We start from the raw sequence: 72089 nt of genomic DNA on the forward strand, positions 1-72089 counted from the left end.
TAAATTAACCTTTATGTGGAATATATTGGTATATTTTTCACATACAGTTTTGCCACCACACTTCATTTCTGATCTACAAGATCACTTCCATTCAGCACTTGTGTCTCAGCCAATTAATGAGTGGTAACTGTGTCAAATTTGTGAACAGATTCAAATAGTTACTTCAGGTATTAAGAAAATATTCTCTAGCTTTAAATTATTTAAAGTCTTGACCCAGGAATTCTGAGGTAATCACAGTGTTCTTGGGGCTTCTGTCTCTCTTTTTGTCAGCAAAAAACTGGAGCTAGTCTAATGCTGTTTGTTATATTTTTCTGGTGTCTGGACGATTTATACAAATGCATTCCTGTATTTTCCTTATCATCCTTTCTGCCAACTAATTTGAATATTTCTCTTTAATTTTTCATTATATAAATCTTAGTGAAGAAATATGGGTGCTTTAAGGCTTTTATGCACCTCATAAAAATCCTTCAATTATTTTTCACAGTATAACATCCAGAAATCTCCAGCACACCCTGTGGCTGGATCTGCATTTCAGTACATCCTGCTCCAGGCAGATTGGACTTGTTGGCCTCATTTCATTTGCAAGGAAAATATGCTTCAATTATCTCCATGAAGAGACCTGCTAGAACATATTTTTTTATTTTCCCCCTGTGGAAGGAAATTTGCATGTGCAGTGGAGTGGTGAGCCAGCACAGTTCCCCACAACATGGAGCTGAGACTGAAGCAAAATACACTTTGTGCCAGAAATGAAGGATGCAGTGCAGGGCATCCTCACCTCAGAGGCATAGCCTTTTACTCCATAATGTATAATGGGCAGTTACATGTCAGCATCCTGCCATATTTCTTCATGTCTCGTCCTCATGGATTACAACACCACTAAGAAATTGAGTTTGAGTCATGAGGTAAACAGACACAAAATGATAAAACTCACAAAACCCCCAAAAGAGAGAAGAAAAGTGTTCCAAAAATTGAATTATCTTATTTTTCAAAGCATGTAAATATCTAGAATTATTTACCTCTGGCCAGTGTTAATGCTCAAATAATAGTTTGGAATTTTCTGAGAGAAAAACAGGTATTACAGGCAAAATTGTTCAAAATATCATTGCAGCAATTTAACAGTATAGTTGATTGAATTCCAGTGCCAAGGTAGTTTCCCTGTTTATGTATTACTTTGCAATAGAAGTGCAGCCACTACATATTTTTTATGTAGCATGATATAGGATGCTGAGCTCAGAAATGGATGGAAAATAACCAACATAACAAGATTTCTCACACTTCAGTTTATGAGGCAGATTTTTAACTTACCATTCAGGCCCACCAATACATCTGTCCAGCACAGTCAGGTGGAAAGGACACAGAGAAGGGACAGAGCACAACCAGGCAAATACAAGTCAGGAGGACTTGTCTCCTGGCCAGAACCTCTTCCTGAGCAATTCACAATCTATATATACCAGTTTAATTTTGTAATTTTTTAAAGCACAGAAAATAAATGGGCTATTTTTGGTGTATTCCCCTCCCCCCCCCCCTTTTTAGGTGATTTAGGTGAATAAAGATAATTTCCCCAAATTAATATATCTAATAGGTCACACAAGTACAAATAGAATTATCCATATATTAGTATAATTCAAGTAATTTGCAATTCAGATGAGTCATTGTAAACCTTCAGCAATTAACTGTTGAAATTATTAATCCATGAGGAATTTATAAACATTTTCACCTTATATGGTCACAGAGAGTTTAGAGCACATTTACAGCTCGTGGACAGCTGCCTTTTTTAGTAATGCTTATTAATTGCTGTGATAGGATAAGTTAAGTCTAGTTAACATAACTGCTGCCATAAGCCCATGAAATTTACCAGCTGTCTCTATAGGTAGTCAGTACATGACCATCCTCTAGTTAGGAATGACAGAATGAAACTTGAATGTAGGAAATGGACAGCCAAACTATTCAAACTGATCATCAAAAATGGCAGCAGGTCCTCAACGATTTTCTTTTGACAGCCAAAACAGCAACACCAAGTCAGACACCACTGCCTTCTGTTCTTTTGTTCACTATAACAATGTAACTCCATTTTCTGTATTGCCATGTATTGGAGCCCTGAAGGAAGAAAGTAGGTTTCTCCTTAGATTTCCCACTCCTTAACTACTCTCCTCCAGGACAAATTAACCTCTACTTCTCCATGTTTTCTCTTCTGTATTTATTCAGTTCAGCCTCTAGTCAAACTTCTACAAATACAGAAAACAAATAAATGAGAAATTCAGTTGGGGATTCCTGCCTCAGAAGGGAGAACTAGGGATCATCTGGTTTTGTCGAGGATAATTTTCTTAATTGCTGATACAGGGCTGTGGTTTTGGATGTAGTATGAGAATAATGTTGATAATACATTTTTTTAGTTATTACTGAGCAGTGCTTGCCCTAAATCAAGGACTTTTCTGTTTCCCAACCTCGGGCAGTGAGGAGTTGTGCAAGAAGATGGGAAAGAGCACAGCCTGGACAGCTGACCCAAAGGGATATTCCATGCTACAGAAAGTCATGCCCAGTATATAAACTGGGGAGAGCTGGTTATGAGACAGGAGACGGAATAAATTTCTACAACCTTTCAAAATATATGTAAAACTGTCTCATGATATTGCCTGAAAACTCCTATGTGGATGATTAGCAATGACAAACTCCCCACTCAATAACTTTTTCAACAATTTATACTTAAAACACTTGAAATGTAGGCCCACAAAAATTCTTTCTTGCCAACTATGCAATTAAATAAATTTTCAGGCAGTTAATTTTGTGAAGGAACTTATTCTTGGATCCTATTTTTAGTGAATTGTCACTCTAGTGCATCTAGCTTGTTTAGTCTAATGATCTGTTGTTCTCCACTTAGTCTATATAAGAATCATTCCAAAGTTTTCTAAAATTTGCAGTCAAAAAGTTTAAAGCTTTTTCAACCTAACCCAACCACTCTGATTTTTTAAGTTAAATTTTGCATCTTAATCTCTTATACAGACTGCTTACTAACTTATGGGAGAATTTCAAGTTGACTTCTCAAAGATTTTTTTCTTTTGGAGAGAAAAGAAAGAAAGAGAAAGAGTGATCTTGTAAAGCATGGATTTAGGGATTAAATCCCTTTTAATATTTTAAAAGCCTTATATAAAAAATGCATGTTGCCGCATTATTCTGAAAGACAGATAATTAGAAATAATATTAAAAATGTAGTTTGAAATAATACAAATAAACTGCCTCTAGATGCAAGAATTTCCTCCTTTACTGCAGTCACTGAAACTACTAATTATCTGGGGGGGGAAAAAGAGTCTGTGTAATCCTATTACTATTCAGCAAAGTTTTCACTGAGGGAAAGATAATGGTATACACTACTGTGAGAAATTATATCTGATCCAATGAGCCTGAACTTCTATGGTATAGAAACCTAATTCAGTTGCACAGTCTTCTGCAGAAATAAGGGAATATGGAGGAAATCAGGTGTTTCATCCCACAGAGATCCTTCCACTATGGGGAGATGAAACTGCATGTGAATATCAGACGCTGTGACCATATTAAAATACTTTAATTGCAGTAGAGGACTTTCCTTGCTCTACTTTGGATTTCAAAATGTACTAGGTCCCTAATGTCCAAATACTATCTCCTGCTGGTATTTTTGCTAAGGTTTTCACCCTTTAACAAATATTTTGCCTCTTAGTAGATAACAGAGAAAATAGTCAATATTAATGCATATAATCAACATATACATATATCTATACATAGTCAGTACTGTACGACTTCAGTGACATACGAAGCAGTAGCACCAAGCGTTTTTTCTTGTTTAAAATCCTCCATGTTCATGATTCTCATAAATATAGACCAAATTTTTAAGAGTGTAATAATTGTTACCAATCCATAAGTCACTTTTAATAGTTCAAGTTATGTACCATACAGCAACTTCTACACAATCATTTGTGTGAAAGTAAGAAAGAGTTTTATTGCATAGACTTGTAACTATTTAGAGTATGAACATTGTAGAGTACTGGATTTTTAACTTCTTACTTTCTATTCTAAAAGAAGATACTAGCTCTAAATGCCAGACTGTCTTTGTAGACGGGATAAGAAAAAATAATTGCACTCATGATTTACTTCTTTTAAAACTTTCTTAAGCTAAAAGGAAGACAGAGTATATACTGTGTTTTCTAGGATTGCTTTTATCAGACAGCTACTTGTCTACAGATAGGTCTTCAAACCTGTGCATTGAATGGTAGAAATTCTCTAATTTTCTCATTATATTCCTAAAAAGTCTATGAAACTACTTGGCTTCTTTTATTTTTTTTTAATTTCCTTCAATACTCGAAGTTTAACAATTTTTTAAACTGTGTTTATGTTTTGCAGTTTTCAAAATAGTTATTTTTGTTATGCTTTTAATGACTTTAAGGAAGCAAATTAATTTGTTTCTTCACAAGAATGTATGTTACAGGAAATATTGGCAAGTCTTAAATGCAGTTCTATTCACATAGCTTCTAACAAAAGCAACTGATTTAAGAAAAGGGTGTATTGTCCAAAGACACTAAAAAAATTCTTGATCATAGTAAGGAATTTTTTTTTTTTTCTATTCCTAAAATATATAGATTATAGGTTGTTGCAAGTACCCACTCATGGGCACTTGAAACAGAAAGACATATAGATTTTAATCAAGCTTCCTGACTTTTGAGAAACACTTAAACCCTTTTTTCTTTCCATGTAATCAGTGTTCATCTTCAAAATTAAATTCATTATACTCTTTCATTGCTAATCTTGGCAGCAGTATTTAATTCCTGATATTCATTAATTCTTCAGTCAATATGTTTTATTCACACAGACATTTAATTATTGGGTATCTGATATCTTGGACGTGTTTGTGCCTGTGAGTCTATGAGTACATGCTAGTGTGTATGAAGTGCATACATTAGGATTGTGTAATATAAAAGTAACAATGAGAGCAATTTTTAAAAATATCAGCCAGAAGGTTAAACTTCAGAAATAATTTCCAGAGGACATTAAAGTATAGTAGGCTTTGGCTACCTCTGGGAAACACTGAAACCTTCCTACTTTGAAGAAGTTGTTTCACTCTAATCAGAGTGACAGTCACAGCCTACTGACTACTGATTTCCCCCAAATGTTCAAAACTGCAGATAAATCTATTTATAAGCTTTCAAAAAAAGAAAAAAAAAAGGCAAGAATCCAAACCCACAGCATGACCATGACTCTAACATACATAAATTTTCTGAAAACAGAGTACACCCTTGTCTTGAAAATCCACTAAGGAGCTGGAAGTCATCAGTATTTATTTCACAGGAGGAGCAAGAATTGAGTAGCAGAAAAAGCAAAATAAACAAAAAACCAAGCAGATAGCCTTGCCTTTGGAGTTGCATTACTCATGTGTAAATTAAGCACATACATTAATGAGAATTTTCAGGTCTAGAGCCTTAGGCTACCATTTGTGATGTCCGATTTACAAGAAAATTATTTTCTTCATTGTGCCAATTACTTTTTCCTCAATTTACAATAGCTTCAAAATAGATCATTAGCCAAATAGCAATTACCTTGGGCAAAGAACACCTCTTAACAATGCCCAAATTATTTGGCTCATGGAAGCAGTGCTACTTGTGAAATTAAACTGCAGCTGAAAAGGAGAGTTTTAACAAGAGGCATACAATTTTAAATAATTTCAAATGCAATTTTTTTCAAGAGTAATATTTATGTCCAGGCATGTTATAATTTCAGTATTAGCAAAATGAGATTTAAATTAGTACTGAATCATTTGTTTTGGAAAAAATCTGCTATCCTGTAAACTGAATGTACCAGCTGCTGGGTACCTGCAGTTTTGTTTTAATAAGATTATTTATTATAAAACAAGGCAAGTGCTAAAAATTCATAATCTTAAACTAAAAATGGAATAATCAATAAAACTGCTGCATATACACCTGCCATCTTCATTTAAATTTATGAATGCTTTACCATTCAAGTTTGGGCATTTATTACATAAAATAATGCTACAAGTCCAAATAACCAAATTCTACTAAAGAATGAGAAGCAAAATTTAAAGTTTAAGCTTATAAATTAATGTATAACTTGCAGAAGAATAGAATTTTTTCTGTAGTCCTTATTAAGACCAGGGCAAATTCTTTCTGCATTAAAGCTACAGATACTTTACTGCTGAATATAGTGAAGACTAAAATGAAAATAAACTTTTCATAAACAGAGCCAGGAGTAAAATGTGACAACATTTCTGTTCCTTTATTTTATTGTGCAATCAAACCACAGAATGTGGATTCGTTTTTAAGGAGCCACTGTCAGTAGACCTCCCAAAGCACTGACCTTAGTGCCCATAGGAGCAATGAAAACACAATTCCCTTTGATCTAGGAAAAAGAACTCAAAAACTGGTCACCTGTTAATTAAAATTTAAGAGGAAAAGTCAGACTCTAACTTGTACCTTGGATTTTTCAGGAGAGATTGTGGAAAATAAATTCCTAAACTTCATTTATCTTTATATATTCTGGAAGCCAGGAATATTTTCTTTCTAAAATCATTATCAGCCTGTCTCTCTAGGTATTTCCTGACCCTTTTGCCCTCGTATATTATGTGAGGAAATTATGAAGTGGCACCCTCAAGCAGGGGGAAAGAGAATATGCATTCTCCTGAGGACTTGTCTGCCTGCAATCCTTTAAGCACGAGGCAGTAACAGAAGCCTCTGCCCACCCCAACCCTTCAGGCCTGAGGAGGGAATGTTTGTCTCAGAGAGGGAAGGAGGGAGGTTGTGAATCATGGGAAGAGAGGCTTGGCTACCTGACAGTGGTACACTGGGACTCAGATTTCATTTATTCATATCTGAGGTAACTTATCAGTCCTATCTGAGGCACTTAGGACTCATTGTAATGATGTTTTGAATATATTTCTTCAATGTTGTGTAATTATTACACATAATATTTAAAATCTGAGTAGAATCTGGGTCATAAAATAGTGTCAGAGTAGGGTTTCATATTTCTTTTTTCTTTTTTTTTTTTTTTGCCATTCTATTGATTTCCAAAAGGTCAAACATTCAAACTTGTTGATTAAAATACCAGTCAATATTTTATTTTATGTCTTATCTTGCTTTTATTAGTTCACACAAAGGAAAACAGCTCCTGCTTGATTTTGGTCATTCTGATGGTTCTGATCTCAGCAGATCTTTATTAAAAAAGTCTTTACTTTTTTTTTTTATGTGGACAAACAAATTACCAGCAAAAGCTGAATGAAATTGCAGGCATGTTCTGAAGTGGTCTTTATTTGGAGTATTTATATCTGCCAAGTTGAACTGACTGAAAACATGTCACAGCTGTAAATATACCTAATCCCTATTGAATGATAGATTTATTAAAGAAAGATTAGAATGATAATTTTCAAATGAATATTTTTGTCCCTACAGATCTTTTTTTAAGAACTATTACTAACCGAATCTTTTGGCATAAAGCTATAAAGCTTATGGTAATCTTAATAGGTCATTGAAAAGATTAGTAGGGTGAATAGATTAATGGTGTGAATTCTCTTGTCAAGACTAAAATTTGGAAAGTAAAATTTAGATACTGTACTGCACATACATCTTTGTGCTCAGTTCAGTTCAGTACAGTAAGTATAGAATTCATGGGGAATATCACTACTGAATTAACCTGTCCTTTCATTTAAAAAATTGGCTATATATGAATAATCATCTTTTAAGCAGTGCAGTTTGATACTTCCTCAGTGCTTTTCACAAGTTTTTTTCACTACTGTCTACCTATAATCCCAGAATTAACATATGGCAAACTAAAAAAAAGAAAAAAAAAACTAAAATCAATAAGACACACAGTTACATTCCCTTTAATTTTTTTGGTGTAATCAGTTGAAATTAAGTATCAAAATAGTGCAGCAGACTTTGTACCTAGTAAAGAAACCATATGACAAAAAAAAGTGAGACAAAAATTCTAAATTGATATTTTGATAAAAATAACACTTGTCACATTGAAGTCTGCTGACTCACTTTATCATTTTGAACAGTATCATAGTGTAGTATTTTCATTAAAAATGGTTTTCTAAACAACATGGGGTTTTTGAACTTGCTTGAGAGTTATTGTCAGAGATCTTTATGACCCCAGCTGCACGAACCATCTGCCAATATTATGATCAGGAATAGCTTGCTGCAGTACAAGCATGGGAATTCCGTATTGCTTGGAGAAAACCAGCAAGAGCAGGGGGTGGGGGTTTGCCAGGTCATCTAGAGCAGATGACTGGTGGCACCCTGCCTAGGGGTGGTAGTTTGTGTTCTGCTGAGATTGAACATCCTGTTATTTCTTCCTTTTTTCTCCTTCTACTCATCATGTTTTTTATCTTATCTATCCTCACCTGCTCCTTTAAAATATATTCTTCGTATTTTCACTTTTGTTTTTTAAATCCTATGCTTCAGGTAACAGACCGCAAAGTTATAAATCTTCCTTTTAGATCCATGCAAGTCTGATGGAGCACTATACTCTTGCTGTTTTCTTTTGTTCTCTGAGAACTTTTGTAACAAATTCACCACAAAATAAATAGGAGGAAAGGATTTGAAGCATGATTATAAGGGCAATAATGGTATAATAATATTTTGTTTCTGCTTGATGCCATGAAAATAATTTGGGGAGTTTCCACATGTTCTGAAGATTTTTACCTCTCTCATGCATAAATAAATGTCTGCCATAAACTAGCTCATGCTGTGAGCCCAGATCCATTTATAATGCCTGCCTGTATTATCTGCCTGCCTCCTTCTGGCCTGGACATTTGCTTTTTCTGACTCCTCTCCCCGAACTGCAAATTCATAAAGCTGTCTTTAGGTTTGTCTCATTTCATGAAGCTCATGGTTTGGGCCATCGTCTGACCACTTGTCATGTTCTTGAAGGCTGTCAGGACCAATGTGTGGGATTCCATGCCGGTAGGGACCCAGTTTCTGGAGCACCGGTGAGGAATATGCCTTGCAGCACGTGGCTCCTGACTGCAGGAAGCTTCCATGACTGCACTGTTTCTTCTTAGCAATTTTTTTTGTAGTAATTGATGGGTGGATACCCAACCCACTGGAAAACTGCAACCTAGAATGGAAAGGGGGCAGTGATTTAATGCTGTAAGGAAGATAAAGGTGATACCTGGCTGGCAGGCAATGAATGTCAAACTGGGCATTTGAACTGTGATCAAATTCAGGAACATAACAGGCCAGTCTATTCAACTCTCTGTGTCTGGGTCTGGTATAAAGGCACAAAGCATACTTAATAGACAGACATGTAGGTCTTTTCCCAAAAAATCTTCTGCTTACCTTCTCTCTGGAGCAGCTATATAATAGGACTTATTCATGCTGTATTTACCATTGAGACCACGATATCTTTAAAAAAAAAGTATATAAGCTGAGCAGGGGGATCTTACGGGTGCAGGGAAGGAAGTAGCTGATTTACTATACTAGGTGCTATCTTAACACAGTTAATTATTTCCTGAATAGTTTTCAAGTTTTTTTTGTAGCCAATTTCTATCTCTTGAAAAAGGATATTTTGATTCCCAGCTGTTTGGGTTACTGCAGATAAGAAATATATGCTGAAATATGTCTGCAGGCTTCTAACACAAGGGCTCATTCAATATGTGTCAACAAGCAAAACTTTCAGAGCAATAATTAATTCAGTCAATACAACTATTTCCGGCTTTTAAATCCACATTTGCTATTCACTTACATTCCTAAGGAGATTTGACATTAATTAACAACTGTTGGACTATGTACCTCAGACTGGTAAATTCTGCATAATCTGAAGTGTTTGCTACATATAAATACAGGTTTTGTTGTCAACTATTTCAAGAATTTTATAGCCAGTAGCAAGGTAGTATGAAGAGTATGCTGAAATTAGAAATAGTACGAAGAAACATTCTATCACAAAAATACGACTTCATATGGATTGCACTTTGTTCTTTCTTCAGGTTTCAGGATTTATTTGCTGCTTAAAAAGGTAGAAATTATAGGATACACAGCTATCTTGCTTTCAAAAGCATGAGAATAAAATACAAAATTAGTAGTCATGGAGCTGAGGTCTTTATGGCTCCACTATTCCCCCCACACCAAAAAATAAAATAATATTGGTAGATAATTATTAAACAATTTCACAAGCTATGTTGGTTTTTAGACTGCTTTCTTTACATTACAAATTATTTACAAAAAGAGAAGGTACTTAAACACATTAATATGTACCTTCAATATATTTGTAATATTTGCAAAGTTTGTGATTCCTTTGTTAGTTACATGTGCACACTGTAGCCTTTGTTAATTTTTTAAAGTAAGCAAGTAACTTTATAGCTGAAAAAATAAATAACACCTAAATTTAAATATTCATTTCATATGCAATGAAGTTATCAAATCTGTTAGCAATTTAGATAGCTGTGTATGTTGCTAGGGCAAGACTAGCAGCACTGAGACAACTTTGAAATAATGCACCAGGAATTTTTCTGAGCATTATAAACTTTAACATACTATGTTCAATGTATCAAGGCATGAGTTTTTTGTTTGTTTGTTTGTTTTCTTCCTAGAAGGTTTGACTAGGAGGCAAAAAGAAATTTGCATAATGAATAGATATATTCTGTCTACTGTGAGGAACAATCATCTGTTATGTTCAGTAATACATGCTTCATACAAATATATTGGATTGCATAGACATTTGTCTAATAATATGTTTGAGTTCTTACTACTTTTCAAAATAAATTTTCAGTTTCCACTGTTAATGTCATATGATAATTCTTCTTTTTTTGAGACAGTTTATTATTTTATTCTTGCCTGTTCTTTTTACTGGTGTCTGAAATCAGGGCTGTTAATTAAATTTTTTTAGGAAATAAAAAACAAAACAAAAACTCCCTAAGGAATAAAACAAAGTTCTGAAAGAAATATAAAGAAATATGCTATAACTTAAGGTTGTTAAAATTTCAACTGACCCTGGTGTACTTCACTAAGATGATGTGTGCCTACTTTTCCTGCTCTGATATTGTTTAACAAAAAATAAAAATTTTAAAAAGTCTAAAAGTACATGATAAGTAAATATGTTGTCATCATTAGTAAAAGGAATAAAAAGTAAAAATGTAACTAATAAATATATTTAAATCAGCAATCAAGTACGTGTGAAAACCATGCTTAAATGTAAATGGTCTAAGCACAAGCACTTGCCTAAACTTCAGTGAGAAAATTATAGCTGTGAAAATTAAAGTGAATCACACCATTACTTTTCAGGTTCATCTTTTTAATTAAACAAAATCAACATAGGAGTCTTGCACGTAATGACTATGAAGTGAGGCAGGGCTAAATTCCTTAAATTACTTGAAAGATCCCCACAAGTATGTGATAAATTCTGTGACTTTTGGGGGGAGTTGATTGTTTGTTTGTTTTCTTGTTGCTGTGTCTCATGCTAGTTTGTGACAAAATTTAAATCCGTGTTCAGTGCTAGTGGCTTTTTTCCATTTTTTTTCTTAGGGAGAAAATTTTCTTTTCTTCATTTGATGAATTTAATTTAAGCATTCATACAAATAACAAATCAATATATTAAATTACAATATATGTAAATGTCTAGCAAAAGCTGAAGACAGGAGAAGTTTATCTAATATGTTACATATTTTCTTTAAAAAATACTTGAACAAAAAATAGTATGTTTTAAAATAATTTTTTTGGAATTCACAATTTGAAATGAACCTTGGAATTTAAATAAAATATTCCCAGTGCTCTGGATGCTTAATAAACATAGAATAAGAGATTATACGTAATTTCCTGTTTTTTAACAAAAAGGTAATTTCTCTCTGATATTTTGAGCAATGTTTTTCAGGTTAGATACACTAAAAAACATCTCAAAAAGTACAAAATTAAAATCCTTTTCTTGTTAATATTGAAGAAAATAAGTTGCAATAGATTGGAGTTTTATATTCCTGAACAGTTTTGAATGAACTCTGCCTGGTATTGGAATGTGGTCTGCTAAAGAATGATACAGCAAGGAAGTTCCCATCAACTTCTACAGTATTTTATCAACAGTCTTGAGTTTTTCTGACTACTAAAACTGGAGGAAATTTGCTAAAGTAGATCTGTTAAAAACTTGAACACAGCATAAACACTTACTAGTATATTGGCATCAGGGTTTAGTAAGAATGTAAAGGTTGTATTTTACAGTTCCTATGAAAAGACATGCTTGTGATTTCTCATATCAAATATGGGTGTGAAACATTACAGAACTACTATAAGTTTTTATTCTAATCAGTCTAATGGAAATGTCTGTAGATCTGGAAACTTGATTCATGGCAAAAACGTTCAAATCAGTGTGCACTTTTTTTTTTTAGTCTAAGATGTGATATATTATATAAAGAGTAATATGACAACTGTCCTTGGAAATTTAGACATAATGACTTCAGCTCTGTGGAACAAATCCAAAGATTTGAGAGGTTTTAATGATTAGTTTGTAGGGGCATTTTGAAAAAAAAATATGTTCTTTTTTAAAAACATTAAAAAATTAACAAATTAAGAAGAGGAAACTATTTGAATTATTTGCATTCTCTACTTATACAAGTATACTCTGACAGACATCAATAAGACAGTAGTTTCAGTCTCTGGGCTTTATTTTGTGCACAGGGACATAGGTATAAAAGGCTGTAAAACCACAAATTATTAAATAATTTCATAGGACTTGTGAAAGTTCTGTATTTAAATATTTGTCTCAACAGCTTTAGGAATGCTGTATTTTAATATCATGACCAAGTCAATGGGGTATAGAAAACTGCCCATCTTAACAGCCAATTGTCCTTTATTGTTTGTAAAGGGAATTTCAGTGTGTAAGGCATTGTGGAGACTGGCGTAGAGAGTCCTGGATCTGCTTGTTTTAGTCTGAATTCCCAGATGAAGCCAAAACCACTAGCATAAGTCTTTCATGACAGACTCTAGACAGATATATATATATATATACACAAAATGTCCCAGCTTTGTACTTCACTTCCAGCAACTGATAAAAAATTATTTTAGAAGTGTCTGTTGCCTTTTTGCTAAAAAATCAATGTGGCTATGGGAAGAAATTCAACCATTAATGAAACAACAGTTTATGTAATTGAATCAAAAATATCTCATCTATAATTATTTTTATGACCTTCTTCCCCAAATATAGAAATTATATAATTATCTGAGGATGATACATTATATGGAAATTTCAAGTTATCCAATTTTTTTCTCCCTTCGTAGATTTTGGACTATTGCTAGCCTTAGGTTTCCATACATAAAAAAGTGTAATAACTTTTACACTATGTTAGTGTTATTTTTCTTTCACAGATCTGGTTTGATTGCTGTCTTAGGACATTGGTTGATCAAGAATTCTGTGCTACATTTCTGGGCTTTTATATATATATATATATATTTTTTTTTTCTGCTTCTGAGGCATTTAACGAGGTTTTCTTAGCCTTTCAGGTTCACTGAGCTTGCAAAAGTTGTGGCAATGTCAGCTTCCAATCTTATGGCTTGGGAAGCAGGGGGAATTGGAGAGGTCAGGGGCTGCTGGGCAGCAGTCAGCTATTAGAGTATAAAAAGTAATAATAGTCATGGCTCACTAAAGAAGGCAGCAAGAGAACCCAGAACTGAGCTCACAGCAGAGCAAAGAAATGCTGACGTTGAAAAAGTAAACAATATATATAAAATACAGAATCTTTCTCAAACTAGTATAGAGATTAGGTCAGACCTCAATTTATTTACTACAAAACAGCCAAATTAACGACATGAAATTATTTCTTTCCTGTACTATTTCAGGATATTAGACTGCAGATGGCTTTTTCTTTGACTCCCTTTCACTAAGTTACCTTCACAGTGTTATTTAAAAAGCTGAATCATATTCTGTCTAACAACTGGCACATTAGTTGAGAGAATGCATTTACTTGGTTTGGGATGAAACTAAACATGTAATCACAGGGAGAAGGCCTCAAGATGAAAAAATATTTTTAAAATGTTTAATGCTTTTAGAATGTGTCGTGGTTTTAATCAAAGATGATCTAGAATTGATTACTCTCTTATCAACTGTTAGAAATGGCGAGCGCATCAAAATGAGGACAGACCACTTACTATAAATGCCTACAAAAACATTGGGCAGAGTAGTAGCTTCTCCATGTAATAATCTGACACAGCCCTTAGTGTGACACCCAGTGTTGCTTTTTTGCTAGCAGAAATAATTATGCCCTTATAAAGAACAATGTCAGTCAAGAACTTTAAATGATGCATATTTCCTAATTATTTTCCTTTTTATATTATTTTTGAAAAATAAAAACCCAAAAACAAAACCAAAAAACCTCCTAACATTTTCAATTCTACTTATAGAAATTATCCTATAAGTGATACATAGGAGGTAAATGGAGCACAGAAAGCTATAGAACCATAGTGCGGTGTGTGAAGAAATGGAAATCCTTGACTTGAGGAATGCAACCTGATGAAGATTCTAAGGAATAGAACCTGAAAGCCAGTTTCTATTCCATGGCTTTACTTGCTCTAGAGAAGTATACAAATTTTGACTGAAAGCTAAAAAAAATAATTAAATGTTAAATAAATTTAAATATTTAAAATGGGATTCATAAGGCAAGAAGCCCATCCCTACATAAGTGAAATATTTCAGTATAAGCATGTGTTAGTAGTTATAAGGAATTAATTACTTAATTCGTTGCAATGCTTCCTATACAGAATTCTATAGCTGACTTGGCATCTTAGCAGGATAATTTTGATTCAGTGGATGATTTGGGTAAATTTTGCCAGGGCAGCTTTTATTGTTCAGTGCTTTCAGCTGCTCAGAATCAGCATTCCAGACATGCTGCTCGCATATGTTTCACAAGTGAAAAAGAGGGAATTTTGAGCTGTAAATTGCAATCTAAATAGTGACCTGCTGAGTAAATCACTATTCCTCTGTTGTCAGCACCTCTTCTTCCCAACTTTGGGGGCAGTGTTGCCGTAGCCACTCTGCTGAATGCTTGTGTAACATGGCTTTCCTAGTGATAATGCTGCACAAGGTGTCAGGATGTGACTTTGATATGAATCTGGAGGTAAAGATGATCTTGCTGTCCCCTGATTTCCCTTTATCTCTGTCTCTTGATTGCTGCAATCTTTTCTTTGATAAAGTCTTTTTGTATTTGTCACAGAGTAACAGCTGGCTATGACAGGCTGGGCAAGAAGGGAGAAAAATATTGCTACAATTACTACTGAAAGGCCAGGTGAGAAAATCTCATTTTAGGTAAATGAGAATGGCAGGTGTATCATGGTACTACAGACTCTGGGTGTGAGAGTGGTAATTTTGAAACCAATGATTTACCTGCTTATGTTGACAGATTGTTTTAAACTTCCAAATTTTAATAAGGGATTTTGTAGACCTTGAAAAAAAGACAATTTACTCAGTCAGACCTTCCACACAGATACACTCAAGACATATGTTCTGAGAGATTAACTGGTTTTTTTTAAACAGTAAGAGACAGTCTTTTCTTCTGAAATAATTTAAACATTTATTATATCTTAATCCAAACCTATTATTTTGGGTTATCAAAGATTAAATCTCTGTTTAACAAATGTAACTACTAACACACATACTGGCAATTTTTTCCATATGAATATCTATTCTATGTGACTTCCCATTTCTTATTTATATTCACTCATACCTTTAATTGTCTTTGAGTTAGTCAACCTGAAAAAAAACTATATGAAACAGAAAAATCTCAAACATAAAACGAGCTGTACTGTACACAGCATACCACCATTACTTTGAATGTTTCCTTTTATTGCAATTTACGTCAATGATAAGTGTGAATGAACACTTGTCTAACAACCTAACAGTCATCATAATAAATCTTTTGCTCAAAGTAAAGTCAGCAGACAAAAAAAAAAAACTTTGCCCTCTGATTAAAAGGGTGGATTTTGAGATGAGGGGATGGTTTTCTTTTGGGTTTTTTTGGTGTTGTTTGTTGGTTTAGTTGGTTGGTTTTGTTTGTTTGTTTGTATTGTTTTGTTTTTTATTGTGGTATTTTGGTTAAAATTAAGATTAAAGATTGCAAAATATTATCTCAGAATCAGTGGGATTTATGAAAATTGTCCCTTTTCAAAAAGACGCTTATTTACAACATCGTGTCTATGTAAGGTTTTTTCTGATCAACATATTGCCTTTTCTTTCATTAACTTCTCCTCAACTACTTTCTGAATTCTCCTAAATATGCTAATATGAGAACTTTTCCCCTGAAGGAAGGTGTGCTCTCACTCTGTTGTAACACCTACAATACCTTGGTTTCAACATCTCACTTTAATATTCAGTTCCTCTGGATCTTCCTGGTTTCATGCTTAAAGCTGGAAAAGGAATAATTTCTTGTCCCCAACAGTCTATAGTTTTTGTGTGGTGGTTTGCTTTTTTGGGTTAGTTTTGTTGTTTTAAGCTTTTTTTTTCCATGAATAGGTGATTAGGTCTTCCTTGCAGCGATGTCAATGCCAAAAGTTATTTCTTGTTATATTTATCTCATTTCTAATTCAGAAATCAATGAGAAAAAGTCTATTTCAAAATGTTTATTTTTTAAGTTTTCCTACCTAATGCTGGCCAAATGCGTATTGCAGTACTACAATTAAAACCCAAGTCTTTATATTTCTACCACTCTGGAGGAAAATAAGCTTCAGTACAATTCTGATCAATGTGCAGATGTGTTTTCTTAACTATAAAGCATCTAACTCTCTTTGAAGGGATGAGACACACAGAGACTTATTTTTTCTCTTGAGTCCTCATACTGCCTTTTGTCTGAATTATTTTGAGTTTATCCTGCTCATCTAACAAGTTCAGATATTTAATCAAACTTTGGATGCTTGGTCACAGCTTATCTGAACCTCTTGCTTTGGAAGTCTGACATAAATTGTATGCCACTTGATATTCTCGCTACACTTGTGATTTTGGGCAAGTCAGATATGCTTTGCAACATTGCAGAAAGTGCATCAAACGCATAGTACAAAAAACCTCAACAGAGCTCTTGCAAAGCACAAAGTCTTTCCTATCTCCTTTAGGATTTGGGGAAAAAAATAAGGATTTTCAATCAGAGGACCCAGAGTAATGATGTCATAAAGATGCTTATGACATGGATACAGCGTAGGATCTTACATACAGCCCTCGTTTCCACGGATGTTTTGTTACATTTTACTGTTATTTCAGAACATCTACTTATTTTCTATATTATGTATTGCTCTGATGAGGTCCGATGTTTCTTTCCACGCATACAGACTGGAGTGTGCGAGAAGTTATGGTAAACCTAGATACCACCCAAAAGAGATTTAGGCTTGAATATATAATAGAACACTGGAACCAGTGTTGCCTAGATAAGAGCCAGAGGGATGGCAGTCTTCCAGGTTTGACTTGATTCTCCTTCCTCTAAGAGCAGGCTAATTAATTCCATGCATTTATTTTGTCCCTTCTCAGGAAATACGCACTTGCGTTGATTGCTCCCTCCCTGTCTCTTATCGATGCAGGATGGCTCCTCAGGTGGGGAACAATGTGCAGTGATTCCATGATTTCAGAAGGCTGAACAAATGCTTTATTAAGCTATTCTACACTATACTCTACTATACTAATACTATACTAAACGCTACTAAAGAAAAACCTGTGACCCTTATGGACAGTCACGACAGAGCTTTGGCCTAATTGGTCAATCAAACCAAACAGCCATCACCAGTGTTCAATCAGGAAATCCCTTTTGGGTAAACAGTCTCCATAACACATTCCACATGTGCCAAGCAACAGATGCAGCAAGTAGAGATGAGAATTGTTTTTCTTCTCTGAGCTTTCTCATTGCCTTCCCCAGGAAAAATCCTGGGGAAGTGGTGCCTGCTGCTCTCTGAGAAGAGAGCTGCAGCCAGAGTCTCCCATATGGATTTCAAGCTCAGAATTGAGAAACAATCCCAACATATGAGAAATGAATCTGTCTCTGCTTCCTTATTCGATTACGTTTAAATACATTTTATCCTTTGTTATTTTGTTCAGTGTTCTTCTATAAAACATCTAAAAGGTTTGGAAATTCCTCATTTTACTACTACAGACATTACAATTAGTAAATCACTGGGACATCATATTAATTGAACAACAAAAGAGCATTTAGTCCATTCTTTGTACATATGCATTGTTTCTTCTGGCAACAAATCTCTGTGAAATTAAAAAGGATAGCACAGCAAAGGTGACATCTTTAACATTTGATGTTTAATTTTAAATTTTTTAAGTCATTAAGGTAATTCCACAAGGTCATTTTGAGTACTCCAAACTTCATTTCTGTTTCAAAAATGAATTCACTAGGCCACAGGTACAAAACCAGACAGGATTGCACAGTAGTGCTCTTTTGTGTCATTAAGACAATGCATAGTCAGGTTTTTTAAACATCTATAAACAAAAAGCTATCAGAAAAAAACCAGAGCAGAAATGGATAAAAATTGTAAACTATTTTATTAAACAATCAAACGTGAAAAAGAACAATAAATAAATAACAATTTAATTATATTTTTATTTATAATTCACTCTATCTCATCTTTCTTAAACAGAAGGGTTAACTTTATATGACAGGATTATTTTATTCCACAAATCAAAACTAACAGGTACATGCTTTGTATGATTTTTTGCCTTGAAAATATTTTTCACATAATCTTGAAAGTGTTTACTCTTTTCTTTTTACTACTTCTCTTTTTGACACCATAATTCTGTATAACAATGCATGAACAACATAAATTTTAAACACTTTCATGCCTGTATGACAGTATGAATATTGATTCACTCTATGCAGTGAAACAAAAACAAATATTGTGTGTTTAATTAGAAAATACACAATATTTTATAAAACATATTCATCCTTAAAAGAAGCGTCACGGTTTTCCTTTTTATGAAATAGCACATTTGAGCTGATTTTAGCACCTACCTAATAAGTTTCTACACAAGATTCTCCTGAATAATCTTTTTTTTCCTCTATACTAAGCAGTATGCTTTTAGTCCTTTTTCCTCTCTTCTTTTCTGGTTTTTGATTTTTTTGGGGTTTTTTTGCTGGATGCGATATATTCCTTTCTGTTATCATCCTAAACATGTTTGGGGTTTTTTTATTTTATTTTATTTATGTTTAACTTATTCCCTCCTCTCTTATCATCTTTTCTTCTAACATTATACAATATGGTTTGACTGCTGCTCTCCTACCCTATTATCCTTCTCCTGTCACATCAGGTATTTGTTTTATCGTTTCTTTCCTACCCTTTATATTTCCACTTTCATCTTCTCTTTTCCCTTTTTAAAGGAATGTTCCACTACTTTGAACTCTTGCCTGCAACTTTCCCTTTTTTCCCCAAATAAAAGGTGTGCACTTTGTCTCTACATTCATGACAGCCTTCCGTCATTTACCTTCTTCTTATATTTTCACTTTATTTTTTTATATTTATGAGTATTCTTACAAATAATATTTGTAAGCATATGTTGATACATGTGTTTTGTTTTTGACAAGAACATCTATGGATGTCATTTACCTGACCACTTTCAGATGCAACAATGTAAATCCTTACAACTGGTTTTGGTCAGTTTACAGATAAAAGCTAATTTTAGGACGGAATTTTATGATAGAGAAGTCAGATACAAACACTCATAGCTGTTCTTCCTTTTCTGTAGGAGAAAATCTTTGCATTCAGCCTCTTCTGCTTCCAGAAAAGGGTATCAGAGATTATAAGAAATTCCCAACACATGCGTACTGCATGAATACACATTTGGGTGAGTGGACAGTCCTGCATAAATCTATTTACAATTGAAATCATATCTGTGAAACATTTTACATGAAATTAGATGCTATTAGCATGAGAATATCCATTCAGTGTGGTAGATATTTACTCTCCTGATTTATATCTGGCTTTTCATGCCAGATTGCACAGAGTAGTCTTGAGCCACTGACCTTGCTGATTGATGAGGCAACTACATTTCTCTAGATTGCTTCTATTTCCTTCCTTCCTTCCTTCCTTCCTTCCTTCCTTCCTTCCTTCCTTCCTTCCTTCCTTCCTTCCTTCCTTCCTTCCTTCCTCCCTTCCTCCCTTCCTCCCTTCCTCCCTTCCTCCCTGCCTTCCTGCCTTCCTGCCTTCCTGCCTTCCTTCCTCCCTCCCTCGTTGGGTGCTAGTTCTCTCTCAAAAAAGAGATCTCTCTTTTGATGCATAGTCAAAAGAACATGTCTACTGGCTTATACCTACACTCTCAGAAAACTCCATGTGCTTCTCAGTAGGAAGAAAAACTGTTTTCTATTTGCTTAAGACAATTAGAAGCGTATGCATTTAAATTTATGCATGTATCGTATATGTGTAAATATTTAAGCATGATTAATAGCAGACAATCTTTGTTTCTAGCTTACAAAGCAGAGGGGCTGATTTATCCTGGACTACTGAGCATCAAGACATAGGTAAATAAATGTCTACACTATCATTCGATTGTAGTAAGATTCTAGGATTCCTCATTGACTAGTGTCTGCCCTTGAGTGGATTGCAGTAAGTCATTACTTGAATACTCCTGATCCATTTTGATAAATAAAAAGAAATAATTTAGTTTTGTCATAGTCATTAACCTCTTTATAAAATGTTGTAAAACATAAGAGATGACAAATGAAGCTGATGTGAAAATAAGCAAGTATTGACTCAAGTCAGAAAGAAGAGTGCTCACTAGCTTGTGAGCACCAAGTCCACAATCCATGTTGGTTTGTCATACTGCATCCGAGCTACAGCCACCAGGTAAAGAGATTAGAAGCTTTTTTTTTACAGTGTCTTAATGTATCCAGAGTTGAAATGAGTGTCAGTGCTTGTAATGAAATGTAGAAGAGCATTAGATGTATTTTGATTTAATATTGGCCAAAAGGCTTTTTTTATAATTTATAATGATGAAGTTGCTAGAGTTTGGATCAGTACTGAAACACAGAGTAACTACAAGCTTCCAATCACATCAGGGGAAAAAAAAAACCCTAAAAATTAGGAGCTGTCAATATTCTAAGGTCACATAAAGATTTAAAGTCTTCTAGGCCCTGTCTCCTTTTGGAAACAGAGTGGTTGGAGTCAATTAGTAATGCAAAACACATTTTGCTTAGCATCTACAAAACTTTTGCTTTGCAGCTGGCAAATCAGTTGTAAAATAAAACTGGCAAGCACTGTCCATACTGTATGATACCTTCTGACAGTTTTTCAAGATTATTTAACTTCTCTTGCCATTTATGTGTAAGTTTAGGGAGCAGCTATTGGAAAATCTGCCAGTCTGTTCCTTGCCACAAGAAACCTGCATTTACTTTTCTGAAAGGGAGAAATTCAAGTAGCGCTGAAGGCTAAAATTAATGGTTGCACAGTTTTTGCAGGGAATATACAAGAAAGACAAAACTGTGTTATGTGTTGTGATAAACAAAAATAATTTTTTAAAAAACCCATTTAAAAAATGTATTGCCTTGTCACACTGAGGTGCTGCAAATTTTTACAGAATGAAAAGGAGCTTCTTTTGACAAGTATATAATAATTCTTCACTCTAAATTATTTTGAAATGAATTTTTTAATAGGAAAATGAAAAAAAAACATATTTAACAAGATTGCAGATGCTGAGAATTTTCTTTTGAAAAAATCTACCATTTTTCCTCCACCAGCTTGTGCTGAACCTGTCTTTATTAATATAATTCAACTATATTTATAAAATATAGCTTGAAGGAAGATTTGAATACAGAAACTACAATATAAAAGCAGTATCATTGAAAGAAAAGGTGATATATTATCATAGCATAACTTACAATTATAATAGTTCAAAAAGCATTGAGATTACAGTTTAAATATCTTAAATAATTTCTAATGAGTCCATAATATTTTAAAACAGAAGTCCCCCACTAACAAGTTTTAACAGTTTTTTACCTCCGAACAAGCCTAAGTGGTAAAGCCAGGCTCATCATCAATTTCCATAAACTAGTCCGATTATGTCATGGCTTCATTTTCAAAAATATTTACATGCATTTTCACACATATGCAAGAAATAAATACATATTCTATGAAAATTAGTTCCATTGTAATGACAAAGTTTATTTACTCTGATAAAGATTAGCACCATACTATGAAACACAGTACAAAATAGTATCCATGTGAAAACAAGTTTTCTGGAAAATCCATGATCCTGATTAAATACTGTAATGCCTTTTTCTTTCTTTGCTTAACAAAGTGCAGAATTATTTTCTATTATTTTCTTCAAAATAAAAAGAGAAAGTGATATTTGCCAAACCCCCTTCCAATTATTTATAAAATAACATTTTAACTTTATCACACAGCATAAAATTCTTTAAAACTCATAAACTCTGTAGTAATTGGCATTTCCAAATATCAAGTCTGGTTTTTGTTCTGTATGAATAGGGGTTGGAATCTTTAAAGAATGTATGGTATATATGGTGATGACATCAAAGAAATACGGTTTTGATAAATAGAATAATATCAAAACACATGTTAATTAGGGTAGAAGAGTAAGAAGGAAACAGTGCCAAGGAAAGAGGTTGTTTTTTGTTTTTTTGGTTTTTTTTCTTCAAAATGACATAAAGTAGAAAAAATGAGAAAGAGAGAAAGCTGACATATTCTTACCTACCAGATTGGCAGGTGGGCTGCTTTAGAACATTTTTACGGCTCACCACTGTGCAAATACTACTGCCAAAGGCAGATGGAGGAAAATGCCAAGCATATGTGAAGAAGGTCAACAACAAAGATACTAAGAGAAAGGAAATACAACACTCCTTTAAACATTTTTATGGCACCCTGTGTTACAGCTACAAAATGCTGGCTTCTTAAGATGGCCAGGAAGAAAAAACTGGGAGTAAGAAGATGCTTTTGGCATGAAGTTAATTAATTGGCTAGTCTACTATAAATTATGATTTCCAACACCAGCAGGTGGATGTGCTCCTTAGCATGTAGTATAACCCATTGTACATATAGAATGTTTTTGGGTCCAGAGAGCCCTAAAGTTCCTGTTCAGCTCTAGTACTTGGTTTTCTATGGTATAAGCCAATATGTGGAGCTGCTCTATGGGGGCACACATGCTCCTGGCTTTTGGGTGATTCTGGTTACAACATTGAGCTCCCCTACCTATGCCAGGGACACCAGGTGTGTTTCAAAGTATATTGGTTTAGACATATCTCTGGGGCCAGTGCTGCTAAACACTTAATTTCTTATTCCTTGGCATGGGCTTGAGAAATTCTTCAATGAGGTACGAAGTTCTTTTATGACCATAAAGCATTTCCTTTTAGTAGGTGGTTGTAGTTTATTGGGTAGTTCAGCTAGGATAAGACCAGGGGAAGTCTGCCACTGCATTGGGTGATGAGTTGTTTATATTACAAGGCTGCATTAATTGCTATATTTTCCATTGAGGAGACAAATTCTGCCAACAGCAGGCTGGAGTTTCTCTGTGGCATGAAACAATGAGGCTTGGCAGAGATCGTGCTACACTGCCCTAACCTGCAAGATTATCAGAATTGCTAAATTTAAGCTGGGAGGAGAGGGAAATCTCAAAGGGTTTTCCTTGTATCACTTTCTAATGTATTGTAGTGAAACTTCAACATCACAGTTAAGAGTAAAGTGGAGGAGGCTCAGTAAGACATCTTTGTACTGTTCTCAACTCCATGTGTCAATATGCATAAGCATTTGTTGGCTGCAAAACCAACATATTTCTCCAGAATAGATTTAAGGCATCTATCATGTGTCTCCATTTGTGCAAGGACTTTATGCAAAACAAGAATGTTGTAAAAGACTGAGAAAGGGCATTTTTTAAGGATGAAATTGCTGTGTACTTCAGGACATGCTAGGAGAGACAATCACAAATACCACTATCTACTTTGTTTTCCATTATAAACGGAATAAATGTCAGAGTGATGCATTCTAATTCAAAGGATCCTGCATTCACAAGATTTTGCACTGATGTTGCAGTTTTCTATATGATTTTGGGGCAGAAGAAGGTGATGGATGTTCCCTAATAATTTTTAGTTCAATAATATAGTTTTATTATTCATTACAGTATTTCATAATAAATTTATACAGTGCCCCAAAGGAGACATTGTCACTTCAAGAAAAGTAGTAGCTCTTACCAAGCCTTCCTAAAACACCTTACAAAATGAAATTCCTTGAGGCAACAATTTATAAAAGGGGTTTCTATTGCTAAAACTCTAAAGCAGAACATAATCAGTAACACGAAGAAGTAGATGTCTTTCCTTAATCAAGAAGAGTTCTCCCTATAAAGTATGTGTTGTCAATAATAATTTGCTCTTAATAAAAACATTTCTATAAAATCATTCTTTTGAAACTTTATGGTTTTAGACTCCAAACTCATTAATTTTCATATCTACAATATAGAGGTTTTGGTGTGAGGTCACTAAACCAGCAAGCTCAAGGTTGCAATACTGATCATTCAGTGGATAACGATATTTATTTGAAGTCAGTAAGAGCGTTTATTTCAGGAAGTACACCTACCTCTTTTTTCTTATTGTTTTTTTTTTATTTCTCAATTTTTCTTTAAATTTGAATATAAATATTTAATTAGTGCTTGTGTGTTTGGTTTTTTAATAACTTGGCCATGTTACTTTTGACTGACTGTTTATATTTTCTTTCTTTCCCTTCCGTTTCCCACAAGATGTGTAGGATTAGTTCTCAGAAAGTGGTAACTGTGTGAGTAAATTTGTGTGTGCATTGGGATGGAGGACATCTGAGACAGAAAATTACACCAAAAGGTGGATTAAAAGCTGACCTTTATTGCCTTTTATCTGCTATTTGCTGGAGTCTCTGTAAGGCTCTGAATGAGCAGTGCGTGTCAAAAGGAGTTCATGCTCACTGAGATGGGCTGTCACTCCTTTGACATTCTCTCAGAAATTTTTCAAAAACAGCTAGAATATTTCAAGAGATGAGCAAGAGCCTAATAATAGGGTGGTGATGAAACTAGGTCTCAAAACTCTGTGTTAAGACTGGAATTAATAACTGAGCGCTTTTGATTGACAGATATATGAACTCATTAAGATTTAAGGTATAAGGTTTAAGTTACAAGGGTTATCTTTAGAACTGAGGAAACTAATAGCACACCAAAGATAAGGACTTTAAGAGAATCCTACAATAGCAAAAATTGCCATAAAACCATATTCTTATTTTATATATATAAAACAAAAATTTGTCAGAATTTTTGGAGATAAAGAAAAGTAATAGAGGCTCTAAGCTGAGAATCAGATAAGGAAATATTCAGGAATATTAAAGAGTAGGAAAATAGTAAGGAAGAATATTACTCTGTAAGAAAACATGTTTATGTATGTGTCTACAAATTCTGTAAGACAATGATTCTGACTACCAAAGAGCTTGAAAATCTTTCTATGGATCAAATTATTTTTTAGACAGTTTGTTTCCTGAAGTGTAACACTGTGTTACACTGTGTTAATAAAGTAATACAAATTCTTTACCCAGCCTTGCTCACACCTGTTAAATGGACAACATGAGTTTGCAAATGCTTTCAAAAAATGCAGTGTTTCAAGCTAAATTAAGAATCTAAAACTATAACATCTTTAAAAAAAAAATGTAGTTCAGCTTGAGTTTGTTGCATCTGATAGATCTCTAGTTTTGTTTATTTAAATCAATAGTGCCATGAGGGAGCTCCTTTTGAACAAACGTAAAAATCTGTTTATCTTGGAGCGGCTGAATATTGTGACACACACATCATATTTGCTCATTCAGAAGTAAACATTTTTGTAAGTATTTTGACTGAAGGGATTCAGTGTGGTAGACTTCCATCCCTGCCCCAGAAAGCGAAAAAGTACCTATTTCCACCTATTTCCTTTCAACTATGCAGATACTGCCATGAATAGAATTATTCTCAAAGCCTATCTACTTCCAGTTCTCATCATTAAGCACAAATGCACTTAATGCAGGTCTGTTTCCAAGTGTAAAACTTAATTCAGCATACAGAAAATGATAAAATATCCAATCAGGCCTCCAGCTTTGGATACTTCAAAGAATGAATGTTAAAGCATCCAAAGGGGTAGAAAGAGGCATTTGAAATCTCTCCAAAAGTCCAATGGTTTATTTATGGTCAGATTTCAGGGGCTGGAACTTCTTCCGGGAAGTACCTAAGCCATATAAGATAGGGATAACTTCTCTTTATTTTTTCCATCTTCAGGACTTACTGAAAGGAAGAATGGCTTGCTCTCTTACATTCTAGAGAAGTATTTAATCTATTAAAAAGAAAACTAAACTTGAGAACAAGAAGATAATTTGCAGAGGGAAGAAGGGCCCTCTACTCTTGCTTGATTTAGGGCTAGTAGCTGTTTCTCAGGGCACTGTATCTTAAGTGGAGCATCTCCAAGTAAATATCGTGTGGAGACTTGAAGGGAAAATTTCTCCACTCTTCTCCAGTTTCTATCTTTGAATGGACCCTCAACAAGAATGCTGGCTATTGACAGCTGCTGCTAATTATCCTGTTCCTCCTGGTTGCCATTTTGAAGCCTGTGTCCCCATGTGTTTTGTAACAGAAGTCTACGTTCTAATATTGGATTCTGAATTCTAGCCTGGGGAAAACAATACTGCAGAATTCCTCCTTACTTGCATATTTATACATAGATTAAGATCTATATTATTCTAACATCACCTTGGGAACTAAATTTGTACAGAGTTGAAAATCTCACCCAATTTTTGCATTCAATGAAGTAATGCTTGTGGTTGATGTTTAAAGCTTATGATTGTTCTCCACTACAGTTCAGTGGTCCTGTCCCACCAGGACACATAAAAATATAAATATATATATTTGTGTGTGTGTATCCACATATATATTACACATCATATTTTATTGTCTAGTTTAACAATATGTATAATAAAGTGGTAAACTGCTATTCCTACTTTGGAAAAAAATTTTCTCCATTCTGAAATGCATGATTTACTAAAAATAGGTGGGTGTCAGTCAGCATTTGCATTGCTTTTTAAAAGTAAAAAACTTTTATAGAATCTCAGATTTGACCTGGACAAAAAACAAAATAGTTGTAAAAAATGTAAATGTTGAGACTCCCAGAGCCATTAAATTTCCTTCCCAAAAAGGAGATTTTCTTTTAGACGAAGTGTTCTGATAGGGTTTGGTGTCAGAAGAGGGAGCTCTTGAACTATGTCATGTTTCTAATAGATTCTAAAGAGTACACCTTTATTCCTAAGAGCACACCTTTGTTCCTTGCATTATTAAAATTGAATTTCTCAGTACTTAAAACATTTTCAAGTAACCCACTTAGTCAGAATGGTATATCCAAGATGCACAAGTGCCTTTTAAACACATATAACTGTGCGAAAAAAAGGGGTTAGAATGGCAAAAGCTGAAACCAAAAATTAAATCAGAAATGGTTTGCATTAAATAAAAACCACATAAATGTGCACAAGGTGCATATAATGTGATGCATATGAACCTCATAAATCATGCAATAAGAGCAAGTATTCACATATTTTATTAAAAGTTGTATGACATATCTAAGGAAGGTTATTTTTTGTATATAATAATAATTAAAACACCAAAACTTGTCAGAGAGTGCTGGTCTGTTATCTTCATCAATCAGCCAATAAATAAATCTTGCTCACTTTTTTAGATTAAGGCAAAAATTGTCAATATAAACACATCCATAACACAAATTGAATGATATTCTAGTGTCATTTCTCAGGAAGATTTTTCAAAGTCAAAGTGTAGGAGTTAAGCTAATGCTCCTGACATATGTAGGTCATACGAGATGGAATTTAGTTTACCTGTTCCAGCCACCTGGGACTTAGGCAGTATAATGAGACCACTCCTACTAATGAAGGAATAATTTACACATCCTGAAACAGGTATTCAAGAAAAGAAAGAACCCTTTTTTGTGAATTTAATGTTTTAATTCCTTTGACATCTAGCTCTAAGTACTTAGAGCTAAGTCCTAAACTGGTAAATTAGGCTGAATACAATGACTTCGTGACACTGACTAGACTGGAACTCACCCCTGTGCTGCTCAGGCCATCCATGCAGGGCTGTAGTACATTATGAGACCTGTGAGAGCCCCGCGTCCTTCTGGCGGGTGGAGACAGGTCTCATGTCTAGGTCATATCAAATGGCATCAGATGTCCCTATTACTGAATTGTACACCTGAATTTGTCTATCTGAATCAGGAATAAGGTGTCAATATAAAGAAATAGTGAGCTTTAAAGGAGGTGGTGATACATACAATGTACAAGATACCCAAATCTTAACTGAGAAGGATTCTAGGCCATCTGATCTACTTCTGAAGTTTGCTCTTTCTTTGAGCAAAGAATGGTAGAATGGGGCCTCCAGAGATGCCTTCCAACCTAAATTATTTTACATTTTTATGATCTTATAAAGACCTTGAGGGTTTATTCTGAACCTGTCAGGATACTCGCAGTGTATCTAAATGTCTGGATGTCTTCTCTGAGTTTTGTTTGCAGAAACAGGGGAAATCAGGGTTGGAAGAATACCTGCCCTGTATTTCTAAGTATTCTCGGCTGACAGCATGCCAGATGGATGTGTTTACTCATTTGTAAGTGTGTGAGCACGGCAGGGATGGAGAGGGCTTACTATAACAACTGATTTCCCAGGTAGTTCAAGTCACTGTGTACTTCTGCAAGGATCTATTTACATCACAGCTCCTCTTGTGCCAGTGTCAGGCTCAGGACCAGGCCCACTAACCTCTTCTCAAAGACATCAGTAAGTATTTGTTACCAGATGTGAAGCAGACATTACTTCTTGGGAAAAAAATTATTATGAGGACAACTCCCTAAAGGAAGAAAATACCATAGTTTGAAGGATTATAAATAATGAAGGATAATGAAGGATTCTTCTAAGTTTAACAAAAATACTCTTGAGCACCTGAGGGAAAAAATAAGTCAGGTAGATCCAGAATGTAAGGCCAGTCTCCTGAACTGTTATGTCTTTTGTGTTACACATGATGTTTTGAAATGTAGCAATATATTTATTATTCTAATAATGGGTGATAAATGAACTAAATCCTTCAGAAGAAAATCATTTAATGTAGTTAAATAATGTATTTAAAGAAATAACCTGTACATTTATAAAATATTAATAGAACTATATTGAAAATATACCTTCTGTTATCAGAAAAACTTCCTCAGTGAGATTTATCTTGTAGCAGGCTATCTTGTAGTGACTTGTAAAAAAAAAGGTAATTTCTCATAAAAGGAACATGCCTACCTAATCAGTTTTCTACTAGACTTCATGGAAATAAAATAAAAAAATTCTGACAGCTTTTCCTGGAGCTACCAGACTTTACAGCTGGTGTCCCTCAACCAAAATCCTCATTATGTGCCACAGATGTGGAATCTAAGAGATTAACTAGAAATATGCTTTGTTAAAGTGAATTCCTATATGGCACTATCAGTTTTTTGCTGCTTGTATTAAGGGATTGTAACACCAGTGAGTCATTGTGAACAATCATGAAGGAAGAGAAGCACTTCAAAAAATACTTCTGCTTTTCATAATTAACCTCTACTGCTGCACAGTAGAGTTGATTGGTAAAACTCACCCACCAAGCTAGATAAAGCAAGCTCTGTAAAATTGTGAGGTGGACATCTGGCAAACTACTAGTGCATATTAAAGACAAGTTTATGGCAATTAAAGCTTCACATTTGTTTTTTATTAGTTTAGGATTCTTAAGTAAGCTGAAACAATTAAGAAGCTTATTCATATTTTCATTTTGATTTGGAAGATTTAATAGAAACCACAATCCACGCAACAGAATTTTGAATAAGTGTCAACTAGAAATCAAAATTCCTTTCTGGAGCAATTGAAAGAAATGCAATGATTATTCAGATCTTGTGTTTGTCTGTGTGTTGTGCCTTATATGACCTAGCAAAATACATGGTTTAGTAGAAACCTTTTTCTTAAAGTCTTTACCAGGGTAAAGATTTTCCTAAATATCGTTATTTCTCCAGAAGGATTTATCCATAGAAGATAATGATAAATTCTTCTTAGGCAAGATTGAATGTTCAAATTCATTTTATACTTTGAAAATTATAATAAAGTTTAAAATTATAGAATAAGTACATGTAGTATTATAGTCTAAAAAAATCTACAGAAGGCTTGTCGTAAGAATTCTATACATCAATTACACAATATTTTCTTACAACAAAAATTAGCACATATAGCAGAAACATTTAAATTATTTTGCTCTAGCAGGGTATTCGTATTGTAAAGGAGAGAAAATAACTATATAGAGAAATTGTATGTAAATAAAAGAAAGACCATTAAAAAAAATTAAACTGCTTTACACATTCCAAATATAGTTGAAAAGAAGAAGCTATTAGTGTTTCAACATTTTGACATGTAAGCTCTTCATAATCAAGAGAGCACTACAATAAACTCCATTTATAGTAATTTCCAAAGAGAAATAGTATAATCACTCATATTCAGATAAGGTGGTATTCTCAGACACTTCCTTATTTCCTTCTACTCATCAGGGAAGTTTCCTTTCTTTGTGTAAAATTGAAACGACAAAGAGCCATTAGACTAATCATACTCACAGAAGAAGAGCTCTTGGCATGTTTAGTTAATCACAATTTCATAGCAAGTGTAATAAAAAATATAGACTGAGAGATCAAAGGGAAAATTATCATTCTTTTTGACAAAGTCATTGAACTTGTTTCAAGAACCCTGGTCATTTTCTGTGGGTGGGAACCTCCTGGCAGATTTACCCCACCCCTTACCAACTGAGGAATTGCTCCATGACATCCATGCTGTTTTAACAGTTGGACTATACATTTGTACAACAGATGTCTGAAAGAAAAATGTGATTTCCTATCAGAATCTGAGCAGTTTTATACCTAACAGTGATTACTGGAGAATATTTGTCCCAGCAAATATAAGATTTAGCATGGTCATCTCTGATTTTAAAGAGCTACCTCTGACTTTCCTTTGCTTATTGAAAACTTTGTGTTACAAATGTAATTATATTTTAAGCTAGAGGAAAAGAAAATGCATAAAAATTAAGTTTAATAGTTACTACATACAGTATTCTAGTGCATCCCAAAACATCTCAATCTTATTATTCAATCACTTGTTTTTATTTGGTATGCAATCCTTCTCATATAGCAAGGTTTGGATGGTAGAATGGTACAATGGCCCTTGAATGAAAAATAAGACAGATTTGTATACCAGCTCTGCTCAAAGGAAACTGCTTCATACCTCTGGTTTGGTTTTTTATTCCTTATACAATGAGATCAATTATACTAGAACAAACTCATATTTATATGGGACTTCTTTCAAACCAGACAGACAGTCATAGGCTTGTAAAAGAGTAGAGGTTTAAATAATTTGTTCTTTTTTCAGTAATGTATACATTCACTAGTTCAAGTAGGTTTCATTACAGTAGAAATTCACCAAAATAATACATGTTCAAGGCGTATTTCATGACTATCTTTATATGCTACTAAGTAGAGATTTGTGTATGAAACAATTGAAATTTAATAACGAGCACCAATTGTGTTATTTAAATAATTGTTTTCAGCGCTCTCTTTAATAATATTAAGTGTCCGTTTTTCTGTATAGTATGATATTTCTACAAGCTGTTCTTCGTTTGTCACATACCTTAAGCAAGATTAAGTCTTGTCTGGGAAATTGTACAAGCACTGTACAAAAAACTAGACTACAGTAGGAAATGACATAAATTCATTTTAGTCAAATAAACTGACCTCTTCACCAAAACCAATGCTTTCCTTGAAATATTGTGGGAAATTCCAATTGCATAATTATAATTTCTTCATGCAATATGCAACTTAGTACTGAGTCTTTAGGACATTTCAATATTTTTACTGTAATAATATGTACTTTATACTTATTTTAATCATGAAGTAGTCTGAAATGTTTCAAGTAACTCTACAAAAGAATCGGTACAATCCCATACTTTAACTCCTCCCCTGCTGCCAAATCCTAGCTCATTTTTATCTCATTTTGCCTGCCTGCCTTCTCATCCTCAAGAGAAGCATAATTTTTTGTGCTATAATTCACTACAATTATTGCTTTAGGGGAATGGAAGAATTTAGAAAAAGAAATCATTGCCACAAGTGAAAGAAAAATCAAACTTTTGGATCCCAATTTAATTTGATTTATTTTTGGATTAAATTTTATTAGGTGCCAGCTAAACCTCTAACTGCTCAATTTTTATGATGTTTGTAAGGTATGTTCAGAAGCAGGGATTCATTCTTTTGAGGAATGATTTTGATAGAATTTTAGATGTAGAATAAGTATTGAGTTTTATTATTTACAATAAATATGTGCTTCTAAATGTAGTTCTCTGGCGATACATTATCTTAACTCATGACTGATATTTTAATACTGCATTTTTGTTTTAATTATAGCATTATACTTGTTAAAATATTTTGATGCAGAATTGTACCAAATATAGACTAAGACCACAGAAGTAAAAACTAGGCACAAGACAGAGTTAAATGAAAGGTTCAAATTCATTAATTCATAAACACAGAGAATTTTTAGGCTTGCACCCACCTTTCAATAAAAAATTAAATCCTTGCAAAATGAAATGCCTCTTGTCACGTGATAAATAATCATTCTAAACTCTAGAACTCACCTTGGGGATAGATGTGAAGACATTAAAGACACAAGGCAATAGGAGCTAATGTATGCAAATATCTAAACTTCAAAGGTTGTCAACAGCAGCAAAGAACCTTCTTGGTAGTGTACATTCATATGTGACCTAGGAGAGAGCAAGCTAAAACCATAACTCTTTATGACAACATTAAAAATTTTAAAAAACCCTGGCAAGTGGTAGGAAGGTCTCTTTGCTAGGGTTATGTTCTGTTTTTCTGCTGAGGACAGAAGTTGTGGTGCAGGTAGAATGTTCTAGCACTTGTTACAGGTGTGTCTCACTGTTGGCTTGAATTGGCTCATTTAGAGCTGTGACAACAACAACAAAAACCCATAACATAAAAAACAGAAACCAAATGAAAGAAAACAACCTGAAAACTCCAGAAGATACGTCTAAAGAGAATTCCTCATCTCATCTTGTAAGTGGAAAAGTTGGGGGTTTTTTTATATTTTTGGTCCAATAAAACTTGGATTTGTGGTAGCTAGTTACCTTAAAGCTGCCTGTTTGAAAAGATAGGAAAATCTTTGGAGTAGCAATTAAGTAGTTCCCTGGACAAGGGCTACTAAGAAAATGGTAATCATAACAAAATGTTTTGAGTAAAAAGATGCAATGTAAGTTTTATTGAACAAAAAGGAAAAACTTTTATTTGTCTATAATGTCAAGGAGTAGATATTTACTGAGTCAGTCTATTAATTAACTATGTTTACCAAGAAATCATTTATGCAGCTGAAGAAATGGCCAGCTGTAATTGGTCCCCTACCTCAGGGGAGCCAAGGACAACTCTTGTTAGGCTGGAATGACACAAATCTGGATCCTGACCAGCTGGAGCAGACTTTCTTCTTCCAATATGCCCATATTTCCCTGCTGAGAAACCTTCTGCCAGAACAGGCCCCTGTCAAAGTTTTCAGTGTGTCTTGTCTGTCACTATCATGAATCAACATTTTACTCCATAACAGGTTTGTAAGGAAAAATTGTTATTTATCTGCTTTCACCTTTAATGGAGAAAGTTATGCAGAATCATTTAAAATGAAATTTAATTCAAATTGTTTGTTTAGAGATCTTCAAAACAAAACTCTCTGTGTCTTATAATGTTTTCTCTGTTGCATGTTTTAGATATACACCTTTAGGAGAAATATGAAGCCACTTTCTTAAAGGGAAAAACTGCACTTTTTACACATAAAATATGTTTATGTCAATAGAAAATTTGTAGTACAATATCAGGAGAGAAAAATCATGCATCAGCCAGTAATAACACATAGTGAATGCAGTTTTTCACTAAAAAATCCAAACAGTAGTTATTTTAAGATGAGTATCTTTCAAACTACCATTTTCTATTTAGAAATTTATTTGCTCTAAGTTCCTCCCATTTCCAGATGTTCCCATATCTGTGGCTAGATTAATGTTATTAATGTTATTTGTCATCAGTTTCTCTTATCATGAATTAAAAAATGAAAGTTGTAACACAATCTCTTACTTTCTTTCACTTTAGAGAAAACCATGTAGAAATGAAAACTTCCCGTACATAGAGCTAATGAACAGTCAGACATCCTTTATTAAGCACCAGGAAGTGTTAATTAAACTTTGTGATTTTTTTTGTCAGAACCTAATTTCTCTTTCCAAATTAAAAACTATTTTATTATCATTGCTTTCCTTCCTTTAAATTTTGTTATAATGTGACTGATTTGCAGTTCCTGGTGTTGTAGGCGATGGTATTTTGGCTTCATCAGACAATTTTCCTGTATTTGTTTGTTTATTCTTTCCATCAGGTTCTACCTATTCCTTCAAACACCAAGGATGTTGGTTGATTTCATGGGTTATTTCACCTCAGAATGTCTCATTTAATTCTGCAGGTGGTTGAAATTGCCTGATCAATAGGTTCTGTACCTGTAATATTTATTACAGGTAAAGGATAAAGGGAGAGAATTTAATTGGATATTAGACTCTTGGGAGTTTATCCCATATTAATGGGATTATTTACTCTATTATGTACTACATGTCACCTTAAAACTCCATATTTAACCATCCTCCAAATGCATTCCTGATGTCACAAGGAATTTGTGGGAGGCCTGCAAGAACTGTGGTATTTAACATAACATTTAGTAAATAAGCAGGGTGAGTGGAAGAGAATGATTTTTGTTTTAAGATTTCAATTTAACACATAAACACAGATGTTGTCATCTTGTTGCAGGGGTGCCATACTATTATCTCCTTATCATAAAAGTTTCATACCTTCTCAGTGTTTCTTGTGGACACCTCCTCGGAGCACTGACTCTTTCTTCTTCACAAAGCAGCCACTGACTCCTGTTCCCTTCTCAACAAGCCAACCCTCTCTTTTATAGCACTCTGCTTCTCATTGGTTACAGCTGTGGCCTGTTAAAGTTCCGGCCTGTTCCTAATCTTTGATAATTGACCCAGCTGCAACTCATTAGGGGTAAGATTACTTTCTACACTATCTTTATTTTCTTATATTCTATCCCACTACACACAAGTCTCTCTCTTTGAAAAACAGTCCCTGCCTCATGTCCTGTACTTCTTCAAACGCTCTGGTCCAAGCTGGACCTGCACCATGGATCCAGGGGAGCAGACACTTGTGACCACTGAAGGCAATTGAGTCCCAGTCTCAAGATTTAACTTTCCTACCTTGGGCTTCATCCTCAGGGTACAGCTGAAAGCCCATGTGTGTCATTTACGTGACAAAGTATGATTGTCTTCACTGTATATTGGCTTCTGAACTAGGCTATTAGTGCAAGTTTTTCCTTATTCTGACTACCATATCTTTCTAAATTTCCCAGCTATCCTTCATTGAAACCTACTGGTCCCTATTAAACAATGGAAAAATTATGTACACATCATAGATAGCCAAAGCCTGTTCCTGTTCTAAAGCATTTCCCATCTTTAGGTTTTAAGAACTCCACACAGAGACCTATCTTCCACTAGACTATGACTTTTCCAGACCTCAATACAATTACATTTATTATATTTTCATTTTGACTATCTTTGCAGCCTCTTCTGATTTTTGTTAGAAATATATTTGAAAGAGAATATTTTTTTCATCTGAGTGTTCAGGCAAATGTCAAATGTATAACTGGGATAATTTAATTGCATACATGCATTTCAGGTGGGAAAAAAATTGTTACACAGATAGAAATTCAGATCTTGAATATAGAACACCCAAAAGGAATAGTTAAGTAGAAGGTATTTGCCTTTTGGTTTTTTTTTTTGTTGTTTGTTTTTCATGCCAATCGCCTGCCAAGTAGAGGCAAACATACTAGAAAACAAGAACTTCATAACAGATTCTGTCAACAGAAACAGGAAAAAATTAAATAATCAAATTGCATGGAATTGTATGTGAAAAGTTTTCTTCAACTGTACCTAATCCATAATGATACTGACTTAGTGAATAATAAACAAAGACTCAAATTGGAGTTTTAAATAAATAAATATTTAGGATGCCATTTTACCTCATATAGAAAATCTATCTTTTAAATTATAATGTATATATACATGTGTGTCCATTTCAAAATAAGTTCAGTGCACAAATAAAACCTACAGATGTAAACTTATACCTGCAAGTAAGATTTCACAAGTTTCAGGACAGCCTGAAAAACACCTGTAATAGGAACAAATTGATAATTGCAACCCCTTCTATACTTTACTTTCTTTAGACAAAAAACAAACCAGCCCATCTATTTTAAAGAAAGGTTTGTTAACCTTAAAAATGTCACTGACGTGATAAATTAATTAATCTAGATAATGGATCAATCAAATTTGAAGGGAATATAGGAGCTGTCTGGAATTGAAGCTCCTGCTCAAAGCACGGTTAACACAATTCAGGTAGTACTTCAGGGCTTGTGCTACACTTATACCTCACTGAAGAACCAAAAGTCTAGGGAAGACAGCTTCAAAAGCTGAAGAAATTCCTCAAAACATGTCTATTTTTCCTTAGTATATGATTTTCCTAAGAGTTCTGCTTGAATAGCATCTCAAATACATTTAATTTCAAATAAAAATGCCTCTGATTTTCCAAACTGAATACAGAATGGGTCAGATTGGAAGGGATCACAGTGAATCATCTGATCCAACCTCCCTGCTCAAGCAGGGTCATCCTAGAGCACACTGAACAGGTTTGCATCCAGATGGTTCTTGAATCTCACCAGTGAGGGAGACTCCACAACCCCTCTGGGCAATGTTTTCCAGGGCATGGTCACCTGCCAAGTAGTTCTTCCTCAGATTCAGGTGGAACTTCCTGGGCAGCAGTTTCTGCCTGTTGCCTCCTTGTCCTATTGCTCAGCACCACTGAGCAATAGGATAAGAGAAGATCCTGGGTCCATCTTCTTGAGACCCTCCTTTCAGACACAAATTATTTTATATATATATATATTTTTGATGAGGTGTCCTCTCAGTTTCACTCAAGGCTGAACAGGCCCAGCTCTCTCAGCCTTTGCTTGCGAGAGGGATGCTCAAATCCCTTAATTATCTATGTTGCCCTCTGCTGGACCTGGTCCAAGAGAAGCTCACATTTAACAGAGTTTAAAGATTCATGAGTAACTTCTGTAAAACTCTAGAAAGTAAAACAGAGAAGTTATAAAGCATTACCTTATTTGTGAAATGTAGATGTAATGAAGAATATCTACTATCCAAGATGGCAAAAATAAAGAAAAGATAACATAAATACTTAAATGTAAATTATGTGTAGTAATATAACCAGGGAAATAACTATCCTGTACTCATCTTTATGGCTGTCATATAGTTTACTGCTCTTGTGCACATAGTTTCTTTTTTCTCACTGATATCTGTCACTGGTTGCTGTCTTCTCTTTAGTGAGAGGTGCCTTTTAGTATATCACTCATTATTATCATGGTGTGACAAGTGACTTACTGTGCTTTCTGGAAGGTGAAGAAATCAAAGTATAATGTTTTTCTTGAAGGAAATATTTAATGGTACTGTTAAGATTTTGCTTGTTTGTTTTTTATCTTAAATTGTACATTAAATCTTACAACAAATAATATAACTTAATATTTGTGCCAGGTAAGGTAAATACCTTCTGCTCTGCATTGTAAGAGCCAGCATCCCACTGTTCTCATCTGTATCTGTTAAAAGAACAGGTGCAAGGCATTTATATACCAATGAGTCTCCCATGATACCCTCAGTTTGAATATATGAATTGATGGAAGCTTTCCTAAGCTGAAAAAAGCTTTTTGTCAAATGTGTTTTGGCAGGGAACTGGCATCTTGTCATGTAGCTGTGCCATCATATTATTCTGTACAATGCAATATTCCAGCAAAGAAATGTGTTTACATCCAATTTTACCTTCTTTCTTAAACTAGACAATGCTAAGAGCAAAATCCCAGTTTTGGCCATTGAAAACACCATGTTCCCCAAGTGCTTGTTAGTCTCTGCTCAAGGCTGGATGCAGTGCAGCTGCACAACCATTATCAGGTGATTGAGAAGAGCGGGGATGAGATGGAGATGAAGCAAACCTATTGGGCTCCTTCCCTTCTTCATGTGGGAGCAGAATTTCTATGCAGGCTCTTTGAGCCATAGCTGGAGTGAGGTTGCCATCTTGGCCCTGATCCTGGCCTTGGCCCGTGGGCACAGACTTCCCGCCTAGGCTTGGGTTCATCGTGTCTGTGAAGCCTTGTCTGACCATTAGACACCTCTTTCACAATGCCTGTCCCAGACCTTCTGTCGTGATTAGATATTGTGGGACTCGACCAGTTTCTCCTCTGCTGGCCTCTCTCACTCTTAGCACCCAGCTTCCTGCTTGATCTCATCATCCCCTGACATTAAGATCATGCAAAACACTATCTTCAAAACTGGACAAAAAGTAATGTTTCAAAATGTTTGGTCTGTGATCTAATATCAAAGTTGAAGATTAGAACTGATAAATAACATAATGATTTTATACTTCCACAACACAACACTGTAGAAGTAATTTAATTTTTAACTTCTGAGAGAAGTAGTTTTATAATTCTTCCAAAGGATCCTTCCAAAAGTGAAGAAGGACATGTTGATCTCAACTTCTTGGTATCCAGTGATAGGATGGGAATGGTTCAAAGCTGCATCAGCAGAGGTTCAGAGTTGGCATTAGGAAGCATTTCTTTACCAAGAAACCAAAACTGGATTTTTGGATATGTATTCAATACTCCAAGCCTGTCAATGTTTAGGAGACATTTGGTCAATGCCCTTAACAACTTCTTTAGCAGGTCAGCCTGCCCTGTTCAGGCAGTTAGCAGAGGAATTAAAGAGAACATTATGGCTGAATAAAAATAATAATAAGAATAATATGCTGGTAAATAAATGTATTAATGTTTCAGCTGCAGAATATGGGTCTAAATTCATTATTATATCATAATAATTTTTTTATCATGGTAAGTGTAAGACTGTTAACTAAGAATTTTTGGTTGCTAGAAAATTTTCAACATACATATGTACTGTTATTTCATAGAAAACTTAGATAATCTAGAAAATACTAAGTTCTGAAAGATAGAGCAAAAACTAGATTAATAGAAGTCAAAGAGAATTGATTGATATATCTTTCTTTTCTACTCCAGAATGGATGATCTTTGAATGAAATGGCTGCATCTCCGATATTATACATCACTCTTGCAGGTTTCAGATCTTCCACAATTCAGAAAACACTTAAAATCTCTCCAGGATTTTTTTCTTTGGGGAAAGTAAAGTGTTGCAAGCATCTTATCTAAGCCATTTATTGTAGCTCTGATATATTAAAGGAGACACGACATACAAAACAGATGCTCTGAATAACTTTCTCCTTGGATAAATCTTGAAGGGATATATCCCAGTTGTTCCAGCCTTCGTTTTGCATCAAGGCTTTCTGGTTTTCTCTTCTAGAAGGTCTTGGACGCACAGAGCTGTGTTCATGTCAAAGAGAGTGTGGAGGGATAGAATGTAAGAGAATGGTTCAGAAGGCAATCTCACCCCTGAGGAGTTGCAGCTGTGCCAATCACCAAAGATTAGGAACAGGCCTGCCCTTAACAGGCCACAGCTGTGTCCAATGAGAAAATGAGTGCTACAAAAGAGTGGGGTAGCAGTTTGTTGCTTGGGCTGTGAAGAGAGCTGGAGTTTGTTGTCTGTAATGAGAAGAAGAAGAAGGAGGAGTCAGTGCTGTGAGGAGATGACTATGAGAAATTACCAAGAAGGTATGGGAGCTTTGCAATAATATGACAACAGGAGGGGAAAGCAGTAGTTCTGTTGCTACTGTAATACAATAAAGGAGATGCTTTGTTTGATTACTTACAAAAGATTTTTCAGATCACCTATATTATGTGGTTTAAGCGGCTTATGCCTATGTTACTGATAGCACTAATTGTGTCTATCACTGTCTCTGTTAATACTGAAATTTAGGGATAAAATTATAACATTTTTAATACAAAAAAAGTTAGTATATAAACTCTTTGAATTCATTCTTATTTTGATATTATATGTTAGAAAAAGTAAAATAGGCATTTAATGTTTATTCAAAATTGTTAAAATTTTTGTAAAGTCCAGCATTTACCATGTATGCTTCACAGAAATATGTATATAGTGTAGCCAAATGGCACTAATTAAATAGTACTACAAATGCTCTCAACTGTTCATAGAAGCAAAGATACCTTTGAAAATACAGTACTGTAGCCTATTTATAGGAACAGAGGGCAACTCAGGTATAAACATACTTCACCAAGCCCTCTTGGTCAAAGCAGGGGCTGCTCTGAGGTCAAGCCAAGGTTTTCAATGCTCTGTCTAGATGTTCTGAAAGTCTCCAAAGACAGAGGCAGTGGAATCTGTCTGAGCAACTTGCTCTGTTCACTAGGTGCTCTCATTGGGAAGCGGTTTCTCTTCATACCCAGAAACTTCCCTGTTTCAAATTACACCTGCTGACTCTCATCCACCTGCCGTGCTGCATGGCTTGGTGGTGTGCTCAGCAGTACTTAAATTAACTTCTGGATTTAATTGTATTAAAGTTTTTTATTCCAACCTAAATGATTCGGTGATTTTATATCAAAGGACCTGGCTCTGTCTCCTTTCTGACTTCCCTGCAGGCAAATATATGCTTTTGTTAAGAGTCCTGCAGCATCCCTTCTCCAGGCTGAACAAGCCCTGGTCTCTAAGTCTCAACTCATCAGGCAAGTAATCCAATCCTGATTGCCCTGGCGGCTTATCAATGTCTTTGCTGTACAGGACCGGGAAATTGGAATCTGTGTAATCAGCTCTGAGCAAAGGTATGAATAATCACTTCCCAGGAGCTGCTGACTGTGCTTCCATTAGTGCTGCTGGTTGTCTTTGCTGTCAGGGCTCACTGCAGGCTCGTGCTCAGTTCAATGTCCCCCAGAGCCCTCAGGGTCTCTTTGCCAGTGCTGCTCCTTAGTCTATCCCTGCCCAGTCTAGCACTGCCAGGGGGTCTTCCATGTGGCAGGACTCTGCATTTTGCCATGCTGAACTTCATGAAGTTTCTCTCAGCCCATTTCTCCAGTCTGTCAACATTCCTCTGGATGGCAGCATCTGCATGACCTCGACTGTATTGACTGGTTCCATCCCCAGATAAATTTATTATCATCTTCATAAAAATAAATAATTTTTTTCTGATCTTCTTGCTAGAGAATGGGAATTTTTAGGGAAAAAAAAAAGAAAAATAATAAGTAAAATATTTAAAGTAGTTAATGCATTTCTACTCCAAGTATTATTTCTTGACTCCCTAAGATCGTGCACTCAGATTGTTTCATTATCTGTAGTGATTGGTAAATTAATTTGAAATGAAACTGAAGAAATGTAATTTGATGCAGCACAGAAAGTTCTACACATTTTATGCACCAGTTTGCTTTGCAAATGAATTCCTTACAATCTGCCTTTAGGCAGCTGGAGTTGAAAATATTCCTATTAACAGATGCTCTAGGCATAAAGAGACAGGAGGCACATACACTACTCGGAAACAGAAAATCTTTAATATTGTGCAATCTTTTGTTCCATAACCAGAAATAAATGTGATGAAGACTGACTACATCAGCAATGCCTTATCTCCTAGTTTAGTGGTGATAAGGGGAACATGTTACTTTCTTACCATAAAGATTTTGTAGCTTTCATGGAAAAATTAAATGTTAATGAACTTGTAGTAAACATGTGACAAGGATATAATTAATTTGAAGATTACAAACATAAGTTTTTAACACTGTGAGTACTCAGTTATTCACTCAGATGACTTTCCTACACTACAAGAATTGCAACAGTCAGAAGGAAACACCACCATACCCCTAGAAAAAAAACACCAAACAAGCCAAAAACAAACACAAAAGCATAAGTCACTCTTTACAAGACAAATTAAGAGGGAGCATGAATTGCATCTTCTTAATGCAATTGATATTTAAAATCTGGAATAAAAAATGTAATAAGAAAAAGCCCCTCATTTTAGAAGAGTAGAAGCCTATAAAGCAGCAATTTTGGTAAGCCCATAGCTAAAGAGATTCTTACATTACATATGCCTTTCCAGTAAAATATATACTTCAGTAGCTAAAAATACAGTATATGTGGTTTCATCTCAGAGTAATGAAAGCTGTATTGTTGATCACAATTTCTTTGATAGAAGACAAATGACAGTGAAAACTGAGTGGTTATTTCAATGATCAGTTGTAAAACAAAATGTTTGAAGAAAACCCAAGCTGTGCTGTATTTTTAGATATCATATTATATTTGCACATTTTTTAAATCTGAAAGGAATGTGTCTCTAAGCAATAGTGTCCTTAGTAATGATATTGAGTAGATTACCATGGATATTCTGGAAGGAAGGTTTTCAAAATTCTTTCTATACATAAAAAATTAATGAAGTTCCCTCATGAAATAGGAAAAAAAAGGGATCAAATATTATTGGAATATAATGGCATCTAAAATATTCTCTCTAGGTGATGGTACAGCTTTAATAAAGAACATGGTAGAATTCAGGTATTTGAAAAGTTTGGGAAGCAAAAATTCTACTCATATTAATCCCATTTCTCAGGATCCTGGAGGTAAGAGATAGGAGAGACCTGTCATAATGACTAGAGCAATCACTTGTAAATGCAAAGTTCTTATCTTATACTATCTATGATATGTTTTCCAGTGATTTTTTATAAAGCAACTTTAAATCACATGCAAAAATTCTCCATTTCTCTCCATAAAATATTTCAATGATTCCTGGGAAGATTATACTACTCTGACAAGAAGTAAGGACAGGAGGCAAGGAAACTGCTGATTAACAAAAAAGTCCACTGCAGGCACAGTTCTGAACTTCTGGGGCACTGTACTGCACCCTGACTGCAGGGCACCATGAGGTTGCTGTGGCCTGCCCTTTGCCATTCCCATCTGTGACACTAGACCCAGGATGCAGGGCTGCTGCATGCTGCTGGTACAGTGATGCAAAGCCAAGACAAGGGCACCCACCAGGATTTAGGAGCTTGAAGCTCTTCCAGGACTGTCAACGCAGACATGTCAGGCTCCTTTCAAAGACACCCCAAGACTCATAAATGCTGAAGTGCTCTGGGTGGTTAATATGGCAAAAGGAAAACCCCTGCAAGACCAAACAGCCATTTGTGATGCAGGATCTCAAGTTTTTCTCTAGGACCCTTCCACAATCTTTGGTTTCACTTCTCAATGCCTTAAATTAGAGTTGTCCTTGTTTCACATTTAAAGCTGAAAAAATACTAATTGTATAATGATAATGATTTAAGCAGACTGTCAGCTGCTTACTTTCCACAGTGCAGGGTGGTGATTCTGTGATTATATCAGCAATCGATGAAGCACTTGCTTCTAATTCCTTTTTATCACCTACATGATGGAACATCATTCACGGCAATTTTCTGTATTATTGCTGCTTTTTTTATGAGGGCTACAGTCCTTTTACCTTTTACAGTTTTACCAAACTGCTTTAAAAGCTTGAGTTTATAATGAAAGAAATCATTGACTAGAAATAAAAATTGCAGCAGCTGCGTAACAAAGAAGTTCTTGGAATTCTGTGGACATGAACCAACTGTGCATAATTTTCTAAGGGATTTTAAATTAAGCATATCTGCAGTACTGAATTTTAATTAATAGAGCTGACTATTCTCGTCAGAGTTTGCACCCACATGATATATAGAGAGTACTCAAGGAAGAGTCTACCAACAACCATGACTGTCTCCTCAAAGAAAAAATCCTCAGTCTTAGTGAAATTAGGATTTACCAGTATTTTATAAAGAAGTTTGGGGTTTTTATTTCCTGTTCCAAGGGTAAAATATCTTCTCACAAAGAACAGCACTTCTCTTAATCTTCTGTGTATTTTGCTTGTGCATTTTATTTTATAAAATGTGCAGGTAAGATGCACAAGCAGACAGAGGAGAAGGCACCTGAAAACCTCCACCTGTCTCCCTTTCCATGTTATGCAGAAAAAAAATCTGTCTTCCTATGCTTGGCCACCTGAGTCTTGTACCTCGACAGGGCACCTCAACACGGTAACTGGGGCATCGCTCTGGTCTGAATTCCCTCTCTGCCAAATGAATATGGTGTTCCCCCCAAAAAACAGTCCTGTGGCTTTGAAAAGACCCTGCTAAGAATGACCAAATTACCAGGTCTCCTGAGTTTTGAGACTTCAAAGCACTAGCTTATGAAAGTGAGGATAGAGGAGTGTGGCATCCTAAAATTTGGGGTAGTCTTGAGCTCAAAAAAGAGGCCATAAGACTACTTAGAATCAGACAGAGTTCCTAAATTCTTATCCAAGCAGTGGATCCAGTAGCTAGTGAATTACCTAACCTTTCATCTGGCCCGACAGAAGGTTTTATATTTCTCTGAAATTTGATCAGATAGGCTAATCTAATGGAATCTCCAACTAAGTCAGTGTGATTTACTGGCTAGATGGGAAGAATCAAAGTGTGGCTGCTATAATCATGAAAGAACTCTCCTGAGAAAGGAAAACTTTTTAAAATAACAGTTATTAACTCAGTTTTAGCAAAACCAAATCTTAACTCGCATCACCATGGAGTTCACCAGGATTTGTCCAAGGCCAAACAGGAGCTCTGGGACAAGTCATGACAATAAAAACAGATCATAGGACCATCTTTAATTTTTGGCAAAAAATGATCCCTGTAAGTGAATTATTCTCTGTATGTCAAAATAGTAAGATCCTGTCATCTTTCGAACAGACAAATTTCAATTATTTTGGACTGTGAAAGAAGAATTTGTCAGCAAGCCATAGTAAATGAGTCTGTTCAACTATAAAATACCCTAACAATCCCAAGGAAAACAAAACATGAGCTATTAATATAAAAATATACAAACCTGTATTACAGAGTACTTGAAGGTAATTTCATGCTACTTTAAGGGGTTTATTATTTAGTATCTTCATGGACACTGAATTTTTTCAAGATAAATTAAATGACACTTGGAATCGTGAAATAAGCAACTGGTTTCTAAATACACATCACTGGCTATTTTTGAAGTATGATCCTGCAAATCTTGAAATCAGTAGACAAAATTGTAGAACCTCTGGAGTAATAGCAAAGAATGTATTTTACAGCCCTTGAAACACATTCAGTAGAGAAAATTCTTTTTCATCCATTATATAGAAAACTTTGAACTTGTGACTATAAAGACTTGAGCTAATTGTTCTTTTATTTAGCGCTTGAAAAAGCCAAGTGGGTTTTTTAAAACTTCCTGTGAGGAAATACAACATATTTAGACAACAGCTCTCTATTCTAACTCTCAGCATGGCATCTTGCTAGGAAGGCAAATTACAATATTCTGCCCAGCCTCATTAAAAAAGAGTGAGAGGGGCTTTTTTTCCCCCTTAGTTGTTGCATTTTCTCCCTGAGTTCTGCAGAGCTTACTGGAGAAGAGTCCTTAAAATTCCAAGAGTAGGTTTTAAATGTTACATACAAATTATTTTTAGGAGTGAGCATCCTTGATAAAATATTGCAATTCATGTATATGCAACATGTTAAGTATACTTCAGTGCTACAAGCTTGATTTACATTTGTAATAGATGATAATTAGTGTGCCAGGAGGAAAATCAAAGGAGAAATGATGATGCTGTGAAGAACTTGATTAGTGATAACTCTGAAGACGATGAGACATGAGAGCCAAGAGACACATCATCTTACACTGTTTTTTTATTGGACAACGAGAGGAATATCATTACCAAGGCTGAGGAAAGGGCTGAGGTACTTTTGAGCCTTCTTTGACATAGTCTTTAAGAGAAATACCAGTTATCCTCAGGCCAAAGAACCCCCTGATCCGATAGACAGGGACATGGAGCAGAAGATGCCCCTTGTAAAACAGGAGGAAGCAGTCAGTGGCCTGCTGTGCCACTTCCAGCCCTCAGATACTCAAAGGTTTGGAATGGTCTATGGGGCTGGATAGAATTCACCTGAGGATACTGGGGGAGTCAGCAGAAGAGTTTATCAAGCCATTATTTATTATCAGTCCTGGTTAGATGGGGGGGTAGCTGGGAAGATGACTGGAAGTTGCCTACTGTGACACCATCCACAAGAAGGGCTAGAAGGACAATCCAGGGAACTGCAGCTTTATCAGCCTGACTTTGATGCTATGAAGGGCTGTGGAACAGATCACCTTGAGTATAATCCTGTGGCATGTACAGGACAACCAGGGTAGCAGGCCCAGCCAGCATGGGTTTAGGAAAGGCAGATCCTGCTTGACCAACCTGATCTACATTTCTGACAAGATGATCTGCCTAGTGGGTGAGGGAAATGCTGTGCATGTTGTCTAGATAGACTTAAGCCTTTGGCACTCTCTCCCACAGCATTCTCCTGGAAAAGCTGGCAGCCCATGGTTTGGACAGGTGCTCTTTTCACTGGGTCAAAAACTGGCTGGACAGCCAGAGAATTGTGGTGAATTTTTCTACACAATCTTTCTAGAATCTTTCTAGAGTTGGTGGAGGGTCACTGCTGAGATTCCTCAAGTTTTAGTATTGGGGCCAGTCCTGTTTAATACCTTTATGAATGATCTGAATGAGGGGATTGAGTACATCCTCAGTAATTTCACAGAAGACACCAGGCTGCGTGGGAGTGTCACTCTGCAGAAGGGTAGGAAGGATCTGCAGAGAAATCCGAACAGGCTGGATCAGTGTGCTGAGGCCAAGGGTATGAGGCTCAACAAGGCAAAATGCTAAGGCAGCACTTGTGTCACAATTCCAGGCAGCACTACAGGCTGCAGGAGGAGTGCTTGGAAATCTGCCCAGCAGAAAAGGATCTGAGGGTTCTGATTGGCAGCCAGCTGAACATGAGCCATCACTGTGCCCAGATGGCCGAGAAGGTCAATGGCATCTGGCCTCTATCAGCAATAGAGAGATGGCCAGCAGCACCAACACATCTTGATGCTTCTATTATTACCCTTCCTTTCTCCTTCTAAGGTGGACGAGAGTTCACATAAATTTTTCTCTCATGATATAATCATGAATCCCACAGCTGAAAAGTCTCTCCAGATCCGTACAGTCATTAAAATGCCTTTGTACAGGGAAATGTCTTTGGTGAGTCCTCTGGAACCAGATTCCTTGAGGAATATAGACAATATCTTCATATGTCCTAAAAAGAATGCAGAAAATAATAGTAAGCTTCAGAAAAGAGTATAAACATCTGATTTCATGGTAAAGCCAATATTTATGGAGTTTTTTTACTTAAAAGCAAAATAAATCCCTTAATAATGAAGACAGTCCCCAGACACACAACTGCAAATATGAAATAAAAAAAAAAAGGAAATATTTAGTTGGAGAAATAGAGAACAATTTAAAATATATTCACAAAAAAATGCAGAAGAGGAATAACAGAAAGAAAACATAGTAGTAATGAATAAAATGAGAATTTCGCTGTAAAAGGTAAGAAGTTTTGGGAAATGAGAAGGGTAGGTGTTGACTGGAGGCTAATTTTTTAAAAATTCAAACAAAATGGGTAGCAAGATGTTCTAAAATGAGAAAAGAAAAAAAATATTTAGTTAAAACCCACCTTGCTGGATTTAAGGGTTATGCCAAAAGTAGGAAAAGGCTTTATGAATGTGGTTTGGTATTGATGGAAAATTAGCAAGATGGAAAGAGAGAAAAGAAGCACGGTCAATAAAAAAACATGCATGGGAATGTGAAATGCACATTGAAACAGGTCCTGACAGAAGCAGTGAAATAATTCATGGTACATCCTTCATTTTGCACAAAATTTTGTTAGGTTTTTCAACCGACTGGATAGAAATCACAGCAAATGTGAAAGTACTCAAAATAATGAGGATTAAAGAGTTCCTCTGTGGATTTCCTGACCAGTAGGAAAAAAGCAAAACAATTGAGGAGAAACTGAAGGACAGCAAAATGACTTGAGAATAGATGTGCGAGGGAATTCACAGATCCATGACTTCAATGACAGTTTCAAGAAAGGTGTGTGATTTAACCCTGGTGTCTGAAATCAGGGCCAACACTATTAATAAAATAAGTGTTCAGAAGGTCTGTGTGAGAAGATCTGATGCATTTTTCTATGTTTTTTACATCCCCAAGAATAGCTATCATATCTGAATTTCATTAGATAATATTTAATCTATAAACATCTGTTTGTTGACTAACTACATTTACTCTGTGAATGACTTCATGAGGTTTGGCAGGCAGGAAATCCTGTCTTCTGTCTCTGTCTTATTGTGTTATAAGTTTATTATTTCTAGTTCTGGTGTGCTACTGAATACCTGATTTTACAGGCTCTTCCCTGGGGTGATGCTTTGACATGGACTTCTGTGAAGCTTTTGGTTCAGTACTTGGTTCTTACGATGCAATGGTCCAAGTGATCCAGTCTCATTTCACTGAGACTTTTCAGCACTTTGGAACAACAGTCATATACAGATTTTAGTGTCTTTCGAAACATCTTTGATGCTGAAATTTGCAAAATAAAAGAGTGTCACTGAAAAATCACCACAACATGTTTGGTTTGATAATATGAAAACAAGGCAACGGGAGGTTTTTTTAGCATGATTTTAATGTATCTTTCCAATTTTACTTTATGAATCAGTTTAGCATTAGTCTTCTAACTTCTTGCCAAAGAAAAATCAAGAGTTTAAGGTCAAACTATTGTAACTCAGAGAGATACAGCAAATTTATGGGTTTCCTGGCACAGCAGCATTTTTACCTGCCAACATTTGCAAATTTAGACACTACGGTAAGTATGATTATGAAAGAGAAAGTATGCACCTCTCATCCCAGTATTTGGCTTAACACATTAAAATATAGCATTTTTTGTGATCTATTATTTCCAATCTTTCATGTATAGAATTATTTGTAATTTAACAATCACACTTTTAGAAGACTTCATTACAGAAATTTACAACAGTGTACATAAGATGTCACTCTGAAAACACAATTTCTAATCTAATTTTCTGCACCTACAGTAGAAAATAATGCCTGTGCATAATTTTGTTTGTTTGTTTGTTTGTTTGGCATGTTGCTGAGCATTAAACTTTATTAGCAATCAAGACATTGGGCTAACAAAATAATTACTTTTACCTATGCCCATCATTATGCTCTTTATGGTCTCATCTTCAAAATTTTTCTGAGTAGTAGAATTACTAAAAATGCTAAGAGTTTTCTTGTGTTTCATGTAATGTAATGATTATTAGAAGTAATTTGCTGCAGCAGAGAACTCTTATTTTAAATCATTTTGTATGGCTCATAAAAAAAATCCTTTTTCTAAGCAGATTATTGATTTTTTGCTTGCATATCCTACACATGAAAGTGCTTTTCTTTTTGTATAAACTTTTCCATTAGATGAGCATTTCTGAAGATAAAGACAGAGTTTTGATATAATTTCTATAAAATCTTGAAAATACCAAAATAATATTTTTGAACTAGCATTAGCATTCTGTTAACCAAAAAATTTTTTCTGTGTTAAAATATTTTTGATATTTCATATATACACAGTTCCTCTCCTTAAGATATTGTAAATCAATTTTGTTGTAATTCCCTCAGTAAAGGTCATAAATTCTAACATGGTTATATAGATTTTTAATATGATATTCATAATTCTTTATGCTTCACTTAAAATTATTTTACTGATATGATGGGAAAGAAGAAAAGGAAGACAAATACAAAATAAAAGAACAAAGACAATAAAAAACGTTGTGATATCCACAGGCATATTGTAGTGTATTCTAAGAGCCCAAAATCATATATTTAATTTTAGTTTAAAATTCTGTCATCATCAAAATAACCTAAGTGTCTTTATGGGAAGAAGAAAATACAGTTCATCATGTGAGGGGCAAAATTAAAGGAGACAGAAACACTACCATAAAGCAATACTATATAATACACGTATTATCCCCCAGTTTACGTCCTTTGGCTTTAAAATTTGAAACATGCAAAGGTTATCAAATACTTATCTGTTTGTTTAGCTTTTCTGAAAATATATGCAAGAAAAAATGTTGTCTCTCTCTTCTTCCTCATTAATCAGAGAATATATAATGGACTGTTTCACCTAAACATTAGCAGCTCTGTACCTCCTGCTACAGCTAGAAGGAAATACTCTTAAAACATGAACGTTATTGCCATTAGCATCATTAGCCCTGTGATGCATCCCAAAATCCTTAAATTCTATGTACTTTTCTTTTGTTTCTTAGTATATTTTAGAATACATATTTTTAATTTTTATATCTAACTCAAGATGACATCACTATACATTATTATTATAGATTTTCAATTTTTAGTGTATTTTCAGTTTGTATATGTATTTTGTATGTTCTCATCCTTTCTCTCCTGCCTGTGATTTCTCTCATCCTCTTCTTCTCTGTAGCAGCAAAAGTCATAGTTATCAGCTCTGCAATCAATTTGTGGTGTGGATCTTGTTAACAATATTTATTAACCCTGCTGATTTTGTCACCACCTTAGTTTGTCACCACCTTAGTTTGCGTGATCGTGTCTTCTTGTGTTGCATAAGTGTTCTATAACCTTTGTCAGGTTATCTGATAACATGATAATTACATTAAACAAGGACCTGGTCCGATCAGAAAGGCAATATAACAGGTAGAGCAACCCCAGTTCTTTGCTCAGTGAACTGAGGACACTGAATTGGCTGCTTCTCGGGGCATTTAAGCACCCAGCCTATGGGAATAAGCTGTCAGCCAGACTGCAGATACAAAACTCCCCTGGGTTCTGAAAATTTTGTAGATGGCAATCTCCATTAGCTTTGTCAAACATTACTTGGTTTTATTCTGAAGCTGAGTCCACTGTCCCTTAAGAAGCACTGTAAATAACTTTCTATCATCTCATGTCTGCATTTTTTCACTGTAACAATTCCCATGCAGTTGAACTAATATTCAACCTAAAATATTCTTTACATCTGCCAAACAGTCTCTTTTACTTCTGTGTTGGGTCTGGCTGAGTTGAAGCTCATTTTCCCATCACAGCCCTCTTAGTGCTGTGTTGTGCCCCGGTAGCTGGAAAGGTGTTGATAGCACCCAGTGCTTTGGGCACTGCTGAGCAGGGCAGGCACAGCATCAGCACCAGCTCGCTAACATTTCCTGCCATCCCACATCAAGGGGTTGGGGGTGGGCAAGATGCTGAGAGACCAGCTGACTCCGTTTGAACACAGGGCTATTCCACTCTATATGATGTCAGTAAAAGCTAAGGAAAGGAGGAGGAATTTTGTTTACATTGTTTGTCTTCCTGGGAAACTGTGACAGGCGCTGAGGGTCGCCAGGAAGTGGCTGAAGATCACTCACTGATTGGAAGTACAGAGTAAACTTTTTTTTTCAATTATACATGTGCAAATTTCTCCTCTTTCTGCTTTACTAAACTGCCTTAACTCAACCTATGAGCTGTTTTTTATCTTATTTTCTCTCCTCTGTCCCGCTGGGAAAGGGAGTGATTAAGCAGCTTGATGGGCGCTTGGCACCCACCCAAGATCAACCCACTAAGGCTTCTTCATCTTATGTGTAAAAACCTATGGGTAGTGTCATCCCTCCCCTCCTTTTTTCCTTATTTTTTTTTCTCATGTGAAGTCAAGCATTGTGTGCTGAACACTGTATTCCTTCCAGCTTCAGGTTCATTCATTCACATATTTTTTTGATTTCCTTTTTCATATACAGGGAAAAATCCATCAGCATAATATTGGCTGTATCCTAGAAAATGCCTGTGTGGCAGTTTTTGCTAGTCAATAAAAGAAGCCCCAAAAGCAATTAATTTTCCACAGATGAAATGTCAGGGTCTTACTCATGCCAACAGTGCTAATATTAGCTCTCTCTGCAGGTGGATCCGCTGTGCAGAGCAGCTGGCACTATCTCTTCTTCAGTTTTATGGCAGTGCTCCTGACGCTGTAAGATGTAACTGCCATTCAAATTTTATTTCTGTCCAAATTTGGGTGGCATTTTTTGTTGTTTGTTTGTTTTGTGCATCTTTGTTTGGGGTTTTTGTTTTGGCTTTGGGGTTTTTTTGTTTTTATTGTTTTGTTTTTGTTTGTTTTGTTTTGTTTTAAATAGGTATGATGGTCTTTGCGCTACTTTGTTTCCCACTCAGTACAAATACTTCACTCATTTTATTCCTGCTGTAATAGGCTGCTGGAGGAGGAGAGAGTGCTTCTAAGTTCTTGGGTAGCAACCTAACACAAAAAAGGCAACTTAAAAAAATATCTCTGATTGAGATATATAAGATTCATCTATCTGTCTACAGGTCGGTAAGATCTTCTTGTGGTCAATAATATAATTAAAGTTTAGTTAACATAAATAAACATTTATTTTTTTGTGAAGTAAGTTCTAAAATACATAAGATGCATTGAATCTAAAAAGCATCCTTATCCAGCAATAGCTGTGAAGAGGTTTGGATGCCTCATACTCATACTATGTAAGTCCAGGTAAAGTGGGCTATAAACTTTCTCAGTGCCTGAAAGAAAACAGATTTGGACTGTACAACTTGGGCTTCTCCACAGCACATCTGTTTCCAAATTGTTTATGACAAAGCCTGTTAAATTATAATCCTTTGCGTCCCTTATCCATTTTTTATCTGGTACAGAATGTGATGAGTCTGCAACTCATATTCTATTACAGATGCTGAGAAATCTTCAGAGGTTTGTTTCTAAGAGCTGTCCACTTCCCTTAAAATATGCTAACACTTTCAGCATTTTTACCAATCATATTTCATGTCATAAAACCCAGAAAACTTCAAACAGTATATTGCAAGTAGTTCAACCTCCTGTTTTTATCCAAGGCAATTAATTTGCTGTTGTATTGATCGACTAAAAGAAGTGATTCCAGCAACTCTTTGGAAATTCTATGTTCTCTCCTTGGCACAATGCTGTCACATAAGAAATACTACTATTCATGTCACAGTCTAGAGATTAGGCCAGTTTGTGTGATAAACAGGTAATCAGTCATAAACTCCATGAAAGACAATGGACAAATATCTGGAAATGACAAAGGATACTTGTTAGACCCCAAGTGAGACCTCATCTTCACAGATGTACAGTAAAGACAGCATCATATTTCAGTTATCAGCTATCCTCCTTCCAGTCCTTTTAATAATTTTCATTTTTGGAGCCCTCTTCAGCTACCCAGAGCAATATAATCCCACTTTTACCAAACATTTCAGTTTTAGAAGACGCTAGAATGTCTTTTTAAATAATAAGTAATTACTTAAATTATAAACAAGCAAACAAACAACAAAAAAACCAACCAAACAAACAAACAAAAAGAACACCAAAATCCCTGAATCCATTGCACTACAGATTTTGCATAAATATCAAAATCAGAACATTCCATGGATTTCAGGCACTTTATATGAATCCTGACTTTAATCATATAAAGTAAGTGTCAAATTTTCTCTCCATTACCTTTATCTTAGATCAGAGTTGCACTTTATGCCTAGATGGTTTAAGACACCTATTCTTCAGTGATAAAGAAATTTAAAGCTTCTTCTTTCAGTCAGTGTGCACATGTAGAGAAGAACCCCAAGTATAAAAGAACATGAGTTTTCCAGGGAAATAAGATGCCAAAAGATTGAAAATAAGAGTGATGGAGTTTAATAGAGTTCAAATAAGAGAGTATTACTTAGTATTGCTTTAAGCTGGACCTGTTTGCTAAGCTTTGCTCAGAGTAGTAGTACAAATTTATGTGGTTTGACTGTGTATAAACTGCTCATTTATAATGTCCTGAAAATACAGTAACATTAGTAGAAAGCTGCAATGTAGAACAGCTGTTGCTTGTTGCCTTCAGTCCTGTTCATGCTGAGTAGGAATTACTCCAGATGTAGTTTAATTGCAATCCACCTGGATTGCTCCAAGGTTTAACTGAACTCACAATGCAATGAAAAATTTCAACTAAGACAGGTTAGGATCTCACAGGTAATTTTTTTTCTGTTGGTAAAATTTATTTAAGACAGCTCCATCATTTTTTCTTTTTTTCTCCCTCTTTTGCTACTCCTCAGGATGCAGGGCAATACTCACCTGTTAAAAACATTTCTGTTCATGTGCTTCAGGGGAGTGCTGCAATCCTGACCATTAAAATGACAAGCATAAAAAACCAAATGAACCCCAAAATTTGGAAAATTGAAAAAAATTATAATCTAGGCGATCAAATTTTAGCAAAATAGATGATATTAATCTAGGTAATATTTTTTTGTTCAATAAGATACTTTGTCACTGATTTAAGGAGGCTTAAGTTTCTTCCTTCCTATATTTGCAACTGGAAGAATGAAAAAAAGATTTTTTATTTGTATATTCCATGTCATGGATGAGATGCATACATACGTAATATTTTGGATTCACCAAAGTTCTTATTAACAAGTAAATCAATTCTGACCAATGGGGCTCCTGTCTAAATGAACTAACCCTGCCCATTGCACAGTATTATATGTGGACCAGCCTATTTCTACCTTCTAACATAAAACAATGATTTAACTCTGTGAGTAATCCTGTGGTCTGAACTGCTATTATTCTGACTTCCTTCCAATATTTTGCCAATTTGTTCCTCCTACTTTTGCCAAGATTTTCTGCCTCTTTTTCCCTTCCACCTTCGCTTCGTTATTTCTCTTTTAAGAAGAATATTTAATAAAACCATTATCTAATTGATATTAAAAGCTTTTTATATTTACCCAAACAGTAAAGTTCCTTGTCTGAAGAGACACACAGTCTGAAAATAATTCTAGTGATGGAATAAATAAATGAAAATTAAATAGTTAGTAAATAGACTGGAATGAGACAAGGATGTTATTGATTTTGAAAAAGAATCCTTAAATTGCTATTAAATATATATTAACTCTTAAGTCAGATATTAATAAAAATAAATAAAAATACAATTAAATGATGCAAGAAAAGATGATACATAAAATGTATTATAGCTGGAAATGATAAATTATAATGATTTCAGTATCCAGTTGCAAAATTTTTCCATTGAACATTTTGGTATTTTTTGTCAAATGAGGCTATGCAGGAAATAACCAATAAGTATGAAACCCATAGACTAGCATGCCCCAAGGCATAAGAGAAATTGAATCATTAAAACTAGATTTACCCTTTATCATAAAGCAATGAAATACATTGAAATTTTTTTTTAGATACGAGATGAATTAACCAAAATAGAAATTACATCGCTTGCAAGTTTTATTAAATATTGCTTCTCCTTTGCCTTTCTCTTCACTTTCCCCTTCTCATTCACTTCCTGAAAAGGAATTGCAGGCAATACTAACAGTTTTCTTCGTGGATTTTTTCATATTTTGAAGGCAATTACATATTTTTTTAAATTATTCCTAATTTGCATTTTAATTTTACAGTCATCACAATTAAAAACACATTACAAAAATTGCAACTGTGTTCTTAGTTCTATTGACTTTTGACATCATCACAAATTGAACATCCATTATTTTACTCTTGCCAAATGTGTGATGCTTCATACAGCATGAAGTATGCTGTGTCCAGAAACTAAGGCTTAATTTTTAATTTGAAAATTTTATCAGCAGTTCTGGACCATCTGACAGAAATATATTTTTCTTTTAGTTTTAGCAGTACTGGTAAACCATATCTTTCTACCATGCTGGACTGCAGAGAAGGGAATAACTTCAATTACATTTTAATTAAATATTTTCCAGCTGAACTGTGGAGGTTTTTTACCCCTCTCCTACTAGTTACAAACATTCTTAATTAATCCTTAGGTGTCCCGATTCACATGAAATACCATCTACAATTTTAATCTCACTTTGCTGATAATAGTAGTAATTTTATCCCCCCTTGAGATTCTCCTCACCCACAGTAACCCACTCACAATAGCCAAATTGTTGTCTCTATCCTGCTAATAGTTCATCTCTTCATAGTTATTGTTCCTCAGAAAAGGAAGAGCAGTTGGAGCAGCTGAGCAGACAGCTGCACCAGAGTGTACCCTGTTTTGGGTTTGTTGGTGGCACAAAACTGGGAGGAGTGGCTGACACAGCACCAAAGCTGTGCTGTCATCCAGAGAGACCCGGACAAGATGGGAAGGAAATTAGGCAGGAAAGAACATAGGTAAGTTAAAAAGAGGCAAATGTAAGGTCCTGGTAAAAAATAATCCCAGGCACCAGCACAAGCTTGGGGCCAACCCTGCAGCAACCAAGCAGCCCTGCACAGAAGGAACTGGGGGTCTTGGTGGACAACTGTGGAAACCCAGGGCACCGGGAATTTTTCTCTGTCTGCTCTGGGGTGCCCTGACCCCCAGGGGAGCACTGACTTTTACCCTCATTCATGGAGAAAGTTTCCTGAACCTCAAGATAGACTAGAATCCACTAAAATGTGAAGTAGATTATAGAGAGTAGTGTAGGTGGATCACCTAGGTGAGAAATTTAGGTTTTGGGATTTTTAATATGCTGTGGGTAAAAGCAAGATGGAAGGCACAGAGTGTCATCCTTGGTTTCTTTTTCATGCTTCTTCTTCCTCCTTCTTCATGGGTTTGGGTGGCATTTTGTAATTTGGTGGAAAAATCCTCACTGCGGGTTCTTTGGGATCAGTTATTGGGTTAAAAGGGAAAATGATCTAGGTGTCAGTTCTTAATTGGATAGTTTAGCTTTAAAATGAAATGAATGTAATGAAAGTTGTTAGCCATTTTTGTGATGCTTTCCCAGTGTGCTGAGCTTGGTGTGGACAGCGTGCAAAACTTAAGATAATAATAAATAAGAACCTGAAGACCAAAAAATCCAGTGCATCTTATTTTCCTGACACAAGACTGTTCCAGGAGGGTCCCTCCTGACAGGGGAGCCCCCAGGGAGGGCCCAGCCTGAGCCCAGAATTTGGGGAATTGGCAGCAGGAACCACTGGCAGCAGGTACGGCATACAGCAGTCCATGAGCCAGCAGCGTGCCCTGGGGACCAAAATGCCAACGTCATCCTGGGATGCGGCAACAAGAGCCCTGCCAGCAGGTCGAAGGGAGGTGATCGAGCCTGAGAGAAACTACTGTGAGGGCTGTGCACGTCCCTGTCCCCGGGCACGCTTCCCCCGACAGCCAAGCAGGGCAGAGAAACTTCCACGACCGGGCTGCAACGCGACCTTGAACTGGGCAGCGGGGCAGATCTCCGACTGCCTGGGAAAAAAATGCCAGGGAAACTGGGCTATGGGAGGCGCTGGAGCGCACAAAAGCAGTTTTTAACTGAGACACGGCTGGGGCCGGCTTTCTTTGTGTTTCCTGGAGGGAGCGGGGGCTCACCTGGAGGGTCAGCTTAGCTCCCTTGTCCGCCTCGCCTTTTTGTCCCTGCCGCTTCCCGGCTGTTTTCCCTGTCTGTACCTGCCCTGCTTTGTCCCTTCCCCGAGGCAGCTCCACCCAGGGCACCCTGAGCTCCGTCCGCTGTTTCCCCGCGGTGCAGCCGAGCCGCAGCCGCTCCAGGAGTGAGCCCCTATCCTGGGCAGCCTGCTCTGCGCCCCTGGCAGGGACACGCAGCCAGGGCTGCTGCTTGGAAATCCTGCCCGACAGCCACGGCAGCCACGCAGGCTCAGCGCCGTTCGCAGCAAACACATCAGTCTGCCAGGCTGATGCTATCAGGGAGCCCAGGGTACAGCGGTAACGCTGCTCCTGGCTTCTGTTTCGCTCTGTCTTTTCCCCTCTTTGCTCCCTTTTCTATCCCCCTTTCGGTAGGAACCCCTCTCTTTCTTTATCAACAAACAGCTCTCACATGTAATATTGCCGCGTTTGGACTTTATTTCTATCTGAGGAGTCTATAAAAAATAATCCTTCCCAACTCCCCTTTTACAGCGGGACTGGACACGGCCCCTCTGCTCAGCCCTGGTGTGGCCACATCTGAGCGCTGTGTCCTGTTCTGGAGGCATGGAGATCCTGGAGCAGGTCCAGCACAGGGCAACAAAGATCTGTAGGATCTTTGGAGCATCTCATGAGGCAAGGCTGAGGGAGCTGAGCCTCTTCAGCCTCGACAAGAGACACATTATCCAAGAATACAAATAACTTAAGGGCAGGTGTCCAGAGGATGGGACCAGACTGTTTCAGAGGTGACAGGACAAGGGCAACTGGCAGAAACAGTAACACAGGAAATTCCATAGGAATATAAGGACAAATTGTTTTACTTTGAGCAGCATTGGAACAGGCAGTCCAGAGCTGTTGTGGAATCTCCTTCAAAATCCTCCAGGATGCAAACCCCAGCAATCTCCTCTAGGTGAATGTGCTTTACTAGAAAAGGTTGGACCCAAGTATTCCTTCCAGCCTCACCTGTTCTGTGATTAATTTTTGCTTTAAATTTTCTCTGATTTTACTTTTCCTTCCCTTAATGTTTATAAACAGTAGTCTGTTTTTTAAAATAATGTAGTCTTTTACATTCAAGTAATATTGTGTGCTTTCCAACCATAAACAGAAAAAAATGTTTTAAACATTTCTCAGTATTTGAAGAAAATTTTTTATCTTCAGAATTATTTATCCTAATAATTGAAACTATTATTAATTCAATCATTAATTTAGGTACTAACAATTAATCTGAAAAAACTCCCCCTTGTTTCATTGATTAGATTACTTGCTAATGATGAGTGCCTTAATATATGAAAGTATGTTAATTATATCTGATTAATCAGAGTGATTTGTCATCACAGCGCATTTATACTTTCATAAGTTTGAGAAGAAGCTGCAGCATAGTGTGTGTGTAGATAAGATAAAAATTTCACAGTATTTTGCCCTCCTGGAAATAGGAATTGCAGAGATTTTAAAAGTCATTTCCTATTCATACCAAAAGAAAGGAAAAGATGGCTTGAAAAGAGTGAGACCGTGTTAAAGTGCTCACACTGTTAAATGGAGTGGTTAATAACTGCAAAAGAAACTATTTCCAGATGATTTCAGATGACAAGCTCAGTAAGCACAAGTGGAAATGAAAGAAAAACAATGCAGAATACATGTCAAAAAGCACCTTTTCACCTGTAGAATAGCAAATGCATGGAAATGTCTAGCAGAAAAAGATACATAATTACAAATATAAGGATCAGTCAAGGAACAATTACCATATAGGCAAGGAATAACAACGTTTATAAAGGTGTTTTTATAAAGGCCCACAACTTTCTTACCCTGCTCCCCTTATGTCTTCTGTTTTTAGTGTATATTCACCACAAAGTTTTCAACTCTGCCAACATTTGTGATTTAAACTGGCAATTTTGTTGATGCATTGATTCTGTTCTTGGTTAAAAAAAAAGATACATAAGAAGAATCAAAATAAATCACAAAAAAAAAAAAATTTGCAATTAAATGAATCCTCCTCTGCAGAAGCCAGGACTACAACTTTATAGAATTGATTACTATGGAAACTGCTGTGATATTATCTGATGTAACTATACATTCACTGAAAAGACTCAAATATATTCTGGCAGGATCACATAGATTCAGCAGCACTATTTGTTCCACAACAGAACAAAGAAGAGAATACTCTTATTTATTCCCATTCCTGTCTGTCCTTTTTTACCAAATATATTGCTTCTTTTTAGAATTTGTTTTGGTCTATTCAGACAAGCATCAAGAAGAACTGGAAAGTGAATGATTTTGCACAATTATGCCTTATATTACTCTATAATAACTATCTAGGGTTTCTTGATCACATTCATTTCTTATAATGTTCATATATATAAGTGTTCAGATATGAACAGAAGATTCTTTCCTTTCCTGCAATTTTTTAAACTGCTTTATTTTCTTAGCCATTTAAAAGATGCTTATGGAGTAGGATAAACTATAATTCTGAATATGCAAAGGTTTCAATCCTTTCTCTTGTATAAGTACTTCAGACCATAAATATCAGCAAAGCTGAATATTTACGTGAAGGCATCTTTTTGCCTTTTTCTTTATTTTTTTCCCTCTGTATCAGGTATCCTAACTGTTTTGATCCATGGTATTCTAAGCATTTAGAGACAGGTCATTTTCAGATTTTCTCTCTGTCTATCTGCATATGAACTACTCACAAAACTATACATGTGAAGAAAATGCAATAAATCTGATTTTCTTAGTAAAGGAGTTCCAATGATTTATTTTTACTCATCTCCAGGGAATAACACAATTTCATTGAAAAAAGTGTGGAATGATGAAACAGCTAACATTTTAGTATGACATTAATATGAAGTTTATGTTATTGCCAAACCAATGCAAATTACAGAGACAAATGAAGAGAGGGAAAAGGGTGTGGTTTATATTGCATGTTTAAAAATGAGACCTGAAAGAGTAGGATTCAATATGTTCAAGTAAATAAGTATAATGTTTTTGTATAGTTCTTATCTAAATTTGGGAAGAAAAAAAAATATAACAACCTTAGTTTTGATCACATTGTTAGCAAATAAACAGTAAAATGTCCTCTATATGTTCCTATTACATATTACATAGAATATAAAAATGGTTTTTACCAAATAAATGTAAAAAATCGAGGCTCATATCCCATTTCTGAGTTGGATTAGCAATGATATCTGAGGAGTGTCACATCTAGGCAGGTTTCTCATGACTTCCATACCTGTACACCCTGCCAGATTTAGAACAGCTTTCTGTGGTTTAGAAAGAGCAGAAGCCAAATGTTACACTTTCCTATGTGATTTCATTCAATAAACTTTTGAACCCAGGTAAAATTTTTATATCCAAAAGAACTTCTGGAAAGCTATTCCCTGTGGGGAGCAAGTATCTGTGGACCATTATGTAAAAGAATGCCTTCTTTATTTTGTTCTAACCCATCAACCCCAGATTCATACATGTTCCTCTACTGCAAGCAATAAACAAACTTTCCTCAGCCAGTCTCACCAAGTAACTCTCAAATGAGGAACTTTTTATCATCTTCCTGGTCATTTGTTTTTTTTCCTGGTTGAAGAGACAAATCTGTTAATTTGTCCTTGAATAGAAATAATTCTGTATTCTTCTTGTACCTCTCAGCAACTTTCTCTGCCTTCTCTGTCTGCTAAATGCTATTTGAGAACAGGGCAACAATAACAGAATATGATATTTAACTTGCAGACACATTGTAGACGTGGAGTGAAATAATGTACTTCATTTGGTTTTGCTCTTTTCTTATTTCATTCTCTGTAACTTTTTTAAAGTTATTTTTTATGTTATTTTAGACTGCTATGAAGAATGTTTGCTAAGAGCTTCTTATAAGTAATACTATGATTCCTTTTGTTTTTCCTGTTTGTTCTTTAAATATTCAGAGTTAATGACGCAAAAACAGCTTATGACTGTGACCTTGGGGTAGGCACTATTAGAGAATTAATTCTAATGAACAGTCTTGACATTTTAAAGTTCAAAAAGATGCTTCTTAGAATAGAAAATTAAAGAAAATAAGTGAATATGTGAAGTCATGAACATGAATACTATGTATATAAGTCTGGAGCAGTTTAAAGATAGCTGCTTGGAAGTTTAAAAAATTTAAAATGAAAGACAACTATTTCCAGCTTGATTGATGATGTGTTTCTAAGAGGTTTTAGGCTTAGCTGTTGCTATAAATTGCAGTTTAAACATCTGAGAATGTATATACAAACAATAAAAAAATAAGTATTCTATAATGGCCACAGTTCCAGTTACTTCTACAAACACCTCAGGTGCTCTCAATGCCATCTCAGTACATATTTTAATAAAAAATAACTTACCATCAAGAGAACAAATATCTGGTGCTCAGACAGACCAGATAACTGCATTCTAAGGAAAATTAAATAATCTGTTCTCCATTTTTCGAAGACCTTATGACTATATATCTATTAGATAGACTATATGGAAAAGAATCTTGCACCAGCAAATGTTACAATTCCTACCACCACAAAGCTGAAAGAGGAACTGTATCTCAAATAATATTGTAAGAAGCATTTTCCTAAGCTCAATCTCTTATTGACATAATGTTATTAGTACATTCCAGTTTAATTCCCTGATATGTTGTGCTAGCAATTAAGAATGCAAGCAACGAGAGACTTGTGGATAGACATGTCTATTACTTGTGCTAAAACTTTAGAAAGAAAGAAAATGAATAAATTCCTCTTGAAATCCCCAGTGTTGCAGGGATTTGTGATCCTACATTGTAGATGTAATTCTGTGGCATCAGGGCCTTCAAAACTACCACTACCTTATGGAGAAAGAAGTTTGATGTACAACTTCATCACGGTATCTGTCACCTGCCTTGATAAGATATTGTGCCTTCAAAAAGTAAAAAGTGTCAAGAATTTTCTCAGGAGATAAATAACAGTTGCTTTAAGTTTTCCTCTTTGCTCTTTGGAAATCTGAAGGAACTCTTGTTTGTTGTAAATATTCCACCTGGGGTGGAAGTAGGTAAAAAGGACTATGAATATCATGGGTTGTAGCCTAAATTTGTCTGACAGAGTTATCTGTATTTCTGCTAGTTAACAAGACAAAAAAATCAACTGGAGAGAAAAGAGAGAGGAAAATGCACTGGGACTAGAGATGCTCCTGTGGCATTATAGTGTTGACAATGAGGCCACCAGACTTCAGAGTTCCTGTACAGGAGCCACAGGCAGAGCAGGATGAGATCCAGATTCCGAAGGATGTGTTTCCAACCCTTCAAGCTGAGATTGCTTTAAAAACCCATGGTAGTCAGTGGCTGCTGAGGGAAGTACAGAACTGATGTGAAGAAAGGCAATTTCTGAGATACACATAGATAAGTAATGCTAGAAATGTAAGCAGTGAGGAAAATAGATTAGGATCCAGGCTTCTATTTTCTTTGTTTGTGCTTTTGCTTGCACAGCGAAAAGCCTGACCTCTTGTTTCAACTTTGTAGCAAGATGCCTGCCTTTAACCACGGAATAATAAATCTTTTCTATACAGTTCTGTGCTACAGGGGAAAAATTAAACTAAAAAATGTTGAATCCCCAGTGCATCTACTCTAGAAGAAGTATTAAATCTCAATAAAGAAAAACATGCACTAGCCTTCAAAAAAAGTCCTCCTAGGGTGCTGGGACTGATTCTTGCAAATTGCTAGAGGACCTGTTTATCTTCTGGTGATAAATTTTAGGTAGATGATTAATAGTTTCTGTGGCTGTAAGCTAGCCTTAAAATGTCACATATACTTAAGTAGAAATTGCAGAAAACTGACCATTTTTTAGATATCCTCCAGTAATTCTAGGGATGGAGAAGAAAGAGTGAAGAACTACTTGGCATTAAAAGGGTTTAGGGGTTTAAAGTGAGCTCATCCTGTTGAATATGTGTTTTAGATACATTAAATCATGATTTATTTATTTATTTTTTCACTGTTGTCACAGGACTCGGCCTTATAAATCATGGTGCATAGCTGTTCCATGCTTGAAGCGCTGGAATCCAGTGGTCATACACATGGTCTGCAATGGTAAAGAAATCCCACGTGGGTTATGTTACATTTTTATTGGAAAAAATTAGAACTGAATAATGGTATAGATAATGTAGAGAAAAATTTTTGTTAAATATAACTTTTGTAAAATATCTGAAAGCCAGATATATTTAGATGCATAAGGCCATTTCTTGATGACAATGCATCAGTATGCTATAGACCCTCAAACTGTTCTAGAAAAAGCTGACATGTCTACTTTGTACAGTGTGGCTTTGGTGAAGTCTCAAATTAATAGCTACATTAGAAGTTCAGTCTTTTGACCTCTACTCTTATGCCAGTGTGTACAGTCTAAAATCAAGCCATTGGGCCTTTCCTTGGGGACTGTGTTCTCTTACACAGGACAGGTAATGCTTGACACATTGTTCCTCTGCAATTAATTGTGTACCAAAAATACATAGGAAAAAAGAATTTTCTAATGGCTCCTCAAGACCATTCCCTTCAGTTATGATTCCATAACAAACATCATATGTTTGTGTTGAAGAGGAAAAACCACACATGCAAGTGTGCCAGTAGGGGGAAAAAAAGTCACGAAAACACAACTATTCTGGACACCTTTTCACCATAAAAAACTAGAAGGCATTGTTTTATTGATGCTGCTTATTAGGTATGTGACAAGCACCTGTGCTCTCACTCATGTTTTACATTGCAGGCAAAGTACACCACTGAGAGTCAGAGCTCGAGCATTGTTGAACATTGCTGCCAAAAAAACAAGTCTGCCAGGACTTTAGTTTTTAGTCTCAGTGCACCTACAGTCATATTTATCTAATAAAACTTCGTACTCACTCTAATCCAAGAACACTGCAGGACACCTTATGCCCTGGCTTCTTTCCCAGTTGCTGCTGCATTTCTGCTCAGGGAAAGTAATTTCTGAAAGGAACAGAGTGCTGCAGCACTCTCTCTGTTAAGCAAAAGATTTGGATGGGTTTATCCAAAATTTCCAGGATAAATGCTGTCTTCCCTCAGCTAGAGTTGCAGCTACAGTTGCAGCTTTGCTGCTGTGTCAAGGATCTGCTAATGGCAGACTTACAGGCAGCCCTTCCCATGCCCACCTTTATGTAGACTACCAGTGAATTTTTCCCAGCTCTTATTTCCCTCTTGCACTAAGCGTGAACTGCACATGTGGTCCATGCAGAGTGTCACCATTCTCATGGCAACAACACTGGAATTCCAACACATTGGAAAATGAGGCAAAGTCTGCCTATCTTCCTGTTGAGGACTCCACCTACATAAAAGTATCAGTCATCACTGTTGCCCACACTGACTTGTATTTAGAACTGTGTAGGGAACCACTATCTTATCTCTTGTTCAAAGCCACAGACAGAGGTTGATCCCTTCCTTATACTATCTAGAAACCACTCTTTGTTCAGGTTAAATTTCAATCTCTTATTAAATCTGTGTGAGCAAGGTACTTGAGATTTTTTTCTTGATAACTTAAAAATGTAAATCCTTTTGTTGCAAAGAGAAACTCAGGAATCTCAGCAAGTGTTATTCAAGACATATTTTAAGCCTAATCTAAAATGGATTCTGAGAAAATATTATTTGGATTCTTAAGGGCCCTCACATCCCTTGTAGCAAAGGTTGTCCACATATACACAGATCCTAATAAAGAAGGTGTGTTACATCAGGCTGAGGGGTGCAATTGGGGGAATTTGCGATAACAATCACCCCTGTGCTCAGCACTGGTGAGGCCACACCTTAGATCCTATGTCTAGTTCTGGGCCCCTCAACTAAGATAAGAAGTGCTGGAGAACAGTCCAGAGAAGGGCAACAAATCTGGTAAAGGGTCTGGAAAGGAAATGCTGTAAGGTACAGGTGAAGGAAATGGGATTGTTTGGCCTGGAGAAGAGAAGGCTCAGGGGAAACCTTATCACTTTCTACAACTACCTGAAATTTGGGGTATGACCCTTTTTCCCAGGCAAGTAATGACAGGACAAGAGGACATAGCCTCAAGCTGTGCCAGGGGAGGTTCAGGCTGGACATTAGGAAGCATTTCTTCACGGAAAGGGTAATTAAACATGGGAATGAGCTGCCCAGGGAGGTGGTGGAGTCACCATGCCTGCAGGTGTTTAAAAAAGGACTGGAAATAACACTAAGTACCATGGTCTGTTTGATATGGGGGTGCTCATCATACGTTGGACTTGATGGTTTCAAAGGTCTTTTCCAAGCTAATTGATTCTCTGATTCTGTATCAAGTCTTAAATAAAGTTAGGGTTCTTAAAATATGATGGTTTCTTGTCTTGAATTAATTGCACTAAATATGGTTCCAGAGAAGAATATTCATCGGAAAATTGGTACAATTATAATTATTAGGAAAAGTCCTCCAAAGCTCTAAATTAATGAAACTCTTAATTTTTTTTAAAAACTTGTTTCAAACTCAGACCAAAGCAGGAATGTTCAAAAAAGCTATAAATTTTGTCTTTGGAAAGGAAATGAAAAGTCTGCTAAATTATTAAGAATAGATTTCTCAATAATCAATATTAGAAAGCAAAATTTTGATTAGGTACACATTTTTTGGGTAAAATATATTAAGGTGATGTATCCAGGTACCAGGGATGCATTTATTTTCTATGTAGTTAGTTCAGAGCACTCAGAATGGACAAATCACTCAACAGAACAACCTTTGGTATTTATGACCTGAGACTTTTACCAAAGTAATGCCCTAAGATACATGATGTTCCTCTTCTCTGGCCTTTAGTTCCCTTTGGAGGAAATAACATCTGGAAGAACTGATTACAGAATTCCTTATTATTAAGAAAAAAGCAGCATGAGTGATTGCCTTCTGAGCATGTGAGCAAAGAGAGGGCTGTGATAACAGATGGATATTCTAATAATATTTGATGTCTTTGCAGTTCAGGTAGTTGTCATCAAAATCAGAAAAGAAAAATGTAAAACTTCTTGGAGCTCCTGATTCATACTTCTTACTCAGGAGTTTGGCTAAATTGCAGAGTTATTTTCTTTGAATTTTTTTCATCCTTGGCATCATGTTCTGGAACTAGCAAAGAATAATTTTAACTCAGAGATCTTGTCCCATCCAGCAGATTCAATTTTCCTTTGAAGTAGACCTGTGTCTGTCATTAATATTATTTCCTAAAATACTTTAAAAACATGCAGATTCTTTTGGGTTATAACTCCTTCATTCTAATATATTGTTCAGACTGCACGGAAGTATATTTTGGGAATTGCATTTCCACCACCCTCAACTTCTGTCAAATAGTTTACTGAGCACCTGAAAGCTCCTTAAATATGAGTGAATTGAAATAATGTAATTTACATCTTCCTTTTAAATTTCTTTGTCTCTCAGAAAGCCTTTAAAAATGTTAAAGTGACTTTTAAAAGCGACCATGGGGAAAGACACACCATCTAAATTTTATTATTTTGTATTCTTCTATCTGTACACAATTCCATTAAAACGGGTCAGAACTGAGGTAAATAAAGAACATTAACTCAATGTCTCTACTTAGGAATCTTAAAATCTAAGTGAATGAGGATAAAAATAAAGACAAATATTGTTTTGTCTAATAAGACTTAGTTAAAACCAATTTTGTGCTCCTTTTCATAACATGAGAGATATTAAGGGTAATCATCTGTTTAAATTGCAGTTCGAGTATTATGATTTTTCCTTCTCCCAAACATTACATTCTAGAAGTGGAATGAACTCTGCTTCCTGCCATATACATTGCTGTAGAGGAGTCTAATCTCTGGAGTACTACTTTTCTTATCTTTTCCAATTTCATAACATAAAAGCTGTTAGCATTTTTGGAAAATGTGTGTGTTTTATATCTTCCTTCTTTCACTATTTAGACTTCTGAATATTTCTAGAAAACAAGACTTAATATTCATTGATATCAATTTGTTTGGACAGAAAGAAGACAAAGGAGTAGCTACTTTTTCAGCTTTGAGGGAGACTGATTAGAGATGTGAGGAGACCAGAATAAGGATAAGAATTAAAATACCAAGCCAAGGAAGTTTAAAACTGATCCTAACAGCCAATCCATATCAGGAACTACACCTAAAAGGAAGTCAGAAAAATATTCAAGACAGACTATTTTAGGAGTAGCATCTTTCTTAAAAAAAAAAAAAAAAAATGGGAAAAAGAGAGAAAACCACTGTGAGAATTGATTTTGGGCCAGACATGGAACAATATGTATAAGAATGCATGTTTTATTTCAGGATATATAATATATGTAGCATAAGCTTAATATTAAAAGTCTTACACTACCAGGCTCCTTAAACAGAAAGAGAAGCAATTTCATTTATTTCTTCCATTTTGACCCATCCTCCCCTCTTTATGACAAGGATATGGAAGTTTATCACTTTCAGGACACAAGTTGAATTTACCATGGCTTCCTCAGGAAGGCTTAGTTTTGGCAGAACTGTTGAAATTAATACACTTTTCATGTGACAGTATTGTGTTACTCTACACACAGCAGAATAGCGCATATTTGAAAAAAATTACAAATACCTTAAAAGAATTTTATCTTTTGGCTCTAGACTATTTTTTGCTTTGAAGGAAAAATTCATTTTTAAGACACATTGCTGCCATTTAGGGAATGTAGTATGATTCATTCCCAAGATTCTGATTCCAAATGGCATGGAATGCACCTTTGGTCAGAGGCTTTAACTGTTCCAGCCATGTCCCTTCCCAGCTTCCTGCAGACCCCCAGCCCATTTGCTGTCAGGATGAAATGAGAAACTAAGAAGTCCTTTACGCTGTGCAAGCACTTCTCAGCAATAACTCCCCCACCTCACCAAGTCTATATTAACAAAGTTCTCAGCACAAACACAAGATATAAACCCCATGCTAACTACTTTAAAGAAAATTAACCCTATCCCAGTCACAACCAACAGAGACTACTACAGTATGAATACTCTGGATATTACATCTGAATTTTCCCTCCAGGTGAAAATATCCCAAAGTCAACAAAATCAATTACTTTTTGGTTTTGGTTACAAACTTATTCAGTCTTCATTAGTTGGAAGTATCAACAAACTGCTGAATGTAAAATTACTTAAGTATAGTGTTGTTCAGTATTTCCAGTTACTAAACTAATGGAAGTGAGTAAATTACTTTCTTAGACAGTTTGCTTCAGGTATATGGCAACATTTTTATTTCTCTAGAGTGTTGGCTAGAATACTCTAGATTAGTTCAGCTGAGACCAGCAGCTGGAGTAAAAAGAATTATTCAGCTTTTGCTTATGACCTTTAAATGTGCACTCAATCATGGAATTCTCTGTCCTGAAATAGAGGGAAATTGATGGTAACTACAACATATGTCACTAAATGTTGCCTATTACAAGATATGCACTGAGGTTTAAAAAAGTTCATAGCAGGTAAAGTGAAGTCTGAGGCAGAAGAACTTTGTTGTAGCAGTTCTAGTACCATCTTTTTGTGTCCTAATGACCCATTCAGATTTTGTGATCTAATATCTGTATGGGTGGATGCATTTTCTTTCTCTGGCAAAGAGCTTAAGTGCTGCAAAATGTTGACATGAAAATTAGGTGCAAACACATTTTTCCCCCAATATAAGAGTTTGCATTTCCATGTGTCTCACTCAAACAGTTAAGATTTTCAGAAAACCTGCTGCTAACAAAGTTCTTATGCTTTATCATACCTTCAAATATTGGGTATGGAAGATTTGCAAGAGGAATTTTGAGTCACCATTAGAAATTAACTAAATGTTAAAACTTTTTACAGACTGATATTAAGCACGCATGTGCATACCTTTAAATTGCTCAAAGACATCCACAGAGCAATTATTTATTTCTGAAAAAGTTAAGTGAACTCAGATTGTTCTGCACTTCATTTTAGGTCTAACACTCTTTTCTCATATGGAATTGGAAAATAGTAGTAACATTTCCTCACCTAGGGCTATTACAGAAGTAATTTACCTTTACCCACATTTTTCATTTTTTTTATCTTCTCTATTTGACTTAGACTTTTTTTTTTTTTTTAAGATATACTCTATTTTCCTCTTTAAGTGCAATGTCTGGCAAAATTAAATCCTTCCCTTTAATGGTAGGCTTAAAATAAACCATAATGTAGGTGTTCAACCATAAAAAAGGGTTTTGTTATATACGAATCTGAGATCAACTTTTGTTACCGTCTGCTGTACCACATTATCAGCTCCTTTTTTTCCCAGTATTTCTTTGCTCATTTATAACAGGATAAAAATTTTTACAGTTTAGTATTAAAATGTAATTATGGATATTAATATTAATGAATTTGAGTATGTTCATATGTTAGGAAGAGTGAAGAATGAAATTTATGCTTTTTACTGTTGTAATTTTTGCCTACTATGATTGAAAATAAAGTACAGCTTTCCAAAGCTCAAAAAGTAAGGTACTGTCACACTGTTTTAGAACATGTTTTAGGACTCAATAGCAATTCACTTAGTCTAAGTACCAATCAGGGGACTAGACTTTGTTGCTCAGAAAGGAGCTGATACATTTTTTTTGTTATTAACTTCTATCTGAAAGCTCAGATTTTGATTAAGACTCAGTTATTTCTCAATCTGAGTCATTCAAATTTTGCTATAATTCCAATTGGAATATATGCACATAAGCTCTAAAAGATTTTTAAATCATGAGTTGAAGCAGAAGGAAGAAACCATGCAGAGTCATCATCCAATGCATATAACTATCTCACGTAGTCCCATAAAGTTATTCTTTAATGCATCCATTACTTTCGGGGTGTGATCCTTTCATCTTCATTTTGAGTTGACTGCAAGGGCTTCCAGACAGGAAATATCTTTGCTGATTTGGGCAATTTCAGTATTACAAATAGCACTGTCAGAGAGCTATGTGAATGTCAAGCATAGAGGTGCAGTAGTTTTTTATGATTAATTATTATTTCTAGTATTTTCACCAATGTGTTCTTTCTTTCCAAGGAGAGCTTGTACAACATTTTTAAAATAAATATTATTATTTGGATTTGTGTTTACCTTGAGAAGTAATATTTATAAACTATTAAATGTTCATCTGTAGCTTTTATATTATAAAGTACTCCTTTGTATAACTTTCACTAAATATACTGATTATATTCAGATTTCTAATTAAAATTATTTTTGAGGTTTGATAATACTCCATTTGGAGAGCTACTGCAGAATGTTAAAAATGTTTTGTGATCTCAGCATCAGTTTAAGAGTGCTCAGACTCTACAATCATGCTTCTTTATGTTCTTCGGACTGCTGCATCATTTTGTCACTTCCAGACATATAATTTGAATTCTGTACGACTCAGCATCTCAGGAATTTTTCAAGGCAATCTATGTATCTGAAGTTCCAGCTTCTCAAAAAAGACATTGAAACTTGTGATGATAAAAGTCATAGTAGAGTCTAAAGAGAAACAGATTTAAGTAAACAAATTGCATTTCTGCCAATAGCTTTGTCGTAATTAGATATATGTGAAAATATTAATAAGTAGCAATTTGAAAAAATGCATGGATACATGTGGGAATGTGTGTGCGTAAAATATACACACATATATGCACATATGCATAAAGAGATATATGTGGGAATATTTTTTTTTTTTAAATTTATGTACAATTCCTAAATAATTAAGGTTTTCAGGGCCTTTGAAAAGTCTTGGAATCAGATCTTAAAAGAATGTGATATTGAATGGATTATCTGAGATGGAATGGTTCACAATATTTAGAAGATATCTGTAACTATTCTATAAATTCCTAAACAACCATGATTAGAAGAAAAATGAAAAAAACCCTGTTTTCCTTTGCAAAAGAATATGTTCTTAAATTTATACAGGCAAAAAATATGAGTTTGAAAGGCTGAAGTCACAAAAGAGTCTTCAATACACTCAAGAGTCTATAGTTAGAATATTTATGAGATTAACCTTCACCAGCACTTAAATCAGAAGCTTTAAGAGGCAGAACACAAATAAATTAACTAAAGGGATGATGAGGAAAATAATATTCATAACATTAATAATATTAATATTAATAAGAATAGTGTTATTAGTAGTAGCAGTCATGTTGATGATGATGATAATGCTAATTACTATGGTTAGGGACAATATTGCTCTGCAATAACTTTTTTTCCCCTTCTTAAACATGCTACCATAGGTTGGCATTACCACCATCACTGACGGGCTCATCCTCGGCCCAGGGTGGGTTCCTCTTGGAGCTGGCTGACATTGACTCTGTTGGACTGCGTGGAAGCTTCTACCAGCTTATCAAAAAAGCCTTCACCCTTGTAGCTCCCCCACTTCCAAAATTCTGCCACACAAACCCAGTACAGTCTTTGTTGTTAAAGATTTGTGAAGAGATCTCTTCTGTCACTGTGCTTATCCTGAGTGCCTAAACATCTGCTGCTCTGAAATTTCACTAATTGCAATTAATCCTTGATTGGATGATTCAGTTCCTATCCTTCTCTTTTTTTTCAGTAGGAGAAAGTATGAGTGGGAGGTTGTTAATATCTTAATATCAGTATATTAACTTTCTGTCTTTATTCCTTTATTGAATTCTCACACCTAGATGGTAGCAATGATTCAACTCAGCAGTGGATATTAGTGTATTTGTAACAAGCTAATCTAAATTTATGATTTTTAAAGGATTTAAAAAATCTGACATTGCCAGTATGGTTTCTCATTTCTATGTATCTTCTTACTCCAGTAGACTGATTTTTTGGTCAGGGTAAGGATAAGACCTTACCTTATGAGGTGAACACTCTGGTTGAACCTTCATATG

This window comes from Melozone crissalis, unplaced genomic scaffold (assembly GCF_028551555.1).
Source record: "Melozone crissalis strain CALT ecotype California unplaced genomic scaffold, PUWL_Pcris_2 ptg000013l_1, whole genome shotgun sequence".
Lineage (NCBI taxonomy): Eukaryota > Metazoa > Chordata > Aves > Passeriformes > Passerellidae > Melozone > Melozone crissalis.